The sequence below is a fragment of the Ailuropoda melanoleuca genome, chromosome 13 (assembly GCF_002007445.2).
Source record: "Ailuropoda melanoleuca isolate Jingjing chromosome 13, ASM200744v2, whole genome shotgun sequence".
Lineage (NCBI taxonomy): Eukaryota > Metazoa > Chordata > Mammalia > Carnivora > Ursidae > Ailuropoda > Ailuropoda melanoleuca.
The window spans coordinates 29,343,848-29,394,591 of NC_048230.1; the positions used below are offsets into that span (position 1 = coordinate 29,343,848).

At 47.1% G+C, this 50,744-nt stretch overlaps 1 protein-coding gene across 1 annotated transcript; it reads left to right on the top strand.

The window, feature by feature from the left end:
- Positions 1-10,354: 10,354 nt before the first annotated feature.
- Positions 10,355-47,255, top strand: ITGB3 (integrin subunit beta 3). The gene is made up of 15 exons (XM_034640707.1): positions 10,355-10,504; positions 13,774-13,905; positions 21,528-21,723; positions 22,626-22,878; positions 24,166-24,328; positions 24,956-25,117; positions 26,897-26,992; positions 27,408-27,497; positions 28,234-28,368; positions 29,783-30,212; positions 34,313-34,535; positions 35,410-35,510; positions 37,640-37,759; positions 42,550-42,716; positions 44,412-47,255. Exons 1-15 carry the CDS (start codon positions 10,355-10,357, stop codon positions 44,475-44,477), a joined length of 2,484 nt encoding a protein of 827 aa, XP_034496598.1. The 3' UTR covers positions 44,478-47,255.
- The last annotated feature ends 3,489 nt before the right edge of the window (positions 47,256-50,744 follow it).

The window sequence follows — 50,744 nt, forward strand, 5'->3', positions numbered from 1 at the left end:
TGGGCTGGGGCTTGCGGAGGCCGGCTGGCCGCGGTGGGCACCGCGAGCTGCGGCTCCCCGGGGCTCTTCCCGCTGCTCCCGCGCGCTGCCAGCGGGATGTGGTCGTAGCTGCTCGATGAGAGTGTGAGCGCGCGCGGGTGTGCCAGCTTCTCGACATTACTCTCTCTTTGTGTTACACTTTCTCCCAAGTTTTTCTTTTCTTAGCCTTTTTCCTTAGTGGCTCTCCGAGGGAGCGGTTCGTAGCAGGGTGAGGGCTCTGTCTCCTACAGTGTCCCCGGGTGGCAGCGGTGCCTCTGCTTCCGGGACAGACCCCGCGTCGGAAAAACCTCCAGTGTATGCGAGGAGCCACACGAAGGGTCGCTGGAACTGGCTTGAATCCCTGGCTTTGTCTCTCCTGCTGCTGCACGCACTATGCCAAGACAGTTGGCATTCAGCCTCATTGGTCCTGGGGAGCGGTGGAGGGGCAGAGGAGATTACGGCGCAGGGATGCTGCCCGTGGTCCTTCCGGAGCCCTGTGACCTTCCCGGAGGGAACTCTGGCTCGCGTTCCTCTGGGGTGTTCCCCTGCAGAGGACGCACGAGTGTGCATATATGTACTTTCAATGAAAAGTGTAGTAAGACAATTTAAATCCCGCAGAAGGTATTAAAAAAGTAAGATTTACTGAGAAGTCCTTATCAAAGATAGCTGTTCAGAAATACTTTGATGACTGCCTTCAAGATCGTGTGTGTGTGTGTGTGTGTGTGTGTGTGTGTGTGTAAGTGATTATACAGGACAAGGCAACAATATCTTTTAAAAACACTTTAATGAGGTATGATTGAAATACAAAAAACTGTATATATTTAATGTATATGACTTGACGAGTTTGGAGATACATATACATCCATGAAACCATCACCGCAATATATAAATGATATCTTGGTGAAGGAGTTACAGATAATATATAGGGGGCTGTTGTTTTTGCTGAAGCTTCCCACGTGATAGATGCTCAAAGAGGTCAGCTGATGCCTTCAGCCTACAGTGAGCAGCCTAATGACCATGGTATCAAAATACACATCTCCAGCCTTGTGCCCTTGGAGGGGTTAGAGACCCAGTTCAAGCTGCGTGGTGTCGATGGGCACAGTGGAGCCGTCTCCTCCAGATGCCTGCTTCCATGAACTTAAAACATTTGATTTTCTTTTAATCTCTACAACTTTCTGAATTTCTGAATGATTTCTGAGTCTAATCATTGTATTTTCCTATAGTCTTAGAAGAAAGTAAAGTAACATAAGATAGAACCTGGCATGGTGCGCGTTTCAATATTAGTGAAGATGAAGAGTGTACTTGTTATTTTGGTGTCTGTCCCTCCACCCCTCACTCCTAGTATTTTTTGTTGATCTGAATACAGAGTTGTAATGATCCATATAGGATTCCACTGCCTTGACATACTTTAGTTTGCAATATCCTTTGGGAGATCTGTTCACTGATTCGTCATTGTGATTGGGATGATTCCAGCTGTACTGATGATGGGTTGTGCTGAGCTAGCCCCAGACGCCTACTGAGAAGCAGGTTGGAGTAGTATTTCAGAGCATGGGCTCTAGAGTCAGACCTCCCGAGCAAGAAGCCCCCAGTAAGAACAGTTTTGATTATATTTGAATCCCCTCCTCCAGGGCTGGTGGCTGGGTTGCAGGTGTTGTTGGATTCCTGGGGAAGCAGGTGGTAGGATGAGAGTAGAAGAGGGGTGTTGGTACACACAGTATCGAAGGGACACAGACAGAGCTGGGTGGTGGCACAGAGAGGCCGTCCCAGAAGAGGAGAGTCTGGGATGGGGAGAGGAGAGGTTGTTTGAGAGTAGAATTGAGTTTTGGAATTTTTGTACAAAGATGATCTTTTTAGCTTCACCCAAGAGATATTGGGTTTTGTGGCTTCCAGCTACGTAAGTCTGTATTCTAACCTGAGGCCTAAGGGATAGCAAGTTTTGTTTGTTGTCATCATCTAAGTTGATTAGTTCTGAGCTGAAGTGCTAATTTCTCCTCCTTGAGTTTATATCCTGAAAACTCTCCAAATGAAGCCCTCTGCCTGGAGAGACATGGCAGGAAGGCTTGTTGGCTGGGGAAAGGGATAGTTACGGTTTAAAGCCAGCCAGAGGTGGGTTTAATTCTTAATTTTGCTTCTTATTGGCTGTGTGACCTTAGGCAAGTTATTTAATCTCTTGGGACTTCAGTTTCCTCATCTGTAAAGTGGAGAAAACAATACTTCAATGACTGTGCTAATTACATGAGATAAAGGCACAAAATAAGCATCCAGTGAGTGGCATTTCTTATTGCCATTATTCTTATCCATGTATTGGAGACAAGAGCTATTACTGCTTCACACATGAATGCAGTCTGGGCTCACAGAATGAGACCGATGGGGTCCCTTTTCCCACACCTATGTGACCTTCCCCCACTGGTCGTTTGGCATATCTCAGCCACTCTCACCCAGCAAGAATCCACAGAAGAGACTGAGGAGGAAGAGGCTCATATATTTGCTTTAGCGACTAGAAAACCTTAAGTTTTGTCTCTGGGAAAGAGGAAAGTAAAAGTCATTCACAAGATTTCAGGTTCTGTGAGGAGAAGGACATGTCTATTTTGTTCTGTGCTCTAGGCCCAGTTCTTCATAGCAACGCTATGAGAAAGCGTCCAGAGGTGATGTGCCTCATTGTAAGAAACCCAATATTTGAGTATCTGCACCCATTCACAGAGGGTCCTCAAATTCTCCATCTGGGCATTCTGGAGAATTTTAGAATACAGCTGAGACCATAAGTTCCTTGCACATTTGGATCTCTGCACTATGGTGCCTTAGACCTCTGTTCTCAGGGGACCCTCTGTGAATTCTCTGCTTTTTTCTCCTCCTCCTGGGAGAAGACACAAAGTAGGGAAGCATTCTCCTTTACCCCCCTCAAAACTGTGAGTGGTAGAGGTTTCCTGGTGACGGCATCAGATGGGGCAAGGAGGCAACAGTGAGGAGGGGGAGAATGGATATGACTCTGGAATTTCCTAATAGAAATTCCACCTCTTCGACTCCCCACCCCATTCAGGATCTCTGGTTATCATCCCCTCCCAGCCCTACGAATCCTTCTGCCTGTTGGCAGAAATAGCCAGGAAGCATGCCCACAGGAACCACAACTCATGAATCAGCAGACAGATAATTAACTGGGGGAATGACTGAGCAGTTTCAAGGATAAACCACTTGGCCTGACCCAGCCCCCTCTGCTGCCCACAGAGCTGGCCTGCCACTTCCCCCGTGGCCTCCCCTCCTTCCCCCGAAACCCGACCCTTCATGAAAGGGAACATCATTGTGCCTGAAGGAACTCAGGTTGTGAGTGGCAATGCAGGTGGGAACAGAGAAATAATATTGCGTAAACTGCTGCCATTTATTTAAATGTGAAACTCTCTAGCCAAAAAAAAAAAAAAAAAGTCTAAAATCTGAGTTTTTTCTCATGCACATAGTATCTCCAGGAACACTCTTTTTAAAGTTACATTTATTGAGGTGTAATTTACATGCAATAAAACCCATCCTTTCTAGGCGTACAGTTTTTTGAATTTTGACACATTTGGTCAAATAACCATCGGCATAATCACGATAAAGAATATTTCCAAAACCCTGGAAGTTTCCCTTGAGCTCTTTGGTTATCAGTACCCTATCCCCACCTTGAGTTCCTGGCAACCTCTGATCTGTTTCCTGTCCCCACAGATCCACCTTTTATGGAATGTCATATAAATGATGTCATAGGGCATGTAGTCTAAAGTCTGGCTTCTTTATATAGCAAGACACATTTGAGATTCACCCCTGTTGTTGCTAAGGGGTTATCCAAGGCTACCGCATCTTCCTCAGGTGCTGAGACAGTTATCCCTGAAGCAGAGGGACTATATCCGTTAAACCCAGATGCAACTTTCAATTTCAAAATTTTCTAATTGGATAAATGCATTTGGGCCACGTATAAGCCATTCGATTTCCCAAGTGCTAAGTAGTAATATCTTCAGGATACTGGAGAGCATTTTGTAGCATCCTGCAGTTTTATTATTGGTCTGGAAAGCAATGCATATTTTGTGGCCAAATATGGTATGTCATAATCCTTGGGACCAGAAGCTGTTAAGTAAACCTGGGGCTGTTCTACCTTTAAAAAATTTTTGGTAGCATCTCTGAAAATGCAAGTCTTCCTTTCTGGTTTTCAGTCACATTGCCACAAAAGGACTAGTTTCCCTCTCCCCTGCATTTCTTTTTTTTTTTCTTTTTAAAGATTTTATTTATTTATTTGACAGAGAGAGAGACAGCCAGCGAGAGAGGGAACACAAGCAGGGGGAGTGGGAGAGGAAGAAGCAGGCTCATAGCGGAAGAGCCTGATGTGGGGCTCGATCCTAGAACGCCGGGATCAGCCCTGAGCCGAAGGCAGACGCTCAACTGCTGTGCCACCCAGGCGCCCCTCCCCTGCATTTCTTAGTTCAGATGGTGAAGACATTCTAACATTCAGGGAGAGAATGAGGTGAACTTTTGTTTTTTTAAGAAAGTTGAATGCTGGAGAGTAAAATGACTGGTTCCCCTTTAATTCTGTTCTCCCATCATGTCCACTATTAATCTGATGGTGTATTTTTTTTTTAAAGATATTCTTTCTTTATTTGACGGAGAGCGAGAGTGCACAAGCGGTGGGGAGCAGCAGAAGCTGGGGGAGAAGCAGAGGCAGAGGGAGAAGCAGGCTCTCTGCTGAGCAGGGAGCCCAATGCAGGGCTTGATCCCAGGCTCCCGGGATCATGACCTGAGCCAAAGGCAGATGCTTTACAGACTGAGCCACCCAAGTGCTTCCCCCCTCCCACCCATGGTGTGTTCTATTCAGATTTTCTTCCCTGTATATAAATCCTCATGTGTGTCTGTAGTCCTTTACCTAAATGTGTGTTATTATTATTGTTTGTTTGTTTGTTTTTAACTTACAAAAGCCACTTCCTTTCATGCAGAAAAAAACCAAACCTCAGGTGTGAAAAGAGCTGCAGGTCGGGAACTGAGAAACCCATATTCGATTCCCACCTGTGCGGGCTTTCTCATCTGTCTGCTGGGTGATTGTACACAAGCCATCTTACCCTGGGCCTCAGGCGCCTGGTGTCTCAGGGGCTGCAAAGTGGAACGAGATGGAGGGGGAGTCTTTGGTTTGCACCTGCCCCTCCCCACCTTCAAGTGAAGAAGTTTTTCTTTTAACTAATTCATAACATGGAACTCCATGTAAAGATTTCTTTGGAGGGGAAAAAAAGGGAGGTCTATAGTTAAAAACAGACTTGAAAAACTTCGCACTGGAGGAGAGCTCCAGAAGTTTGGCAGAAGGCACGTCCAGTAGCCACTTCAAAAGTCCCTATAGTCAACCTTAGTCTCTTTGATAACTGGGATTCTTGGGTAGAGAAACCCAGGCCTATGAGATCCCCCCGTGGTTCCCAACCCTTGTCTTAGCCACCACGCGAGATCAACTTCTCTAGCTTAAACCTTCCGCTGCCTTGGCCAGTGGCGACCACCTCTTTGAGATGGAGGCAAACGTGGTGTCTCGGTTCTGGGACTTCTTCTATAGGTTGAGAACAGACCGTCCCATGCTCTCTTCTGGGTGGTTCCTGAAGGGAGTGGGTCCACGTATTTCCTGGCATTCCCACCGAATTTCGTATTCAAAGAGGCTACAGGACTTCGATGTTGTAGGTGCACCATGTTGCAGGACGTCTGGCAGGTTCTGGGCATCATTTAGATGAGTGCCAGGGTAGAAAGTGAGACAGGACAGAGGACATTTAAAATTAGCTTTAATTTTCTTTTAGCTTGTAAATATAATTCAGCTTGTTGTGTAAAAAAAAAAAAGTCAAGCAGTGCAGAAATAGAATAATGCACAAAGTACCAAGTCCCTCATAGGCTTGTCCTTAAAGATAACTGCTGTTGACCGTTAACTCTAGTTTTTTCCTCTATATATATGTCACCCCAAGCCATTATTTATCCTGCAATTTCTCAAGTAGGATCATTCACAATGGGATCATTGTCACTCAATAATATATCTTAAGCATCGTTTTATGTCAGTTTGTATCTTCCCATTATTTATCCTAAGAGTTATAATTCTAACCAGCAGGCATACTGCTATATGGATGTGGCAGAATTTTCTTAACTGATTCCCTGTTGGCAGACAGTGAGATCATTCCTAATTATTTGTTACTACAAATAAAACTGGGGGATGGCCTCGTTCATTGTTTGCACCTTTGTTCAAGTGTTTCTACAGGCTCAATTCCTTTCTTTCTTTCTTTTTTTTTTTAAGATTTTATTTATTTATTTGACAGAGAGAGATAGAGAGAGCACAAGGAGGGGGAGCGGCAGGCAGAGGGAAAGGGAGAAGAAGGCTCACAGAGCAGGGAACCCGATGTGGGGCTCAATCCCAGGACCCTGAGATCATGACCTGAGCCGAAGGCAGATGCTTCACAACTGACCCACCCAGGCACCCTAAAGGCTCAATTTCTTGACCTAAAGCTGCTGGGTCAAAGGACATGAATATTTTGCGTTTAAATTTTAATAGGTTTTGCCAAATTGTCTTCCAAAATGGTGGGAACAATTTGCCTTCCTACTAAGATGGGGGTGGGGGGTGGTTGGGGGGGGTAGTGACAAGGACTGGTGGCATCACTGTTGCCTGCTGTCCATACCCACCAGACATCAACTGGAGGAGGAGAAGTAGCAGAACTGGAGTGCTGGATGCCAAGGAGGTCACCAACAGGGCACTGCTGGGCCAGACCCCGAACAGAGCTTGGTACGGGCTGGCTTCTTCTCTATACTGAGTGAGTCAGATGGGAGGTGGGGCCCATGCTGACAGAATTTTCCAGAGCTTGAGATGCAGCATTTGAATCAAGTCTCTGCTAAGCTGTTAGGAAGAAATGGACATTTGTGCATTGTGTGGGGGGTCTTGGATCCTGGGATGCTGGGCTTCCTTGAGCATTAGTCAGCTGTGATGTTTTATGGCTGGAATACATCCTTCCAGGGCTGGCCGCACCTTGAAGATCTTCTAATCCAACAGTTTGCTTTACAGATAAGCAAAAAGGGGAGACGCTGAGAGTTGAAATGACTTGCCCAAGATCATACAGCTCGTTTCGAGGTATTGACAGGGTCTAGCCCTGGAGGCTCTTGTCTCCTGGCCCGTGATTTCTTCAGCATATCCTATTAGAGGTCCCTGACCCTGAGGCAGGACCGTGGTGGGGGTGGGGATGGGCATTCCTAATGCAGGAAGCAGAGCGAAGGCAAGGTAGAAGGAAGTGGACATTGACTGGGCCTCTACTGCTGGTGGTTCTTCCACATAAATTATCTCATTTAATCCCAACAACAGGTGAGGTAAGGATGATGTGCATATTTGGGAGCATGGGGAAAGGAAGCAGCAGTTTGGGGTCTCCCATGCTAGGCGGATGTGGCTGCATTAAGCCTGTTAAATACTAGGGAGCAATTATGAGTCCTTGGAGTCACTGGACCTTTGAGCCCCAGGGAGATGGCAGGACCTGCCCGAGGTTGTACAGCCGGTGGAATGGCAACGTGGCTTTGGACTTGAGATCTCCCGCCTGTGGCTCTGCACGTCTTCCCCACCATGTCCACTGTTACACAGTAATCATGCTCACAGTTTTACCGCCGCTGCCCCACGGTGTTGCTCAGGGACTAGGTGTTCATTTTATATGACAGCCATATGGAAGACAGGACTCTCTCTGAGGCGGGCCTTCTGCAGTGGTCTGCACATGGCTACCTAATTAATCCAGTTGGAGATGATCACCAGGCGTGACCTGGCTTCACTTACAAGGGCAGGGCCCACTGGCCGAAGAGTCAATGAAAGGGGACGGCCAGTGATCAAAACATTTGAACTTTGTCCAAGGGGATCCACTTGTTGGGGACAAACTCCGTCCTGTCCTTCTGCCATGCCCCGCATGCCATCTGTCAGTAAGGCTCTGGAACATATCTAGGGTTTGACCACACTGTTAACCCCGCTACTCTCCCAATCCAAATCCCTGCCATCTGTTGCCTGGATTATGGTAATAGTTTCCTAATCGGTCTCTTTTCCTCTTATTCTCCTTATGGCTGCCTTCCTCTGAGTGACCAGGGTGATCTTTTCTTGCTTACCTCTGCCCAGACTCCCCTAGTGGCTTTCCATCACATGGAGAATGAGAGCCATGCTCGCTCCCGTGGTATAGCTTCCTAGCATTCTGGTCCCTGCCCACTACTCCAGCCACTTCTCTGCCTCAATGAATGTTTGTTGAGTAAATGAATGAACGAATGCCAACATCACTGACATATGTTAGTAGAAAAGTATAAAACCAGAGTATCCACTTCCCCATTATCTGTGGATGGAGTAACCGTAGCAGTTTTAATTCCAGGATGGCTTGTTTTAATCATACAAAGTATTTCAGGGCAATGTTCCTCAAAATCGTGTCATATATGCTATGGAAATGCAAACCCTTTTTGTATTAGCTTCTTAGGGCTGCAACAGTGTGGCTTAAAGCAGTGGAAATTTATTCCCTCTGGAGGCTAGAAATATGAAGTCCAGGTGTCAGCAGGGCCATGCTTTCTCTGAGACTCGGGGTGGAATCCTTCCTGCCGCTTCCTATCTCCTGGTGTAGCTGGTACTCTGGCGTTCTTTGCTTCCAGCTGGGTTACTCTGCCTCTGTCATCATGTGGCATTTTCTCTGTGTTTCTGTCTTCACATGGTATTTTCCCCTTACAAGGACATGGGTCATATTGGGTTAGGGCCTCCGCTGTTGACCTTATCTTGATTACATCTGCAAGGACCTTTATTTCCAAATAAGGTCACAGTCATCCCTACTGGGGGTTAGGACTTTGGCTTATCTTTTTTGGGCACAGAATTCAACCCATAACACATTTTTAATATCGGTAAAGGCAGATTATACACCAGTGTCTTCTGATGTTACATACCATATTTAACGGTGATGCGCTTGAAACAATTTAAAAAAATCTCTGAAATTGGGATGCATTCTACACCCATAGTCTTAGGTATGGTGAAATGCGGTCGTTTGGATTACCTGCCATTTTGAGTAATGCTTACTGGAGCTTTATGCTCAGAGGTGTGTGTTACCTTGAACTCCACTCTTCCCGTCTCCTTCCCCTTCCTTAGCTGCTGCATGTAATGAAGGAACAAAAATAAAATAAATTTTCTTAGCAGCCTGCTCTGGAGAAACCACTCATGAGCAGTGAGCATGAGCTGTTTTGTTCTCGGATGACTCACTCAGCCAGGTGACTGCAATGGAAGGTCAGGCACTGCCTGAGTCGCCCTGTGTCCCTATGGACCTAATTGGGAAGTGCCCAGTCAAGGGTCAGCAGCAGGGCTGGTCAGCTAGGCCAGAGCTCCTCTCTGGCAGAGAGGAAGATAGTCCATAGTCTATGCAGTGTGCATCACCCTCCCTTCCCCCTGAACACCTCGCCCCTTGACTGAGTGCTCTCCCAAAATTCCGTGGCCTCATGAGGGTGGCCCGTTCCTGCTTTCTGACATCCTGTCTCATTGGACAGCGCGTCCTCAAAATAGCTCTCATTGACGCATTATGACTTCCACTTGTTCCAACTCCCTTCCTTGTTTCCCTTTTTCCCCCCTCCATTTTTCCCATCCTTTGTCTCTCTTCTGGTTCTGTGAATTGGGCTGATGTGCCAAACCACAGTCTTTCCTTCTGCTGTCCAGGCAAACTTGCTGGCAGTCCTGTGTATCTTATCTCACAGGCCTCCTCTTCTCAGTCGGCTCTCCTAGATTGGATTTTTGAACACTCATATTCCTGACTCCATTTAGAAGTTAGATCTGACAGTTGGTCATTTCCCCCTCGTCTGGTGCTTTCCATCTCCATGCTCCCACCACTGCCCATGTGTGTCATGTCCTAGACAGACAACGGGGTGGCTTCAGAGAAAAACTAAGAAGAAAGTAAAACATTCACCTGCCTTAAACGGCTGGGGACTCAGGATAAAAACAGCGAGGGCAAACACAATAGAAGCGAGAGCTCCTGGAGCAGCAGCTGACTGTATGTAGTGAGCCCTTCCTGTGTGCCTGCCCTTGGTGCCCAGAGTTTGACAGGGATTGGTTCGTTGAATCCTTAGAGCCACCTGGTGAGGACCAGGGCCAATCCACCTGGTTTCCTGGCTCTGGTTAAACCCTCAGAGGAAATGGGTGGTGGGGGTTTGCTAATTCTTTTCAATGACAAAAGTTCTGATGAGGATCGCCCCTACTCCCGCGGGGCTGAGTCCCAGCCCTTGAGGCTAAGCAGGAACATAGCCTTATGAATGACTGGAAACAGAGGCCCAAACTCCTTCCACATGTTCAGGAGGGAGGGGTGGCCTCAGAGATGCAGCTCACTGAATCGGCATGGCCCAGGCGCAGAGACTTCTGATGAGTCAGGCACTTTTAGCCACTGCAATCCAGGGAACTTACCCTTGGTGGCAGGTCTTGGTGGGGGGTATCGTGGGGGAATGGCTGGTTCTCACGAAATCAACCTGTGATTCACTGAGAGAGGAGGTAAAGGGAACTGGCTGATAGGACTCCCCAAGCATGACTTCCTAAAGAACAAATCCCAGCAGCTTGTCTCATCCTCTGGGGTCAGGTGCTGCCCATTCACTGGGAGGGGGCCTGCTGTTATTTATTTACCATCTAGCAAGAATTTCTATTGTGGCTACAAGTCAAGGACTCATAGGCAAATAAATGCTAATTTGAGAATGAATGGATGGAAAAATGGAGAGGCTGGGAAAAAGTTTGCAGAGATAATTTGATGTGTCCATACCTCCCATGGCCCTCTCTTCTCACTCTTCCTGACATCTCCTTGCACTTCTGCAACCCCCCAACCAATGAAAATCTCAACCCCCCCCCCCCCCCCAGTGAAAACCGATAGCATTTCTGTCCAGAATTATCCCCTGGATGCCGATTCCCATGGAAACTTCAAGAAGGGAGGGAGAGACCTAAAATAGTTCAGGCTCTGCTCCTCTCAGAGCTCTTTCAGTAAGGCAGTAAGGGGGGCTGTGCTCACATCTGGCTGGGAAAAGAGCCACTGGGAGCTGAGACATGGCCCAGCGGCCCTTGCCAGCAGAAAGCCTTCTGGGTGAGTTCTGGGTTCTGAACTGTGAGGCCTCCTGAAGCCAGCAGCTCTGGGAAGACTGGCTACCTTTCTTCCATTATAGATAGACAGTGCCTGGCTGAGGGCTGCCCCAACTCAGAGGTGGCCTTGGAACCTTAGAGCCAGGCCAGGAACCATAGCCATTAATTCCCAACTCTCAGTCCTTGTGCTCGCTGGGTGAGGGTGTAGTCACGTCAGAGGCCGGGGCCCAGGGGTTACTCATGGGCTGGTAGCAGCACCCCACTTGCAGAATTGTGGAGTTGGAAAAGGCCTTTGAAGTGAGATGTACTCAAGCTCTGAGGAAATCTGGGACTTCCAGGATTCCACATATGATTCTGGTGTTTTTAGGAGGACAATGAAAGTTTAAATTGTCAAGGAACTGTTTCAACCCATTTCCATGTTTTCTATTGAAATTCCAGGCATAATTTGGAGACAAGAGCGCGGTTGCTTAAAAAACAAAACCAAACCGATCTAGTGCAATACCCCTCCATTTGCTCCAACATATATTTATGGAGTATCTGCTTTGTGCAAGGACTGGGGCTGGCCTGGGCTGGGCAGGGCAGGCCTCAAGGGGCTTAAAATCTATTGGGTGGCAGTGTTGTTAAGACAGATGGATGAATAACTGTAATATGTTAGGAATAGTCGAGCGAAGAAACAGGCTGAGAGGAGTTAAATGACTTGCCTAAGGCCACGTTAGTAATGGTAACTCAGTTAGACCTCGGTCTATTGATTGGGCACCTACCCTTTCTGTTAGATCTCTCTGACCCCAATGAGACCCTCAGATGGGTATCGTTAAGATGTAATGTTTGAAGAGTTAAAAGTATGATTACCATACAAATATCACATGAACTTGTATCAAAGTACTTATTCAACTTAATTAACGAGGGAAGCAGTAAGATGTTTAGTTCCCAAGAAAATTCAGGTAAGGGAGGGGACCCTGGCTGGCTCAGTCAGTGGAGCATGCGACTCTTGGTCTTGGGGTTGAGCTCAAGCTCCAGGTTGGGTGGAGAGATTACTTTAAAAAAATCTCTAGAAAATTCAGGAAAGGGAAATTTATAGTTGGTCAATCAAAGGAACGTTGAAATCAGTTATGTGACAGTTTTGAAATTGGTTAATATTCTACAAGGCAATAAACCCTAACCTTCAGAGGGTTACCTTTGCTACCAAATGATTTGCATTGCTGTTGGACAAGAATCATGTACACTGTTCTCATCAAGAGTCATTTCCATTGTTACTGGTTTTCTACAAGTTAACCTCTGCCCTTATAGAGTTATAAAATATCCTAATCATTAGAGGTCAAACAAAGGTATACCCCTCTAGAAAATCAGGTAATCCATAAGTATGGTGGTCTACTTGTCAACACCCTGCATTACATTGAAAGGACACCCGGTGTTTCCTTTGCCTATTTCCAAATTTTGGATAATTTTTCTTGACAATAGTGTGTGTGTGTGTGTGTGTGTGTGTGTGTACGCACACATTTTCTGGGTATGTTTTGTCTAGATGTTGGAAGGAAGTTCAGTCACACTATAGTAAAATGGACTGAGACATTCAGCTTGATGAGAAGTTTTGGGGGCACTGGAAAGACACCCCATTGATTAAGATGATTTCCCTAAAAATAAATTTGTTGGTCTTAGCAGCTGGGGGCAAAGGGACCACTTTAGAAAATTGGATGAAGGACCTGGCTTATGAGGGGAATGTATCTTCCTCAGTCTGTTCCTTATCTTGGAAAAGGCCTTCCTGGGGGCACTGCAGAAAGAGGAGGTTTACCTAGCTGAGCCCTAGAAGGGTGAGCCAGGGGAAGCAGGGAGGATGAGAGCTTCTGTCCAAGCAAATGCCTGGGGTTTGGTTCTGGCTAGGCTACTCTGGGTATTTTGGTCCCTCTGTTTGTATCTGCTCTTCCCCCCAGCTTTTTCTCTGTCCTTTGACAGTGTGAAGACTGTTCACATTTGAATGGCATTTTGTCGTGTACCAAGTGCACAAATCCTGTGAGGTAGATATTACCATTTCATGAAGGTTAAGTGAATTGCTCAAGGTCATGATGCGGCTAGTAAAGAACATTCAGAATTCAAATACGGGCCCTTCAACTCCAATCCATGTCCTTCCAGCTTATTTCAGTCAGCCTTTTCTGACATTTCTGAAGTTCTCCCTGGACCACTCTACACCTTGACCTGAAGATATTGGGAAGGTATTGGGAAGCTCGAGCAGTTTCAGAAGATTTGCTTTGTCCTGGCCGGCCCATGGAACATCTCCCACCCACCACCCCCCCCCAGCATATTTAGGCTGTGTTCATGTTAGTGCATCAGGGCCTTGGATCCCCGTGTAGGGCCTGTGAAGCGATCACTAGAGTAATTGGAGAGAGGACATGTTGCATTGTCCTGGGCCTCAGATTTTCTTATGTATCACATAGGTGTCAAACCAGTTGTTAATTAAGGCCTTTCCATCAGTTATGACCTGACACTTCGGGTCCAAGGCTCAGTCTTGCTCCAGCACTTGTCATCACTGGGGCCTCATCAAGGAGGGTGGTGATGAATTTCTTCTAACCTTTCTCATTCTTTCTTCCTTGCCACACAGCCTGTGGTTGGTGAATGTCTATGGTATGGTCAGACCTGCTGCGTGCCTCTGAGAGCTATAACTCTGGGTATTTGGGGAAGTTGGGAAGAATGGGGCAGGCCAGTAACCCCATTCAGCCAAGCTGTGCGCTAATGCCTTTGTCTCTGTTGCAGTATCCAACATTTGTACCACTCGAGGCGTCCGCTCCTGCCAGCAGTGTCTGGCTGTGAGTCCTCTGTGTGCCTGGTGCTCAGATGAGGTAAGAAGACATCTGACCTTATTTCTTCCCCGGGCTCAGCTGCTTTTGTGCAGGAATGGACCCAGAGGGGCATCTCCTCTTTGCTAAATACACAAGCCCCTTGTCCCTTCTGAGCAAAGCTAGGGTGAAGCCTTCCAATTGATGGATGTTAAAGGAAGCTGTCATGGGCTTGTTGCTGGGAATGCCGTCCAGGTGCTGCCGTGTGGCCCCTAGCATGAGCCAATTTGGTTAGGATCCTGGTCTCACTGTAGCTATTATCCCTCTTTACCACACTTCGTTTGCTTTTTGTTGGGGTGGGGGACCCCAGGAAAGCAGGGCTTCAGGTATCAAAAAGAGAGGCAGCAAATGGTTCTTGGTATAGAAAGGATGCTGGCTTACAAACATCTCAGAGTTTTTAAAAGGCAAATAAAAGAGAAATCTTGTGCTTCCCTGGGGGAATGTTTAGTCAGAAGATCTATTCTCTTCCCTTTTCCTCTGATGTTTGGGCCCCCACAGCTTTACCTTTTCCTCTCTCTTTTTTTTATTTTCCTCCTTCCTTCCCTCTCTTAGGTGTCAATGAAAGAAAGTGCTGGGCCAATTTGATGAGGCTAGGAGGGTGACAGGAAGGGGTTAGCTGTGTCTAGGCAGAGGGTTTGTTGTGTCTGGGGCCCTAGGGAATGAGTGTGTCTGAGGGAATGGCTGTGTTTGTGGCTGGGATGGGAATTCAGAGCTGGTGAGGGCCGGGGGGTGAGTGTGGCTGGAGAGATTCCAGTGATTACAGAGTCCAAGGCTGAGTCACTGGCCTGGGCCTGCAGCAGGTGGTTACCTGAACTCCTGGCCCAGGCTGCTTCCGGGCTACCTGAGGCATGCTCTGGGTCACAGCAGCGCATCTCTGCCCTCTGCAGTTTTCGGACTGCTCCCATCCAGCCTCCTCATTCTCTTTGCTTCTCTTCCCAATCTGCTGAGTTTCCTAAAAAGGCAACCTCCCTGGCAGGCTGGTGGGGGCGTGGGGGGCGGAGCTGGGAGGCTGTGTTTATCCCTAGACAGGAGGAGTGCCAGAACTGTGGAGGCCAGCCCAACACACTACTTTGCCTCTGTACCGTTCAGCACGGGAACTGCTTACAGAGGCAGCTGCCCAACATCTGGGCCACATTGACTTCATTTAGCAAATGAAACATTCCCTGGGGCTGGGAGTGAGGGGTGGGGAAGGGGGTGGGTGAATCCATCCCCTCCACCCCCACAGGTTCTCCACCCCTCTGGGCTGAGCTGGCTGCTCAAGTGTGATGTGGCCTCCTTCCTTCTCAGCTGCCATATCCTCCTTCCCTTGGTTGCCATCATAATATTGGTAAGCTGCTTTTGTAAGGAAGTTGGCATTCTACAAGTGCGTCCTCGAGGAAGGGAGAGCTTCTTGGCCTGGGTGGCCCGAAGCTGGCTGGAGCAGATGGGTAGCCAGGGGAGAAGCCCTAGTGTCCCTCTGAGGATGCTCCCCGCTCCTTTTCTCTCCTTTTCAACCCAGAGTGAGAGAAAAGGCAGGCAAATGTGGCTGAGAGGGGTCTGGGGAAAAAGAAAACATACTCTTGGAGTCTCTGTCACCCCTTTTGATCTGCACAGGGACCAGCCCTGTAGCTGAGGTATGTGGAGGCCCAACCAGACAAAGCCCATAGATCATGTAACCAGATTTTGGAGAGGCAAGTGTAGAGTATTTATGGATGACCAGGGTGAATTTTGTCCCCTGGGGCCGACCAGGGGAGGACATGGGGAAAAGGTGCAGGGTGGGATCAAAACATAAGGTAGGACCTGCCTAGGAACGGTGGGGAGGAGGTGGGGGTGAGTCAGGGAGGAAATGAGTGCATCATGGACCAAAGAAAACCGATGAGTAGAAGTAGAAGGTCCAGTAAGATATTCTCTGGGAGCATGGAATATAAACAGGAAAGTGGGGGGAGAAGCCAACAGTTTAGTGAATGACTACAACTGTCTCTGAGAAAGGAGGAGGAGGGGAGGAGAGATAATGGAGGAGCTCAGTGTGGGGCAAAGTGTGTCAGCCAGGCTCCTCCAGGGAGGAGAGGGAGGTGGGAATCCCGGGCTGTAACCTGAACATGACTGCTGGGTTTTGTTTTGTTTTGTTTTCCCTGAGGGCTTTCCCTGCGCAGACCAAGCTCAACTTGCTGAAAGTGTCTTGGCTGTTGACTTAAAAAACCAGAAGTGAACCGGCTGGGCCATTTTGTATGTGACTTGTTGAATAATTGACCCTAGAGGGCCCTTTGCTTCTGCCTCCCCTACCGTGGCTGTCACAGGCGGGGTTGGCAGTGCCTGGAAAAACAACTGGTTGGGCTCAGCTTTCTCTTGGTCCTAGAGGACAGCAGCTCTGGGTGTGTATAGCAAGTGCTTGGCCCGGTAATAGGAAAACATAGCCAAAGTGGATGAGTGCAGAGTTTTGGGCCCATCTGCATAGGGTGTGTTCTTGGCGGGGGTGGGGGGGGGTGGGGGGGGGGGGGGGGTGGTTGCATACTGATATGGGTGGGGGTGGTGTACTGCCTCTGGGCTGTGAATGTAGCAAAGAGGCCAAGATCACACAGAGATTCAACTCATGGTCTTGGTCTCACTAGTGCCATGTTGGAATCTAGAACCTTCCAAACTTGCCTGGTTGTAAGAATCACCTGGGGTGCTTGTTAAATAGAAAGGTTCCTAGGATGGATGCTGGGCCTTTTGCATTGGAATGGGTTGTTATGATAGCAAGTTTGGCAAACGCTGCTGATCAAAGGTGCTGATCTGGGGTCATGGTGGATGAAGGTGGAGTTAAGGCAGCCAGATAAAATATAGGACACCCAGTGAAATTTGAATTCAACAACAAATACTGTTTGATATAAGTATGTCCCAAATATTTACTAAGTTTGGCGACTCTAAGATGGGGGGAAATACTAGGAACTCTTACATAGTTCTGCGTATACATCAGAGGGCGGACCAGCCCACACTCAGACTGACAGCCAAGGATGAGCGAAGAAGAATGGGTTTGGGTCTAGCCAAGTAGAAGACTCCAATGGGAGAGACTTATTTCTTCTCCGCATCTGTGGCGGACAGGTGTGGGGCCATTGTTTAATTCCTCTTTAGTTACAACATAATTTTGTTCTCACTTCTCTACTGCTTTTCCTCTTTTTTTAATATCCAGAGTTTAAATGTTTATCTTGAGAGTTTTTCTCAACTTGTTGTTGTAAAAATAAAAGTATAACATTGAAAGCACTCCCCCCCATAAACAAGGGGGTATGGATACCAATAACCGTATATCAAAGTGCTTTTCTTTTCCTCTCCTTCTTTCTGTCTCTTCTACACTTCTCTGTATGTTCTTGTGATCTCTTGTCCTCACTGAATGTCCATCAAGAAAACAGTGTTAATTTATTTTGGTTGGAGGCATTTGGTAGCTTTCTGGGGAAAAAAATAAGTGGCAGGCCCTATTGCCCCTTGTCCTCCAAGAAAAGAGTATGCAATAATAGTATAATTTTAATGGTAGTAGTAGAAAGGGTCACCTTCCATATACATTTATTTGTTTATATCCTATCAAAGGGATTTGAATATATTTGACTTATATTGAGATTTTTTCATATTTTGACCCCCTGACCAAGCCTGTGAGATAGGTAAGATAATGACAGTTTTTCATGCTTTAATTTCCAAAATGGGATGAATGGAGAATGGGACTAATAGCCTGCATCACTCTCCCAGGAGAGGGAGGGCATTCAGCTGACACCATGTGTGGGCTGGAACCTCCCACCTCTGTGCTCGGGATCTTCCCCTGGGTCTTGGTTATTTCTGCCCTTTTTTGGGTCACATCCGGTTTCACTGGGAACTGGAACTTTGACATTCCTCCTCCCTCCTTCCAGTTGTTTCTCTGAGTAACCTAGAGACATTCCTCTACCTTCCCAGTCTGGGTTATTAAGAAAGGGAATGTTGCCCAAGTGTGTTGAGGTCACCGCCTTGGTATCCTTCTGGGACAGAAGGCTTTCGGGGAGAGCGTGACTGAAGAGCAGGCCTGTTATGTTCCTGACCTCTGATGTCAGTGACCATAGAGGGAGGGAGGGAAACAGTTTTTGTTTCTCAGTGTTTATATTTCTAAGGAAATTCATAACAAACCATAAGGACTGTCAGCAGGGCTTAGCACTTCAAACCTTCTTGTAAGAAGCACTGTCACATTGGAAAGCAGGGAGTCAGGAAACCCCCTCCAGAACATTCTCCACCTTTACTGATGCAGCTTAAAGATACACAATGGCCTTGCTGCTCTCATTCAGCTTCCTGGTCTCCCTTCCCTCTCTCCTTCAGCCTCTGTCTTGGCCCTGGAAAGGATCAGCTCCTCCATGCATCTTGATCTATCCAGTCATTGCCTTTTTTGGGAGGTTTTCTCCCTGGGCCTTTGTGGGCAGCTGGACTTAGAGATAAGGTAGGGAGTGCTGGGAGCAGGAGACTGCTTCCCGAGGGACAAGGGTTGGGAGAGCCCTGCAGGGGCAGCAAGAGGAGTTTGGGCACAAAAACTCCAAGGGCCCACAAGTTCTTCCCTCTGCCATTCTGTCCTTGGGCGGGGCTGGGAGCAGGGAGGGCATTTTCATCTCTCTTGGAGACTTGGAGGATCCATGATGTCCCCACTGGAAGCCGAGAAGGTTAAGTCTTAGGAACTGTTACCCATTGCCGATGCCATTTATCCACCTCATACTTGTGAAGCTGAACTGGAGAGAAGGAAGCTGCTGGCTTCCAGAAGCCTTTTTTCCCCAGGGCCAGGAGAGTCCTCATGCTGTTTGCCTTAGTCTATTCAGGCTGCTATAACAAAAATACCATAGACCAGGTGGCTGGAGAACAAATGTTTATTTCCCACAGTTCTGGAGGCTGAGAAGTCCCAGATCAAGGTAGCAGCCAGTTTTGTGTCATAGTGGCTGTCTTTTGGCTATGCCATGGCAGAAGGGATCCAGGAGCTCTCTGGGACCTCTTTTCTGAGGGCACCAATCCCATCATGAGGGCTCTACCTCAAGACCTAGTCACCTCCCAGTGCCCTAGCTCCTAATACCTTGGGGTTAGGGTTTAACATATGAATTCTGGGGGATATAGACGTTCAGTCTATAGCACTGTTGGTTGTCATGCTCCCACCCACCTGGGGAAGACTTTCAGCCTATCAGACAAGGGCAGGAGGGAGAGAGACTTTGAGCATCAGGAGGGGTTTTAGGCTACAGAGTCCTGATTTTTTGAGTGTGGATGGTTCCTTGTGGCCAAATCCCTCCCCTGGAAATATGGTTACCAGTCACCTGCAGGGACTAAGGAGGCAGAACGTTACCTGTCCTTCCCTCACCTTCCACATCCCCATCTTGCCTTCTGTGCCCTACCTGGGCATTCTGAGGTGTGGTCTTTCTGGGACCATCATTTGCACACTTCGGCTTCTCTGCCTTGATTCTCACTCTACACAGCATTTAACACAAACCATCATTTTATGAGTATCATTTCAGTCAGACAATCTAGTCAGCACCTCACTTCTGCCATTCTTAGCCCTGGAACTTTGGGCAGGTTACTTAACTTCTCCAAGCCTTAGATTTCTTTCTTGTAAGATTGGCTTCCTCATTTGTGAAGTCCCCAAGTCTCAGGTTTTTCACTTGTAAAATAATAATAATAGTTCCAACATGAGAGAACCGTAAGCGGGAGGGGTGCAGGAATCCACATAAAGCGCTTTTCGCAGAGCCTGACATGCAGTGAGTTCTCAATAAATGTTAACACCGGTTTTGGGGCATCTAGGTCGCTCAGCTGGTTAAGTGTCTGCCTTCGGCTCAGGTCATGATTCTGGGGTCCTTAGATGGAGCCCCACATCTGGCTCCCTGCTCAGTGGGGAGTCTGCTTCTCCCTCTGCCCCTCCCCCTGCTCCTGCTCTCTCTCTCACTCTCTCTTGCTCTGCACTCTCTCTCAAATAAATAAATAAAATCTTAAAAAAAAAAAAAACCCAAGCAAACCAAAAACCACACCAGTTTTCCTGGGATATTGATTGGTATGGTTTATTTGGTTGACTTCTGGAAATGGTTGTGAGAGGAGGTGGGTAGGGATGGAGGCAAGGATTGAGAACCTGAAGGCCTAAATATTGTGAAACAGGCCCAGGGAAGAGTTTTCCAGCTTTCTGGCCTGTCCCCCCAACCTGGCAAGTAAGGAGCTCTCAGGAGCCCACACAGTGCTGGGTCAATGTGCTGGCTGTCAGAGCAGGGAGGGGCTGAAAACACCACATCTCCTAACCCCTTTACCCAACAGGTGAGAACCAAGGCTCAGAGGGGTGAAGTGAAGGGTCTGAGGGCACAAGGCTAGCTAGTGGTAGACCCAGGAGGGAGCCTGTTTCCGGATTTCTTTCCAGTGCAGCAGGCCCCCCACTCAGTACTCAGGTATAGACACACACAGAGCTGTGGGATATACCCCAGGGTGTCTGGAAGGGTGCACCATTTGCCCTTTGTCCAGGGTGAGAGAGGAAGCTCAAAGTGAAGTGATAGGATAGGCTCTGGTCAGTGCATGGCATCGTGGGATTTGCCCAAGCTTGTGGGGTTTATTCATAACTAACTTATCCTGGAGCTATTTATAGAGCATCTCATAACAATAGCTTGTATTTATTGAGCACTTGTCCTGTGGCAGGCACTGTACTACGGGCTTTATGTGCATTGTCTTGGGGCACCTGGGTGGCTCCATCAGCTGAGTGGCTTGATTTTGGCGCAGGTCATGATCTCAGGGTCCTGGGATGGAGCCCTGTGCTGTCCTCAGTGGGGACTCTGCTGGAGGTTCTCTCCGCCTGCCCCTCCCCCCACTCTCTCTCTTTCTCTAAAATAATAAATGTATAAATCTTTATATGCATTGTTTTATTTAGTCCTGCATAACGTCCCTGTGAGTGTGGGTTTTTATTATCTTCATGTTATAGCTGAGGAAGTGAGGCCTGGAGAGCTTTGGTGATGTGCCCCAGGACCCAGCTAGCAAGAGGCAATGCTGAGATGTAGTCCCAGCCAGTCCACTCCCATGCTCTTAGCCCCGACTCTGCTGCCTCCCTGTCCTTGCCCCGCCCCACCTTCGTGGTGACTCCCGGGATGGGTGCTGGGAAGCGAGAGGGGACAGCCCCTGCCCTCAGGAATCTCACACCCCAGCCAGTGTGTTAACATTGTGGCTTCCAACCTGTTTGACCCTGACCTAGAGAAAGAAATATATTATATATCAGCGTGTATTATATCCAACTCCCGATATATAAACATTTTGCAAAACAATATTTACTTTTACTATTTATATATGTTGATACTTTCTATTCAGTTGCATTTTATTGAATGAATGGATGGCTGAGATCCTCTACACTGATTTTGGGGACACACATGTGGGTTGCATTTCATTTGGAAAACTGCTGGTCTAACAGGCGTCTTACAATACTGGCCCTCTTCCTAGCTACCAATCCATGAACAGGCACTTGCCCAACCTTTCTGGTGCCTCAATTTCCCCCTTCTATACAATGGGCTATCTTAGGAGGGACCACCTGAGTTCATTTTTGCTGGTTTAGCTCCAGAGGGCTGGGTAAGCTCGAGGCTGTTGGGAGTCGGCCAAGCCTGCTGGAGGCAGAGAGCCACACCGCTCTGACCACAGGGCTTCACCTTGCTCCTGTCTTACAGGCCCTGCCTCTGGGCTCTCCCCGCTGTAACCTCAAGGAGAATTTGCTGAAGGATAAGTGTGCCCCGGAGTCGATCGAGTTCCCCGTCAGTGAGGCCCGCATCCTGGAGGCCAGGCCCCTCAGCGACAAGGGCTCTGGAGACAGCTCCCAGATTACTCAAGTCAGCCCTCAGAGGATTGCACTCCGGCTCCGGCCAGGTAGGGAAGGGGCTCTTTTCCAGGAGAGATCCTGGACAGATGGGCACAAGGCCCAAGATGGAGGCCTGAACCTTGGCGATGTAGCTTGCAATGAAACTGAGATAGGAAGAGAAGGATGTCAGGTGCAGTGTGGGCTGGAGAATGCAGAAAAATGGAAGGTAGTGGAACCTGAAATCAGAAAATAGAGAGTTTGAATTTTGATTGTCCCATGGATTAGCCATTTGACCTTGGACAAGTTACTTAATCCTTCTAATATGGTAGGAACTCAACAACATGTTTATTTCTTCTTTCCCCCAATGCCTGTTTTACCTAATTGACAGCATTGTGTTGAGGCTTGAATGAGATAGAAGGTGAGAAAGCAATTTGTAATTGTAAGCCCCCTTTCTAGATGAGATTGGGGCAGGGGCACAGGGGCAAAGAGAATATAGGGGCAGGAGACCTTCAGGGGAGGGAGGATTAGGCTATGAGACAGGTTTTTTGAAGCATTGGTTTAGACTTTCCAATTATATCAAGACGATTTAACCAAGTCCCTTCTTTGTGGAAGGCATGTGTTGGGAGCTATGGTATTCAGCAAAGGCTGGGACAGAGTTCCTGCCTTTTACAGTCTGAAGTGTACTGACTGCCCAAACCTCTGTGACCTTTGAGACCCAGAGGGTTAGACAGATGGGCATTTAGAAAGGGTAGAGAATTTTATAATTAAAAAAAAAAAAAGAGAGAGAGGTTAAAAATCAGAGGATCAAGAGATTGGAAGAAGAATAGAAATGCAAGGGGGGAGGGGAAGGGACCAGGGCTTTCAAGTTTGATTTGATCAAGAAGTTATTTAATCTCAACTGTGTCCAAATCCACTAATGAAGTCTTAGAGGGAGAAAAAGGAGAACAACAAACAACCCCTTGCCTTCCAGATGATTCAAAGAGTTTCTCCATCCAAGTCCGACAAGTGGAGGATTACCCTGTGGACATCTACTACCTGATGGACCTGTCTTACTCCATGAAAGATGATCTGTCCAGCATCCAGAACCTAGGCACCAAGCTGGCCTTGCAGATGCACAAGCTCACCAGTAACTTGCGGATTGGCTTCGGGGCCTTCGTGGACAAGCCCGTGTCACCATACATGTACCTCTCCCCGCCAGAGGCCCTCAAAAACCCCTGCTATGAGTAAGTCCCTCCTGTAGAAGCCGGGGCAGCATCCCTCCCCTTTGTCTCAGGCAGGTCCAAGTCCTGCTTCCTGTTTTTAGCTCTAGGATAGCTCGGTTGCTGCTGTGGCCAAATCGTATCTCCTTTCTACCTTGGGCTTCCTGTCTGGCAAGTGAGCTGGCCTGTGGATCTGGAGTAGAATCCAAGGCTGTTTGGAATGTTAGGAACTGCCCAAACCTCTGTGACCCTTGAGACCCAGATGATTTAGAAAGGGTGGAGGATTTCCAGAAAGAAAACTAATCACCTTCTTGGTCTTAGTCACAATTAAGTAGGAGATAAGAGAGAATGGGAGGGAAATGAGATAAAAGTAGAGAGAAATTTATGGAGAAGTAAATAGAGGAATTGTGATTTCAAAAAGATTGATTCCATTGTCCTCCTCATCATCAAGACTGTTGAGTCCTATGGAGCTAAAATGCAAGGAATTATGTCCTAGAGGGATATATAAAGAGTAGAAATGATATTTATCAAACCTTCTAGTAAATTCAAAAATTGATAAGTATGCCTCTGTTGACACTTTGGTTTACAACTGAATGAATGGCTTATTTATTTAATTGGTGGAGACCATAAAAATCAACAGAGTATAATAATTTAAAATGATGGTTAGTGAGCCTGACAACATACGAATTTACGTTTTAGTTTTCAAAGTTATATGATGTACCCTTTTGACCTGTCTGGGTTATAAAGTTTCCCCAGTAAAGGTCTCAGCCATCAGTTGCCACTAGGCTGGGGACAGAAATGCTCCTGTCCAGCAAAGATCTATCAATTTGTTGATGGTTCATGGACATTAAGTTATTGATGAACTTCTGCTTTATCATCGTGTTAATGTTACTTTAGAGAAGTGTTAAACCTAAGGTGATAGCAGCAACTAGAACCTCACTCTAATAAGTGCTTTACACGAATTAACTCATTTAAGCCTCACAATAACTCTTATGCGATATGACCAATCATGTCCTTATTTTATAGAGAAGCTTGCCTCCGGTCCCATGACTAGGAGCTGGGACTCGAACCCAGGCAGTCTGGTTCTACAGCTCACACTGTATTATCTTCTAGGCTAGCTGGAGGGAAAGCCAATCTGATGGCTCGGGTGACGGGAGGGGTTTGGAGTCTGAACTGTCTGGGTGATTGTGGTTGTATAGGATTGGCCTGGGCAGTGTGCTATCCATGTTTGTCTCCCCCTCTTTCCCTCCCACTCCCCATGCAGCCTTTTCCAACAGGGTATCTGCTTAAATTATCCCCCTTCTTCCCCAGAATGAAGACCACCTGTTTGCCTATGTTTGGCTACAAACATGTGCTGACACTAACTGACCAGGTGACCCGCTTCAATGAGGAAGTGAAGAAGCAGAGTGTGTCTCGGAACCGAGATGCCCCGGAGGGTGGCTTTGATGCCATCATGCAGGCTACAGTCTGTGATGTGAGTTTGGAGGGCACGGAGCGCCTGATGGGGTTGGCATAGATTAAAATGAGGGAAGGAAGTGGTTCAACTGTGGGGATTTGTGTGTGAAATAAGAGGAACTAAGCCGAATTTTGTACAGTATGAGCAATGTTTCTCCTGATATGCAACCTTTGTGTCTATCACCCCCTGGCCAGAGCTGACATGTTTTGAAACTCAGTGATTTCAGATGTTTTCTGGGGAGAGCATCATCCTGTCTTCTCTGGAAGTGTATCAGAGTCAAGGCTGGGTTGACTTAACCTTAACAAAGTGGGCAGATGTTCAGATGGGATTCCTTTAGCCCCACCCAGCTCTGCACATGCAGGTGGGTTTCTCGACAGGCTGTGTGATTATCAAATATCAAGTTATATTTGGAGTTGAAATAAGTGTCTTTCAGCTGCTTGCACTCATCTGCTGAGACTCCTTTCCTACGAGAGCAGAAACCCTCAAATTGGAAAAAGCTCCAGCTCGTGTTCCCAGGACTGGGACTGAAGCCTTTCTTCAAGATGACTTATTTAGCCCTTCAGGCATGGAAGTGCTTGGGTCTTTGTCTTCTACCAATGACATGGCTTTGTTTTCTTTCTTTTGTTTTTTGTTTTTTTTAAACAGGAGAAGATTGGCTGGAGGAACGATGCGTCCCACTTGCTGGTGTTTACCACTGATGCCAAGACCCATATAGCGCTGGATGGAAGGCTGGCAGGCATCGTCCAGCCCAATGATGGGCAGTGTCACATTGGCAGTGACAACCATTACTCTGCCTCCACTACCATGGTGAGATTCTTGGTACACCTTTGGTCCCAATTCACTATGGCCAGGGCTTCCCTAACCTACGCAGAGCCGTTGTGTGAAAATGCAAATGGCAGCTCTTACCTGGGGCAGGGCGCAGGGCTTGTTTTAGCCTGGCCTCCTACTGCCTTTTGTACCAATTGGACACCCTCATCCAGGGGACAGATGGCACAGCCATTATAAGTGGTCCTGGCTATGGTCACTGCACTACCACCTCCCCTGCCTCCAATGCCAACAGCAGCATCATGGCATCCAGAATGGACCTAAAGGACTTTTGCAGGTCCAGCTGGAAAGCAGGCCTTCCTGTCTCCTGGGTACAGATTAGCCTCTTCTTGGAATACCATGCTCCCTTGCGGTTGTTGGACGAAGACAGAGGAAAAAGAGACTCAGATGATCAAAGGAGTGGATATCTGTTCCTGTGGGGAAAGGTTGAAGGGCTGCAAGTCATTTAGCTTGAAAGAAAGAAGTTTACCTGGTACATGAGAAGAATTCTGATAAGCTGTTTTCTGTGGCTTTAGAGTGTCAAATAAGAGGAAGGGAGTGTAATTGCTGTAAGCCATAAAGAAATGTAAGATCCTCAGAATACTGATACCCTGGGTATCTGGGGGTAGGTGTTCCTCTCTTAAAGACAATACAGCAAGTCCTTGTCTAGGTGGCCTAATGGTATACCTGTGTAAAGGCAGGAGTCTGAACTGGATGATCTCATGAGCTCCCTGCAAGGTCTAGGATCCCAGACACATGTTCATAATTCACCAGCATCCCCATTGTGGCTTGAATTCCTTGGTGTCAGCCGTGGCCAAGTCGGGCACTGCCAGGCATTGGGTGAGTCAGTAATCATTGACACCTAATCTAGGCAAGGTTAGGTTTAGTTGAGGAGATGTGCTACCAAGAATACGAGATGCATGATTAGTGCTAAAGGGTAGCACACTCGATAAGGGCTTTAGGGATTCAAAGGAGGAAAGCTCATCATGAACTGGGATGGTCAAGGAATGGTCAGCGAAGACCTCCCAGAGAAGGTGGGACCTGAGCTGGGTCCTAAGGAAGGAGGAGGATTATCGAAAAGAAGGCCACTCTATGGGGGAGAAAGAGCGGGCTGGCTCAGTGGTAAGTGCAAGAGGGAGAGACGTGAACGCTGATTGGCAAGGAAGGCTGAGACCACCACGTGGTGGGGCCCCACAAGGATGCACATGCCAGGCCGAGGCGTTTGTCAATAGCTACAAAGCGAGGAGACTTCACGATGAGGCCTGACACATACGGGACGGAGAGCGAGGGGTAGGAAGACTCCGAGTTCCGCTTTGCTGCTCCCTCCTTACTTCCTGCTCATGCCACTCTTTGGATCTTCTCTTTGTTTTGTACCTGTCTTCAGCACCAGATCATGAGCCCCTTGACAGCAGAGACTATAATATATCTGTCATTCAATAAATGTTTGTTAAATGAGTTAATGGAAAACAAAGTGAGGCCTGACAGTACCTGGCTCATGCAAGCTGCTCCTTGGTATGAATGCACTGAAGTCTAGTGGGAAGAAAGAGATGCTTGGTTTTGATGCCACCAGCCTTTGCCTCTTCATCTATCCCTGGAGTTCACAGCTGGGTTTGTGTTGCTGCTTACTCCCTAGCCTCACATTGATCATGGGGTGGAAAGGTGTAAGCACCACCACTGTCTGGGCCACGGCCCAAATCAGCCGAGTTCTAAGGTGTAGAATCCAGGGATTTATGTGAATAGAGGTGAATTCCTAACTGACCTCCATGTCCTCCCTTTTAACAGGATTATCCCTCCCTGGGGCTGATGACCGAGAAGTTATCCCAGAAAAACATCAACTTGATCTTTGCCGTAACTGCAAATGTAGTCAATCTCTACCAGGTGACTATGTCCCCAGGGCTGCCTGGAGTGGTGATGGGTGGACCTGTCTCAGGGACCCAGCATGGACTACCCTGGGCCAATGTCCCCAACCAGGAAAGACCCTCCTCCAACTTGCTCCTAGGAGCTAATGATTCCTTTTTATGATTTCTCTCCTCCAACCTTGGACCTAGCAGGATGGGTGTGTTGATGTTTGCAGAGCCAGAGGGGAGTCATTTAGTGGGGGTGAAGGATGTGAGAGGTTCTTTATAATTTTACTCAAGGCTGAAAAACTGCTAGATTTGTTACCGGCAGTAGCAAGTAAAATATCCCTTTGTTGCCTCAATCTTCATTTCAAGACCCTCAGTCTGATCTGGGGAGGGCTTTTGGAGACCACCCGTCTTCATTCAGTCAGCCTTGCACATCTTTGTCTTCCTAGAACTACAGTGAGCTCATCCCTGGGACCACAGTGGGGATCCTGTCTACCGATTCCAGCAATGTCCTTCAGCTCATTGTTGATGCTTATGGAGTAAGTGTCCTGTGCTGGGAATGGGCCTGCTAAGAAGCCACCTCACTTGGCATGACCCGGGAGGGCTCCGATTTGGGAGTCCTGGATGCTAGTCCACCATGCAGCCTTCGCTGCCTTCCTCTTACTCTTCTAGAGGCTCGTGGATGGCCAGCACTGGGAGCAGTGCAGCCTTCTGAGAGAGAAATGGCCCAGAAAGGAATGCCAGGGAGTTTTAGGAGCAATGGGTAAAGAGCTAAGAGGAGGTGGAAGGCAAAGAGAGGATGGGGTTGGTGATGAGGAAGGAGAAGAGTCCTGAAATTGGAGGAAGGACAGGGTGAGGGGCAGGGCTCCAAGAGCAGAGAGAAGAGGGAGCTGAGCCATGGGGAAGGTGAGGTTAAAAATTAGGTGAAAAAGGCTCCTTTCCAAGGTGACCCGTATTGGCACTACTTTTTTGCACATCCATGAGGCTTGCAGGAGGGTGTAGCTGGTTTAGATTTTCCCCAGACTCACCCAGGCACCAGTGGGGACAGAGAGAGAGAGAGAGAGAGAGAGCGAGGAGCAGGTCTTGGGCAGGAGATATAGTAAGAAACAGGCTCCTGGGGGTGCCCTCTTCTGGCAGCTTCAAGGTGAACCTCAGCGTCTGGCACTGCTGGGGTGAGTCCAGGGCCACCTGATAGATTCTGCTTGGGATGGAATTGGTTCGTCTCCACTTCCTCTCAACTCATCTCCTTACCTTCTTTTGCCCCTCTCTGCGTAGAAAATCCGCTCTAAAGTAGAACTGGAAGTGCGTGACCTCCCTGAGGAGTTGTCTCTGTCCTTCAATGCCACCTGTCTCAACAATGAGGTCATCCCAGGCCTTAAGTCTTGTGTCGGACTCAAGATTGGAGACACGGTGAGGTGGGCTGAGCTGGGCAGAGGCTGAAGCTGCCGCTTTGACCCCGGCCTGTCCCCCCGAGTGTATGTGGGCACCCCTCCCCTTCCTTCCCTGCACCTCCTTCCTGAAGGTCATTCCAAGTTAGATATAATGGACCTGCCAACCTTTTCCCCTGAGGCTCCTCTTGTCTAAACTTCTCTGTTACGTAAACTTCCCCACCAGGATTTTTTAAAAACGTGCATTTAGGTTACCCCTGTTTGTGCATGCATAGTTGATTGCAAATGAAAATATTTCTTTTTTTTTTTTTTTAAGATTTTATTTATTTATTCGACAGAGATAGAGACAGCCAGCGAGAGAGGGAGCACAAGCAGGGGGAGTGGGAGAGGAAGAAGCAGGCTCATAGCAGAGGAGCCTGATGTGGGGCTCGATCCCATAACGCGGGATCACGCCCTGAGCCGAAGGCAGACGCTTAACTGCTGTGCCACCCAGGCGCCCCTCAAATGAAAATATTTCTTAACCTTCAACCCCTAACCAGGCTCCAACCTCCACCAGGGTTGGTAATGTCTTTCTTCCTCTGCATTGTAAAAGGCAGTGTCATCCGTAAGGATTTATTGAGCACTGACTTCATGCTGGGCATCATTCTAGCTGCTGAAGATTCAACAGCGAATGAAACAGGCAAAAATACCAAATACCCCCTCCAGACTTGCAGAAAGCGAATGTTCATTTTGCTCTTCCAGTCCCTCTGCGGCCTCTATGGCTTTCTTTCCTTAGTGGTTGGTTCTCCTCTATTCTGCCTAAGGGGGAAGGACTGGTGAAGGGGGGGGGAACGCAGGAAGGGGGATAGCTATATCTGTGTCGACAGCATCTACATGTCAATCTCTAGCCCCTGTCCATACGTCTATCTATATTCTAGAACATGTGCACATACCCCATGCAGAAATATTGGCCGGAAGGGTATATGATGGTGCACGTGATGAAATGTTCTGGAAATGGAGCAGTAGCTCCCAAGCCCGTACTTGGTCACTGTGTGGTGGTGTGGTGCAAAATAGTGCTTTGTGTGTCTTGCTACAAAGACATATGACGTGGTGTAATCAGTGCAGCTCGCTTAGTTGGCCAGAGCAGAGTGTTTATAAGATCACGGGTTCTGTTCTGTTTGAGCTGGCTTTTTTCACATGTGAATTAAAAAAACCCCAAGCGATCTCATGACGTAGATTACGTCTGTGCACCCAGCCAGATATAACTGGACAGCTGTGCCCAGGCTCATCTTTTGGCTTTGTAGACCTGGGTTGTGGGGAGGCTGAGGAACTCCAGGTTGCTGAGGGGTTAGATATTCCCCCGGGCAGGGCAGGGCGGGGCCCAGCTTCTTTCCCTCCAGGGCTGGAGTGTTAACAGGGTCCACTGGCGTCTGAACGCGATCCTACTCTCCTCCCAGGTGAGCTTCAGCATCGAGGCCAAGGTACGCGGCTGCCCCCAGGAGAAGGAGAAGTCCTTCACCATCAAGCCTGTAGGCTTCAAAGACAGCCTCACGGTCCAGGTCACCTTCGACTGTGATTGTGAATGCCAGGCCCAGGCCGAGCCTTCCAGCCATCGCTGCAACAATGGCAACGGGACCTTTGAGTGCGGGGTGTGCCTCTGCGGGCCTGGCTGGCTGGGGTCCCAGTGTGAGTGCTCCGAAGAGGACTACCGTCCCTCCCAGCAGGACCAGTGCAGCCCCCAGGAGGGCCAGCCTGCCTGCAGCCAGCGCGGCGAGTGCCTGTGTGGCCAGTGCGTCTGCCACAGCAGTGACTTTGGCAAGATCACGGGCAAGTACTGCGAGTGTGATGACTTCTCCTGTGTCCGCTACAAGGGGGAGATGTGCTCAGGTGAGTGGAACTGCACGCGCTCCCATCCCTGTACCCAAGCATGCTCGCACATCTGTGGCCTCTGGAAGCTTTAGGCCGGGGCTCTGGTGGGCGCGGGAAGGCCTGGCAGGAAGAGCCGAGTGGATGGTGTTGATGGCGTTCCACTCTCATGGTGGAACAGAAGGAAGTTCTCTTTAATCCCTCTCGGCTCCCCAAGTCCTTGCTCCTGGGGTACACACAGAAGCGGAAGTGAGCTTGGGCTCCAAGGGACTTCCTTCCTAGAATAGCGTGGGGGGGAGTGGGGAAGCTTGAAGGTGAGGACAGTTTTCTTCTTTTCTTTCATCTACCCTTCTGCTAATACTTAAAGTCACTGATTCCTAATCCTTTCAAGGATATGGACCAACTCTTTAGGTAAAAAAAAAAAATCACTGACTGATGGTAATTAGATTTTTAGTAGTTACAGGTTTGGAAAATATATGATATCAGAATATCTAGTAAGGTTAGTAATATTAATTTTACATGAATTTGTCTTTTCATCACAAGACTTGGAAAATAGTAAAAAAAAGCAGGACGATGGGGCACATTTAAGGAGCCCATACACTTGGAACAATGGCGGGAAAATTGCAAGCTCTTATGATCTGTCAGCACTATTTTCTTATCACTCTTGGCACTACTGTCACAGATCTGTGCTGTCAAATATAGTAGCCACATGTGGCTATTTAAATTTAAATTCATCAAACGGAATTGTAACGTAAGTAAAATTTAAATAAATTTAAATTAAATGAAAAATGAAAACGTCAGTTCCTCTTTTGCTCAGGAACCACGTGTGGCTAGTGGCTGGCATGCTGGACAGCACATGAATTGGCAAGCATTGCCATTGAGCAGTCCAGCCTGCAGACGGGGGATCGTGATGTCGAGTCCTTCTATCTGCAGGATACTGAGGTTTTGTCCTTCTCATGACCAAATTCAGCAAAATCGTGAGGCCCATTGAAAATCTGAAACTGGTTTTTCCTTGCCCTTAAAGACCACTCCTAGGATGCTTCCCCAGCTAGAAGAAACCAAACTAACGTGAATGTAGTCTTGATCTGCAGACATGCTGACTCTCAGCGGCAAATATGCAGTTCTGAGTAGTTCCTGGGGCACTGGGGATAGGTGTTTGTTGGGCTATGATCCCTGAGGCTTGATCCCTCTTGTGACAGAGATCGAAGACATTTGCAAACTGGTTGGGATTGGTTTTTGGGTGGATTGCACCGCCAATCAACAGAGATTATATGGTGATCTAATCTATGGCTCAGATTGGCTTCCTTTTCATTGGGGTTTAAGGAGCTGAGCTCATCCACCCAAATGTTCACTTGAACATCAGTCTTTAAGAAAGCTTGATTAGAAAGGTAAATCTGTATCATTCTAGAGCATGCCCAAGTAACATAAAAATGGCTTATTTTTATTATCTGCAGCATTGTTTCCTTTTCTCACGCTAATAAAATTTGAGAGATCGGAGAGAAATGAGATCAAGGAGATAAGGGGAGAGAGAGAGATCAGGTGCACATAGACATACACACACAAACGGCAGTTTGAATTAGGGGGTGAGGCAGGAATTTCAGCTCATTTTAATATTTAATAGTACTAACATCATAGTCAAAGCACAAAGGGAATGGGCAAGTTTGAGGTGGGAGACCATGGGGACAGGGCTGTCCTAGGAGAGGTGCACAGATAGCCCCTTGGGGGTACCAGGGACAGAGGGAGGTCTACTCCTCCTCCACGCCTCGTGGTTCCTGGTCTGGTGTGACACCGTGTGGGAGGGATCCCATCCAGAAAGCGTTTCCTTCGGCTGCTGGCCGCCCCTGAAGCCATAAAACAGAGCTGCCTGGGTCAGCGCCTGCTTCCTGCCTCCTGCCGGTGCAAGAACAGCTCTTCCCCAGTGTGCTGCAGCTGCATTCATGCGGGAAGCCAGGCAGCGCCTGTAGTCTCCCAGAGGCTCCCTCCCCCGCCTCCAGCCAGAGTGTGGTGTGCCTGCTGGTTTCGGCTCTGGATCCTGTGGTGCTGCCGTCACACTCTCCAGTGACAGATACTCAGGGACACACACTTACGGAGCACCTGTTTTGTGCCAGGCACTCTGTCCAAATGGGTGAACAGGGGTCATGCATGATTCCTGACCTCCCCGCTTGTGCAGCTGTCTCTCCCCAGAGCTGCTGGCCCGTGGTCTGTTCTCCGCCACTTGCGGGGGCTCACCAGGGTGGCACACAACCACCTGGCTATTTCCCCAGCCTCTGGCCTTCCCCCTACCTCCTCCCCACTGGGGTATGGTCCTTGGTGGTTACACGTTATCAGCACCCCTGCCTCAAACACCAGGGAGTGCATCCTTGTCCTCACGGGACTCCCCACTTGCCATGTCCATGAGCATAGATTGATCAGGCGTCCCTGGGCCAGGCTCTGTGCTGTAGTGTTGTGGGATAGAGAGACACGGATAATTCGGTTTTGCCCTTAATTAATTTACCTAAGGATAATTCACAACACGAGGAAGAACCTCCCCCAGATCTCGGGAGTGAGGTGTCCTTGGGAAACAGTTATAGGAGTCCACTGGAGAGACTCACTGTAGACAGAGGAAGCCTGGGTGGCTTCAGGGAGGAAGTAGAATGTCAAACAAAGGGCTGGCCCATAAAGCAGGGGAGTGGAGCTATGCATCAGCCCAGAGGGTCAAGCTGTTTAGGGAAGGTGGTTGCATTCTCCGGGACCTGAAATGCCTGCTCCTCCCTTTCCTTCTGCTCCCTCATTCCTACCCCTCCCCTGCTGCCTTCCTTTCTACTTCCCTCCTCTTTCTTATACTTTCTCTTTATTCCTTACCCTCCTCCTCTGACTTTCCTGTGAACCCAGGCTCAGCCACCCTTTCGCTGGCGGGGTGCCCGTCCTGTGACATTACTACACTGTGGTTTCCTTTTAAGGGCTGACCCTGCCAGGGCTTAGGGCCTGCTGGCTCTAGCTTGCTGCTTGACTCCCAACCTCACTCCCTGGCTGGCCTGGCTGACCATCTTCTCAAAGATCACTTTGTTTGGCCACACAAAGGAAACACTGTGGGACAGGGGTTTCTGAGGAGGCCTAGGCTTCTGAGGACTGCTGGTCCTCTGTGGTGTCGGCCTTTCCCTGTCCAGGAGCCATCACTAAAATCTAGGTGTAGTGGACACTGTGGGGCCCTGCTCACCTGGCTGTCACTGGGGAGCAGAAGGTGCCAGCTCCCGGCTGTTTCAGCCTGCCTGGGCACCTCCCTCTCCTCCACCTTCATGGGGCCCATTTGCTCACACAAGTGGCGTGGTTTTCAGACCAATTGAGGTTACTTCCTCCTTGCTCCCTGCCTTTCCTCTGATTAACAATCAGATTTTTATTATTCCTCCACTTCTTCCTGATTCAGAATCCTTGAGAATGAGTCACCTTTTCTTCTAAGTTTGGGAACCAAGTTTTCAAGCCTGGTTAAGTGATTAGCAGGATGCAGCTCCCAGAGTTAACACCTGCATTTAACCAACCTGACCCCCACCCCAGTCCCCTCTCTCCCATTCCTATGCTCCTGCAGTAAAGTGAATAGGCCTTTCCTACGAGCACTGCTGGCTCTTTGCGATACTATGCTAATACAGCACAGGGCACACACTGGAGAATGTGCGTATGTTTTCCAGGAATTTAACTAGGACATAAGCTCCACGGTCATAAGGACCTTGCCTGTCCTGTTCGCTGCCGAATCTCCAGTGCCCAGCAGGAGCTCAAGAAATACTTGTTGAGTAAATGGATAAGTACACAAAGCATTAATTGCCTGCTTCCTCTGTTTCAGATGTTATGCTAATCACTTCTGATCGACAAATTGATATGTCCTCTCCTATCACGGAGCTCACAGTCTAGAAAGAGAAACAGATAGGCAAGGAAATGGGCTGATCATAAGGGTTAAAATAAAGGTCCATGTAAACGCCAGGAGAACACAGAGCAGGCAGTTGATTTGGCCTGGGGAGGAGGGAGGGAAAGCATAAAAGTATAGAAGGTGGTGAACCGTTCAGTGTGGCGCTAACGAGTGAGTAGCGGCGGAGGCGGGGGAAGGTGGGGACCCTCACTGGCTGCCTGCCCCTTGGGCTGTGTGCTTCCAGGCCACGGCCAGTGCAGCTGTGGGGACTGCCTGTGCGACTCGGACTGGACCGGCTACTACTGCAACTGCACCACGCGCACGGACACCTGCATGTCCAGCAACGGGCTGCTGTGCAGCGGCCGGGGCAAGTGTGAGTGCGGCAGCTGCGTGTGCATCCAGCCCGGCTCCTACGGGGACACCTGCGAGAAGTGCCCCACCTGCCCCGACGCCTGCACCTTTAAGAAGTGAGTGGGCCCAGAAGTGAGTTGGAGAGAGCTGGGTGCTGGAAGGAAGGGAGGGTCCCCCAGGCTAGAATCCCCCCCCCCCCCCAGGGTCTGTCTCTTACTCACCAAAGCTTTAGGAAGAGGAGTCCACTGTGGCTTAGAGGCTAGCTTTCCTCTTTCCACTGAAAAGTTGGGGCAACATTGGATGAAGAGTCAACCAGGCAGGGGCCAGAGTAGTACCCACGGGACTCCAGGTGGAGAAACCCACTCTCCTGGGGTGGCATCCTGAATTCCTGAGTTGGGAGGAAGGCAAAACCAGGGAGCTTCTGGGGAACGTTCCAGTGCTTATGCTCTGATTCTGTGGGAGATGTGGGGCTGCAGTTATGAAGGACACTGTGAGAAGGGAGAAGGTCACAAGTATGCACTTCACTTATCTGGGGGTCAGGGGATGCTCCTGCCATTTCTCTTGCCACTTTAAGCAGGGCTAGACTCATGAGTGCATGACCTGTACATCTGTACCGCGCCCGTGCTTAGAAGGGCCCCACACTTGGTTTACTGCTCTGCTGGCACTGTCTTGTAATTCTCAGTCATTTTTGACGTTTTCCTTTGCACTGGACCCCCAGATTACATGACCAGTTCTGCCTTGAAGGCTCCCCTACTGGCATAGGCTTCACTTCCTGTCATACTCACGGATGGGCCATGAAGAAGTTTAACGAGGGTGCTGGGGCCCTCTGCCTGCCAGTCCTCCCACTCTGAACTCCAGACTTGACCCTCTGGGCCCCAGGTGTTTGTTTTCTGAGGTGGAACAGCTCTCTGGTGTAGAGAGGTCCGAGCCAGACAAACCTTGTAGGTTTGCTCTTCCCTCGTCTTAATCTCCGTGTCCTCTCTCTTTTAGGGAGTGTGTGGAGTGTAAGAAGTTTGACCGAGGAGCCCTCCATGAGGACAACACCTGCAACCGTTACTGTCGTGATGAGATCGAGTCTGTGAAGGAGCTTAGTAAGTTCAGTGTGTCTCAGAGTTGCAAACACACTTGTGCGTGCGTGCACGCGTGCACACACACACACAGCTTCTAAAGTTCTGCAATTAATCACAGAAGCTGTCCAACTTTCATCAGTAACATGGAAGAGTAATTCCCACCTTGAAGGCATGTCGTGCGGACCTGGTGCATGCTAGGCCTTTGATAAAAGCTGTCTTCCTTAAGCCTCCTGCACCTCTACTAACTGGTTCCACAGTCCCTCCCCATTCTGCTTTCCAGCACACACAGACTCAGCAAGATCCTACAAATCACTTTTTAAAGTATGCCTGATTTCTGGCAACCCTAACCTTACCTCCCCAAGGAAAAGAAGACAATGCATCCCATTTTACAGATGAAGTAACTGAGGCAGAGTGTGACAGGCATCATTTTAGGAAGCTAGTAAGCATTTACTGAGTTTACTTAGCTAAGAGTGTTAAACAGTGCCCAGGCATACCACTTCGCTGGTTTGGAGGGGAAACTTCACCTTTATGGATTTATAGTTAAAATCATTATGCTGGAGCCATTCCTGGAAAAAGACAGCTAAAAGTACAGTGGGGAGCGAAACTCTTGCTTGCAATTATTCTGGTTTGTACTTTACCTTGACTTAAAAGGAGATCATCTTTGTGCTGTCAGCACATCTGATATGATTATCTGGGTCAGCCAGGCATTGGCTGGTAGCGGGGAGATGGTAATCTCTCCTGAGATAGCCATCTCCCATGAGGAGAGATTACCATCTCCCATGAAGGCAGGAAACGTGCTTTTTAGTGAGAGCCACAGTAGGACACAGCCAGTCAGTCAGCTTCTGGCTGGGGGTGTTACAGAAAAGGGTCAGGTCTCTGGACCCTTTGGCTAATATCAGAGGTGGGGCTAGGAGTGAGGGTAGTGATTTGGGGATTGAGTTTGAAGAGACAGCTTTTCCTCTGGAGGGGATTGGGTGTATGCTATGATTAGTTCAGAGGGGGAGACTGCTGAGAGAGATGTGAGATGTTTTTATTACCTAGACCAGATGGATATCACAGGTTAGCTGATAAGTATTTCTCATACCCCCAACCCCATTGCCATGATAATCATAAAAATGAATGCTTGTTTGTATGGAATTGTATAACTTATAAAAGTTATGAAAGTGTCCTTTCATACCCACCATCTTATCCTTTCCTCAACAACCTAGTAAAGCAGAACTGTAGTACTGTTGTTATCTTCATTTTGCAGATGAGGAAATGGAATCTCAAGAAAGTTGCATAACCTGCCCCAACAAGTCAAGCTTAGAACTAAATCCGGAAATCCTTATCCTTTCCATTGTATTCTTATACCACTGGTTTTCTGAAGGCTTGTTGTTCCAGGCTCTGAGACTCAAGTTCTAGTCCTGCCCCATCATGCACCTATGGTGCTACCTTGGAGCATTTGCTTAACCTCATCAGGTGTCAGTTTTACCCATCTGGCTTCATCAGTGGCTTCATCTCATAGTGCAGCTGATGGAGGGGTACCCATAGCTTCCCTGTCAGAATAAGAAGTTTTAGAATCAGAAGAGATGAAGCTTACAAAACGTGATGGGAATCAGAGAAGAGGGGATGACTCTGGAGAGGAACACTGGATCAAAAGCAGAAATGAAGAAATATAAGGGCTGAATCAATGAATTATTAGGAGTTGTTGGGCTAGCAGAGAAGGGAAAGAGAGGCAAGGGAACACCCACTGTGTGTTAGGTACTGTTTACTTTATGCCATTTAGCTCTCTACCAACCTTGTGAGGTGGGGTATTATTTTCCTTTTATAGATGAAGAGAGAGCTGATGAGGTCAAGTAACTTCCCCAATATTACACAGCTGGCAGGTGGGAGAGCCAGGCTTTGAATCAGACTGTGGAATGTGTCATATCATGTCCTTTGCAGAAGAAGGAATAAGAACCTAAAAGGGCCTGTGAGGGACAAAATACAGAAGTGAGGGTCATCTAGAGGTAATTTCCAGGCCATCTCAAATCTAGACATCTTGCCTAATGTTAGGCACAGGGTTTCCTGTTGCATACTTTCTCAGAAGTCCCATAACCAGGGCTTGGGGATGGCCCCATCTTCCAGGAATTGACTTGCTTTTCATTCTCCCATCTTTTTCCCTTCCTCAGAGGATACTGGCAAGGATGCAGTGAATTGTACATACAAGAATGAGGATGACTGTGTCGTCAGATTCCAGTACTATGAAGACTCGAGTGGAAAGTCCATTCTCTATGTGGTAGAAGAGCCAGGTGAGTGAACCCTAAGGGCTATGTTAGGCAGTAATTTCCACCCATTGCTCCTTTTACACAGAGCAGCCAGGTTAAGACTGACCTTACAAGTGGTAAGTTAGGGCCTGTCATTGGGGTATGGGTAATATGTAAATACATATATTAGTGAGAAAGCAACTTTGCTAATTGAGGAGATAGAAAAATAAGAAGGTGGGTAAGGAAAGGAAGAAGGTAGAGGGGTGGCTGGGTAGCTCAGTTGGTTAAGAGTCCAACTTGATTTTGGCTCAGGTCATGATCTCGGGGTCGTGGGATTGAGCCCGTGAGGGGCTCTGCTCAGCGCGGAGTTGTTTGAGATTCTCTCTCTCTCCCTCTGCCCCTCCACCCACTTATGCTCTCTCTTTCTCTAAAATAAATCAATAAAACCTTAAAAAAAAAAGAAGGTAGATATGGATCCCATGAAGTGACAAAATATATCATGGCATTTTTTGAGGTGATGATGTTAAGAACAAGGAATTTAAAGTCTAGGACTGTTCAGCATCTGCTCTACCAAGAGTTAGGTGGTTGCCAAGAGTAACCTGCTTGCTGCTTCAGAGGAAGACCTGATGCTTTGAGGTGTTGACCTTAACCAGGTTGACCATGAGACATGGTGCCGGGTTTGAGGCACCAACCCAAGGTGCCCTGAACACTGAAAAGATAGTGCTTGCTCTCAAGGCCTTCTAGAAGCAGGAGGAGCTTATCTATCATACACACAGACCAACCGCAGGCTTGTCACCATCCAACCATAGCAGATTGCTTGCTTCCCCTTACCACCTCTGTCTTCTTCCTTTCTCTTAAACAACAGGCTAAGCTACGAATCATTAGAAAATATGTTTGAGTATGTATTACACATCAGGCAGTGGCCTAGGTGCTGGGAATATCACAATAGATAAAGCAGATATGGCATTCACAGGCCAGAGGGAGAGGGACAAGGACAGTGCTAAGGGACAAGGGCTATGGTATGGCCGGGGGTAGACAGGAACTTAGGATAGTGAAGGAACAATGTCTGAAGGTAGAGATTAAATCAGTTGGTTGCTTGACATTCTTAACAGATGTAGGAATTTCTTCAAATCTTCCTTCCGACCAGGGTCTAGCAAACTCTTTCTGCAAAGGGCCAGATATTAAATATTTTAGGCTTTGTGGACCATGTGGTCTCTGCCATGACTACTCTGCCATTGTAACAGGAAAGCAGCATATATTTAATGCATGAGCCTAAGTATATTTACAAAAACAGATGGCAAGCCACACTTGGCTCTCAGACCATAGTTTGCTTGCCCTTGCTTTAGGAAAGTGGGTCTCAAACTTTTGTATGTTCCCCCTTGTTAAAAAAAAATCCAGAGTCCTGAGCCCTGACCTACTTCATGAGCCTCTGTGTTCTTGATTAGTGCTCCCGGCAATTGTGATACACCCCAATATTTGAGTGCTTCTGTTTTGGACACATCATTTCCCCGAACGAGCCTTCTCAGATGTCCTCTGGCATCCATGTTGCTGATTCGGTTGGGTGCTCCTGCTCCATTCTCAGAGTAGCTGTGCTTCCCTTAGAAGGGCCTTCATCACACCATTAAATTGCTTTTTTTTTTTTTTAAAGATTTTTATTTATTTATTTGACAGAGATAGAGACAGCCAGTGAGAGAGGGAACACAAGCAGGGGGAGTGGGAGAGGAAGAAGCAGGCTCCCAGCGGAGGAGCCTGATGTGGGGCTTGATCCCATAACGCCGGGATCACGCCCTGAGCCAAAGGCAGACGCTTAACGACTGAGCCACCCAGGCACCCCTAAATTGCTTCTTTAATCAGCCATCTCCCTCAGTAGATCACAAGCTCCATCCACACAGGGACTGTCTATCTTATCTATTGTTATATCCATACTTGGCTCAGTCATCTAAAGAGAACACACTTGATAAACAGTTTTTGAACGAATTAATAGGAATTCCTAGGAGACAGGCAGGCTGGTATACATCTTGATACCTGCTAGGAGAATTTGGGCAGCTAGAGAGAAGAAAGGGGGTGAAGATGGGAAGAAACTCTGCTACATCCGTGTCAGCCAGGGTGTTGCTGGCTCCATGAGTGGAGGAAAGCATAGTGCCCCCATCTGTGATATTGTTCACCAGCCTTTCCCAGGGCTCTCACCTTTAGAAGGGAGAAGGAAGGTAAAGAAAGGGTATGGCCTTCGTTTTATTTACTAACTCAAGGGAAAGCTGACATGGGAAGGGGAGAGGGAAGAGTCTGGGGTATGTATTTGTGGGGGAGCAATGTGAATTATTTGGCGATGACCCCTCACAATTTCCCATCCACCTGTGTTAACACATTTCATGGATTTTTCCACACCCACCTTATCTGTGCTTTTGTCCTTTCTCATTTCAGAAGGGCGGTATGTTCTTGCTTTTGGGTTTAACATTACTTTATCTCTTTGCTACAATAATCCTTGCTTCTGCTGTATCACTTACCAAAACCTTTTGGCTTGTTGTTCTTAGACTGGAACCCGTTACCTGAAGTTGTGGGGAACAAAGATGGTGATAACCTGAGCTGGTACAAATAACTCCTGGTGGGGGGGGTAACTTTTCTGATGTGTCCCCCTTTCTCCACATTGGGAAATGGGGTCCCAGACCTACATTTCCTATCTTGTTGCCCTGGAATTCTAAGTTCTGCCTTTCCTCTCACCCATCATCCCCAACCATTTTCAGGGGCTCTGGCTTCAAGCAGAATGTAGCATTTGAGGTCCTGGAGTATAGAAGATTATTCTCATTCTCTTTCCTAACTCATGCCCTTGCAGATGCTCTCCCGGAAGGGCTGGGCCACTTCAGGGCAGTAGACAGAGCACTGCCAAAGGGCTTGGCATTGGCTGGGTGGTGTTCATCCTGCATGGAGTGGGATCCCCTGAGCTGGGTCCTCATCACTCACAGATAGGGTTGCCTGGCAAATACAGTATATCTCATGCAATATTTAGTACATACTTAGGCTAAAAAGTTATTTATTGTTTATCTGACATTCACATTTCGCTGGATTTCCTATACTTTTGTCAAATCTGCTAGTCCTACAGTCCTAGCCAAGTCCTACTTGGCAGGCCTTCAGTCTTTCTTGACCTCAGGTCCCCACCATGGGTCCTCATCACTGTGGCTAGGAGAGCTCTCTAGAGACCACCTGATCTTGTGTTCTGCTTCCAGGATGTCTGCCATCCACCCTTTTCAGGACAAGTACTTAACAGTTGTTTTTCCCTGAAGATCTCTTGACATTCTACCTGTCCTGCCCATACTGGCATGCAGAATTGAAGAGATTTTGCTTTGAGGTTTGAGGGTCAGCCCTATCTTCCAGAGAATTCGTAATTGTTTTTCCCAGAAGAACTGGGACCCTTCTCTCCTGGGAACTCAGACACTGGGACCTCAGAGACTCTCTCCAGATGCTCCTTTAATTATAGACAGGTTATAATTTGGTGGCTTGGGAAATAGCCAGCTTGGGTTTGTGTTGGTGGTTGTTTTTGAGTCGTGTGTGGTGAGCACAGCGTATATGTTTAGAGAAGAAGGTGGGAGACAGTGTGGAAAGTGGGTGTGACCTCCTCTCCGGACCCATCAATACTCATATATCCAAACACCTAATTACGTAGCACCTGAGAAGTCACTGGAGTGAGGTCATCCATCAGACACCTGTGGTTTATGGGAAGCAGAACTCTCTGGAGCATACTCAGCTTGGCCTTCAGAAGGGTGATGCACCTCTGTCTGTGTTGATTGTTGACTGGGTTTGAACAGGATGTCAGCTCTCAATAGGGTTAGGGGTTTAGATGAGGAGATATTTTGGGAAGGAGCCAAAATTTTCTCTCGGTTGGCAGGCCTCCTGGTCTCTAAGTGTGCTAACAAGGTCATGAGGTTCCCAGCCCTCAGGGATGTACATATCTGAATCAGGGTAACAAACAGAAATGCCTACAGGAGCTAGAAAAATAACTTAGTGAAAACAATTGGATATAACAAGAAGGCCAGGAATAAGGGTATCTGATATTTATTGAGCACTGAGTCTGTGCCAGGCAGTGTTCTGAGTTCTTTTAAATATATTTAGCTTAATTATTCTTCACAAGTCTTGGAGTTCAGTGCTATTACTTTCTCCATTTTAAACATGGAAAAATAGGAAACAGACACCCAGAAAAGTTAAATAATTTATTGAGGGTCACATAGCAAAGTAAGTGGTTAAGCCAGGATTCGAACCCAGGCAGTCTAGCTCCAGAGCGCAAGGTAGCATGGCCTCAATGACAAGTTACATGTTGCCTCTGTTTAGTAGAGAAAAGAGGGTGGTGAGGATTCTGGAAAACTGGAAAATGTGTCACACCTAAAGGGGACAGCCGCTCCTTGCATCTAACCAGGGCTGCCCTGTGGTTTCAGTGTTTCCAAATATTTTGATTTTTTTTTTAAGAAGAAGAATCTCAAATTTCAGAGGGAGAATCTCCTGATTATTCAATATTGCCAACAAAGTCAAAATTTTTTATTAAGTTTTTATTTTAACTCCATTGTAATTAACATAAAATCAGATTTTTAATAAACACTTATATAGGTTAGATTCTGCCATGGGTGACCTGCTTATCACCTCTGACTTAAACCACTCAGGACAGATTATTGCTCTCTTAAACATAGGCACCCCCTCCTTTAAAAAATTAGTTGATGTATTCTGTAAGTCCTGTTTCCGTTGGAGAACTTTCTAGTAATTTCTTACTTGGTCAAGAAGACCTATTCATAGCCAGTTCAAGTGATTCCTGCTACATTCACAACCTCTGTCTCTGTGCTCTCTCCTGACAGAGTGTCCCAAGGGTCCTGACATCCTGGTGGTCCTGCTCTCAGTGATGGGGGCCATTTTGCTCATCGGTCTTGCTACTCTGCTCATCTGGAAGCTTCTCATCACCATCCATGACCGGAAGGAGTTTGCTAAATTTGAAGAAGAGCGAGCCAGAGCAAAATGGGACACCGTAAGAGGCTGGGCTGGGCATTTTCTCAAGTCATTGGTTTGAAAGCCTCAAGTGGAAACTGCAGATGCCTGGGGTGGCCAGGTTCAGCTAGCCCATAATTTCCCTGTTAGCCTCTGTTCTGGAAATTGGGAGATGGTCCCATTGTCTTTATTATTCCTGGAAACCACCTGATTCTCTCTCTACCACACAGTGATGACAGGCCACGTCAGTGAGTACTGACTGAACACAGGTAGGGCCCAGCTCTGCTGTGGACACTGATGCAATGAAAAAGAGACTTCTTCTCCAGTTGAGGAAGATAAGACAAACTTGAGAATCCTACACGGAGAACATATAATACATTATATACTGATGAAGTCCAAAGCATTAAACACAAACAGGAAAAAAAAATAAGTTAGCTAACTTTTGGTGGGATTCAGCATATACCAGGAACTGTTCCAAATAATTTTTAGGTATTAACTTCTTCCATTCCTACAACAGCCGTAGATAGGAGACAGCATTGTTATTCCCATTTTATAGGTAAGGAAACAGCCCAGAGAGCTTAAGAAGCTTGCCCAATTGTGGGAGGGAATTAAGTTATGATAGGAATTACTTTTTGGGCCAGCCTCTTAAAAAATATCCTCCCTGCAGTTTATTCTGATAGAATTAAATGAAACAAGTGTCTACTGAAAACTTTCTACGTGCTTAATTTTACTCTGTTCTCCTTCAGCTCATCTTCTACATTTTAACTTTTTTCTGGACATTCCAAATGGCTGCTTGACTCCATGAATGTCCAGGGGGAGGCTGAAAGTTTGTTTCCATTTGATGGTGACTTCAGGCTTTTGTACCCAAGGGTCTGAAGAAACTTGAGAAACAAGTGTTTCTTTTAGCACAGTACAGAAATCTGGAACCTCTGAGGCACATGAAGATGTTGACCCGTAAAGACTATCAGATCTTATGGGATTTGTCACTTTGTGTTAGAAAATAATTGTGTGGGGGGGATGTGCCTGAGTGGCTCAGTCCGTTAAGCATGTGACTCTTGGTTTTGGCTTGGGTCATGATCTCAGGGTTGTGGGATTGATCCTTGCGTCGGGCTCTGTGCTCAGCAAAGTCTGCTTGAGATTCTCTCCCTCTGCCTCTGCCCCCCCCCCACTAAAATAAATGAATAAATCTTTTTTAAAAAAAAGAAAAGAATTTGGGAAACCCAGTGAGGGTTTATTTTTTCCTGCTAACATGAGTATTCGTGGGTAGTGCTTAGAGGGATGAAATGAGAACAAATTAAAATTATTTTGAGCAACACTGTCCTCTTGGTTTCAGCTATGACCTGCTACATTTCCCATCTCTGCCCATACTCCCCAGGATGGTCACAAGGAAGGAAAAATGGGGAGAAGGGCAAAAAGGAGAGTTCAGGAGAGAGGCAAGAAATCGATACTGGTGAAAAGAGATCCTGAAATGTTTGGTGATCCCCAAAAACTAATGGGCTGGATTCAACCCCTTAGAAATAGCAGCAGGATGGCATTCCACCTTCTCTCTGCTCTTATTTCGTATCTACTCCCATCTTGAGAGAGAACTTGGGGGTACAATGAGCACTAAGTGGTTCATCAATGGTATATCCCAGAGAAGAGTGTCTTGGGTAGACTTTTCAGATGAAATGTAATCCTTGAGGGGAGGGGAGAGTTGAGGAATTCACTGTAAGATGCTTCTCTGTTTTCTCTGCAGGCCAACAACCCACTGTACAAAGAGGCCACATCCACCTTCACCAACATCACCTACCGGGGCACTTAATGACAAGGAGTCATTCTCAGATCACTATCAAGCTGTCCCAGAACTGTGGACATCTCTGCTGTCATGTTTACAGGGAACGATATCTGTGGGGTGGGATTGGGAGCTGGGTGTGGGGTGGGTCGGAAGAACGTCAGTCTGTGGAGGTATGGGCCTCTGTGCATGTGTATGTGTGAGTTGCTGCGTGTGGGGGAATGTGTAATTTAAAACTTGTGGTGTGTCCCAGGCAAGCAGAGCTCCTCAACCTTCGTCCACAGAATGCCTCCTTCAGGGATTATTCCTGCTTAACCTGAGGGTGACTGACACAGCTGAGCCGGTGTTCTACATTACCTCAGTGAGAAGCCAGCTTTCCCTTTCGGGCCATTTTTTTCCTGAAGAAGAAAGCAGAGCCGAGCCTCTCATTCCAGAGGAGGGGGCCTTGACTCTACTTTGAGTTCATGGTTCTTGGGCCTGACGCTCAGCAGCTCTGATAGCAACTGCTGAGCTTGGTGGCCTTGTTGTGTCATCTGGACCTTTATCTCCTTTCTCTTCTCTCAGGGTGAAGGAGAAATCGGAGGCAAGCTGAACCGTCAGGGCTGCCTATGCCTTTTACCATCACCTCAATCCAGTATGGTTCTCTCATGAGGGGAGACTTGCTAGCAGTTCTGTGGGGAATGAGGATGATAGGGCCACTCAGGGGTCATGGATGGCCTGGACAGATGTGCCAGAGTCCCCCAGTTCATCATCATCACCCTTTAGATCTGTCTCATCGGCAGCTCCACCCTAGAAGTTCCTTTAGAAGAAGTGTGTCACCCTTAGGCCAGCATCACTTCTCTACCTTCTCCTTCCACACTCTCACTGCTGTAGACATTTGCTACATCCTGGGGGTTTCTTTCATGACCAAACACTTTTCCTCACAGGGAGAGTGCTGTGATTAGAGCCAGAGGTCTGGCCCCACCCTTCCGGCCCTCCGCCCCTGGTCCAAGGCACCTCTCCACACACCCAACCTGGTGCTTCCGTGTCTACATCCATCCACGCGGCTGACTGCATTTATCTACCTCTTGGCTGTCCTTGGGTGAAGGAATCTTTCCCATGGGTCTCCAAGTCCGCTGGACATAACTGCCACATTTGGAATGCTGGGCCAGTTGTATCAGCATGTGTGGCTTATTCTCCTATGGCCTGGGCAACCTCATTTTAACTCAGTCTTTAATCTGAGAGGCCACAAGTGCAATTTTATTTTATTTTTCTCATTGGGTCACCTGAACCATGATGAGGCTTGCTTAATCGAAAGGAATAGGTATATAATCACACTTGCATTCTTTTGTAATTTTATTTGGTGGTGAGGAAGGAGAGTGTTAAAAAAGAAAAAAAAAAACCAACACAGACTTGGACTAGTTACAGACCCTCCCACTTGGCATCCTTCATAGGAAGTTGCTGCCCAGCCGCCGGGTCTCTCATCCTGGAAGCCTGTAGGGATGGACCCATGGGCATGCTGGGCCTTTTCTGAGGAGCTGGGATACAGGCTCTTCTTTTTTCCTAGCCATAGCTGTTGCTCCATTGGTGTTTACCTTAGTCTGACATTAACACCCACCCTCACCCCCATTCATCAAGAAAAAGGGAAGGACCTATAGACAGTGGTCTGATGATCAGAAAATCTAGGTCCTGGCCTCAGTGTTACAGCTAAGGAATCTTTAACCTTAATTAAGGCAAGTCTCTTTCTTCTCCCTGGGGCTCAACTTTCTAGTTTGAAAAATGATAGGTTTGGACCAGCCAATATCAATATCGTGATATTCTAAGATGCTGGGACTTCCTGTGGCATCAAGCATGCTGTCAAGATTTTAGGAGGTATTGTTACTCTTGGTTGTTTTAGTTGGGAGATCTGAGAGACCTGGCTGTGGCAAGAGCAGATGTCATTCTATGTCAGCTTTCTCAACGGAAGAGCCTCATTCTCTCCTCTCAGAACTCTTCCAGAATTTGTTAGCAGTTACATCTCCTGATGTAGCACTCAAGCTCCACTTAGTTTATTATTTCTTAGTTCACTTTGTTCACATTTGCATCCACGTATAAGGAAGAGGCATCCATAAGAAGCAGCTGAAATATGTATTCTCTATCTGTGGGTTAACACTGAGACTAAGCTTTGAAATTAGGAATGGGACAAATGAACCTTGTCTCACCCATGGATTATCCTTTACTGAAGGGGATGGTAGTACAGTTGAGGGTTGAATCCAAGAAGTTTCAAACCTAACTATATCTTTTGGCTACTGAGACAAGAGTCCATTAGAATAGTAGTTGTACGTTTTATTTAGATAAGATGGTTTATATGAATAAATTATATCAAAGGAGGAAGAACACATATCTAAAAGATTAAAAAAAACCCCATTAGGACTCTTGTCTGAACTTCTGGAACAAGGCTTCTAGGCCTTTGCCTGTCTGTGGGGAGATCCTGTTCACGAGATAGCAAAGTGCAGTCAGTTCTGGCCTCATGTGGGGTGAACATCTAAATAGGATTTTGGCATCAGCACAGCCCCAAAAGGTTATTTGTGCTCAGCTCATCTGGAGATAATTTACATTCAATCTCAGGGTCTGTGGACAGTAACGGGAAGCTTTGAACATTCCTGACAAGTTGTCACATAAGGAGTCAGTTCTTTACCTCTCAGATATTCTTAGACCATCCATGACTTCAAGATACTTCTCTTTGTTAAGTATTCCTGGTTGGAACGCCTTAAGTGCCTTCCGGACTTCCCAACCACCCCCTTTGTTTGAGTTGTGCAACAGTGAATTAAATGTGCTTTCCAAAACGAATTGACCTAAGGCTGCCCAGTTCTTCCTGTGTTGTTCTTTCTGTTTTCTTTGGGTGAAAAGACGAAGTGTCATTGCCTCAAAAATGATTATTTTAGAACAAGCATGTTTCCAAATGTAACTGAATGATGACTACTACGGGAACTGAAGTTTGCTCCAGAACCCAGAGTTTTTCTTTAGACTTTAATAACATTTTCAAAGTAAGTAGGTTATTACTGTTCTAAGAATTAGGGTTGTTTTGCTTTTTAATTGGGGATTTTTTGGAACTTGTGCAACCTCAGTAGAACAGATTGTTACTCTAGCTTAGGTTTTGTTTGTGGGAGGCATAATAAATTGGTACAATAAAGTCTTAATGACAAATTATTTACAGGATCATTTAAATGTCCAACTTTTATTTAAGGAATTGGGTCTCAGAGTGTGGTCCCAGGACCAGCGGGCTCTGTATCATGTGGGAAGTTGTTAGTAATGAAAATGCACAGGCCACACCCCAGAACTACTAACTCAGGTAATCTGAGAGTGGGGCCCAGCATTCTCTTTCAGTAAACCTTCCTGGTGATTCTGTTTCATATTCCAGTCTAAGAACCACTGACATAAAGAGCCACATACCTATCCTTCTGGCCTAATAAATTTGCAGTAAGTCACCTCAGTTACTAAAAATTATGAACGTAGTTTGGTTGGTAGATTAAGAAAACCAAATATCTACCCACATAAAATGCAAATCTACTTTTGATCCATTTTCCAAGTTAAGTGATCAAAGCCTTCTTGGGTTCACTCTCAGCCACCAAGTCCCACGAAAAACTAAGAGAAGTAATAGATCAAAATGACAGGGGAAACAAACAAACAAACAACTAACAGGATCCTTGGCAGGCATCCAAGAAGACGTTTTATTCACAGGGGTTGTGATCAATATCTTCATTATTTGCATTATCATTCTATAGGATAAGACTTTAGAATTTGTAACTCCACTTTGCTATTTAAAATGTATTGAGCCTCAACAGTATGGGATTGAAGTACTTTACAGGACACTCATAATCTTTGCCTTTAAGTCTTGCATTCCTGACATAATGTACATTTTTAAAAACACATTATAGTGCATGACATAAAAATATTACGTGAACATAGACTGGGTCCTTTTATGGTGAAATTTTGTAAGATTCACTATGTTTTACTTGTGTAATGGTAACTGTTGTCTAAATGTCTGGATGAAAATGGAGGACTTTATGTGAAAATGAAATGAAAAACTATATGTCAAATCACATTAGTAATCCCCCAACTCTTGGCCTCTGTAGTCTGAACTCTAGTAGCAGCTATCTAATGACCCCTGGGACCAATTACAAGCAGATCGTCTTGGAATTACAGTGCGTTTATTTTTCACACAGATGTAAGGAAACAATAACATATGCTTTGCAAGGAAGCCATTTAATACTTGTTGAGAAATAATTTCCATTTGGTTTTGTAATATATTTCTGGAAATATATATTTCTAATTTTTTGTAGTTTGACTAAAGCATTCAAAGAGGTAGTTTTAAATGCTTGTGATTGGGGTTAACACTGTTGTTAAATAAAATTTTAAGGTCCACTTAATGTGGCTACCCAAGAATGGTTATATGTGAAAAGAAAATTGTCAGTCAGGAACATGATTGTGTTCCTTGGAACTGCTGTCATAGTGGGGTCTCTCCGACCTCTTGCACAGAGGAAACAATTTCCATCAGCTGTGTATTTTCTGACAATGCATCAAAGCATGCTCACAGAATATAAGTATCTGGAAAGCAACATTTAGGAAATTTAAGAGCCTTTAGGCAAAATCTCCCAGTAAATTATTCTTTATTGGTGTCCCTGAAAAGAACTTTGTAAAAAAAAATTTCACCATTCACTGTGGCTTATGTGATATATTAGTTGGGTTTTCTTGTGACTCATACATAATTGGCATGATTCTTTGGAGAGAGCAGAGTGCTGGGTGTGTAAATAGCATTTGGTGGACAATGAAAATACTTTGTTAAGAAAAAGAAAAATGTTGATGAACGTATGCTAGACTTTGCTTTTCCTGACACTTATAATCACGCATTGTGACAGAGGTTGCTAATTGTGCCCCCCTATCTGTTTTCTGCTTCTCATATATCAGAACTCCTAATTTTCAGCTGGACTCATGGCTGCCCAGAATAAATCTTGTTTCCTAGCCTCTCTTGCAGCTAGGTGTGCCATGTCCATCTCAAAGACAGTGAGATATAAATGAAAGATGTGCATGCAACTTCCAGTAAGTGCCACATAAAAGAGGGAGCATGTCTTTCTTCTTCCCTTCCTTCTCCAGGAAGGCTGGAATGTAGAGATAATAGCTAGAATTTAAGCAGACATCATGGATCAGGATGTGACCTAAGGGACTGTAGTAGTTATCTATTGCTACATAACAAATTCCCCCACAATTTAGCAGCTTAAAACAACAAACACTATCTTGCAGTTTCTGTGGTATATCAGCTGGTTTCTCCCTAAGTGAGTAATCCAAGAGAGAGCAAGGAGGAAGCTGCAATGTCTTTTATGACTTAGTTTTTATTTTTAATATTTATTTATTTGAGAGAGAGAGTGAGGGAGAAGGGCAGGGGCAGGGGGAGAGAGAGGGAAAGAGAGTCTTAAGCAACTTTGTGTGGAGCACAGAGCCTGACTCGGGGCTCTATCTCATGACCCTGAGATCACAAACTGAGCTGAAACCAAGAATCAGACATTTAACCAACTACATCACCCAGGCACCCCTGTGACTTAGTTTTTTGTTTTTAAAGATTTATTTGAGAGAGAGAGAGAAGAGAGAGCAAGCATGAGCAGGGGGAGGGGCAGAGGGAGAGGGAGTGAGAATCTCAAGCAAACTCCCTACTGAGCGTGGAACCAGATGCAGGGCTTGGTCTCAGGACCCTGAGATCATGACCTGAGCTGAAATCAAGAGTCGGACACCCAACTGACTGAGCCACCCAGGCACCCCTATGACTCAGTTTTGTAAGTGTCATATTATCACTTCTGCCACACTATTCATTGTAAGTAGTCCACTACATCGAACCCACATTCAAGAGGAGTGGACTAGATGCCATTTTTGAAGAGATGAGCATTATAGTAGATAGACTCATTGCCCCTGCCCACCCCCCCAAAAGATATCCATGTTCTAATCCCTAGAAACAGCAAATATTTTACCAAGCTTGCATGGAATAAAGGATTTTGTTGGTGTAATTAAGGATAGAAACAGGGAGGGATTAAAGATGGCGGAGGAGTAGGGGACCCCTTTTTCAGCCGGTCCCCTGAGTTGAGCTGGATAGGTACCAGACCAGCAGGAATATCCACGGAATCAGCCTGAGACGCAGGAAGACACATCTGGATCTCTACAAATGAACATCTCCAGCGCTGAGTATCGAGGTACGAAGCGGGGAGCCGTGAAACCGCGCACAGATATCGGAAGCTAAACAGAAGGGGGAGGGAGCCGCCGTGTCAGGGCGCCGGGAAGCGGTAGCCACCT

What these genes read in the sequence shown, in the direction of transcription:
- ITGB3 (XM_034640707.1), top strand. Translation starts at nt 10,355, where the DNA reads ATGGCCCAGGCGCAGAGACTTCTGATGAGTCAGGCACTTTTAGCCACT. An exon ending in GACTCAAGATTGGAGACACG is followed by an intron (nt 28,369 to 29,782) that starts GTGAGGTGGGCT and finishes CTCTCCTCCCAG; the next exon opens with GTGAGCTTCAGCATCGAGGC. An exon ending in GACGCCTGCACCTTTAAGAA is followed by an intron (nt 34,536 to 35,409) that starts GTGAGTGGGCCC and finishes TCTCTCTTTTAG; the next exon opens with GGAGTGTGTGGAGTGTAAGA.